The sequence below is a fragment of the Tachypleus tridentatus genome, chromosome 4 (genome assembly GCF_004210375.1).
Source record: "Tachypleus tridentatus isolate NWPU-2018 chromosome 4, ASM421037v1, whole genome shotgun sequence".
NCBI classification, from domain to species: Eukaryota; Metazoa; Arthropoda; class Merostomata; order Xiphosura; family Limulidae; genus Tachypleus; species Tachypleus tridentatus.
Window position 1 is genome coordinate 105,396,271 of NC_134828.1, and position 72,089 is coordinate 105,468,359.

General features: G+C 34.4%; 2 long non-coding RNA genes and 4 other non-coding genes across 7 annotated transcripts; 5 read left to right on the forward strand and 1 right to left on the reverse strand.

Annotated features, from left to right (window-relative positions):
* The first annotated feature begins 4,773 nt into the window (after positions 1-4,773).
* On the forward strand, positions 4,774-15,933 carry LOC143249835 (uncharacterized). Its single transcript, XR_013028008.1, has 3 exons — positions 4,774-5,103; positions 14,318-14,428; positions 15,657-15,933. It is a non-coding gene; the product is annotated as an uncharacterized LOC143249835 (long non-coding RNA).
* On the reverse strand, positions 15,353-22,053 carry LOC143249834 (uncharacterized). Of its 2 annotated transcripts, XR_013028007.1 has the most exons (4): positions 21,825-22,053; positions 19,873-19,963; positions 16,472-16,531; positions 15,353-15,694 (listed from the first exon to the last, which is right to left on the reverse strand). It is a non-coding gene; the product is annotated as an uncharacterized LOC143249834 (long non-coding RNA). The 2 variants fall into 2 exon arrangements; XR_013028006.1 differs by lacking the exon at positions 19,873-19,963.
* A 3,355-nt stretch (positions 22,054-25,408) lies between these two features.
* On the forward strand, positions 25,409-25,492 carry TRNAL-AAG (transfer RNA leucine (anticodon AAG)). The gene has a single exon. It is a non-coding gene; the product is annotated as a tRNA-Leu (tRNA).
* Positions 25,493-28,012: 2,520 nt separating this feature from the next.
* Positions 28,013-28,096, forward strand: TRNAL-AAG (transfer RNA leucine (anticodon AAG)). Its single transcript has one exon. It is a non-coding gene; the product is annotated as a tRNA-Leu (tRNA).
* A 2,514-nt stretch (positions 28,097-30,610) lies between these two features.
* Positions 30,611-30,694, forward strand: TRNAL-AAG (transfer RNA leucine (anticodon AAG)). Its single transcript has one exon. It is a non-coding gene; the product is annotated as a tRNA-Leu (tRNA).
* A 2,516-nt stretch (positions 30,695-33,210) lies between these two features.
* TRNAL-CAG (transfer RNA leucine (anticodon CAG)) lies at positions 33,211-33,293 on the forward strand. Its single transcript has one exon. It is a non-coding gene; the product is annotated as a tRNA-Leu (tRNA).
* The last annotated feature ends 38,796 nt before the right edge of the window (positions 33,294-72,089 follow it).

A 72,089-nucleotide genomic window follows, 5' to 3' on the forward strand; every position in this document is an offset into this window, starting at 1 on the left:
ACAATGACAACGTTCACCCTTCAATACCTGTTGGCTATGCGACACACATAAAAGAAACCTACGAGAACATGGAAATGTTGCTGAATCACATCCAGTACAGCAAGTACAACTGGAATATTTGTGGAGATCTGAAAGTCGTTGCTCTGTTACTGGACTGCAGCTTCGCTATACAAAGTACTGTTGTTTCATCTGTGAATAGGACAGTCGTGCCATAGAGTCACATTGTTCTCGACAGAGCTGGCCACTCCGTAAAAGTTTGTTCCAGGACAGAAAAATGTGGCGCATGAATCGTTTGTCGACCCAGCAAAGATTTTTTGCTTCCTTTTCACATAAAATTGGGACTTATGAAGAATTTCGTGAAAGTAATGAACAAAGAAGGTAAAGGTTTTCTTTAATTAAGACAGATGTTCCCAAAAATAACTGAGGTCAAGATCAAAGAGAGCATTTTTGTTGCCCCTCAGATCAGATATGTTATGAGTGACATGCGGTTCGAAGATCTGTTAGTTGGGCCGGAAAAGATTGCCAGGAAAGACTTCAAAAGCGTTGTTGACAATTTTCTTGGCAATTACAGAGTTCCACATTACAATCAGCTGGTAGACAAACTTCTCAAAGCATACAAAACAATGAAGTGCAACATGTCACTCAAGATTAATTTCCTCCACTCACACTTGGACTTCTTCCCTGCAAACCTCGGTTCTGTTAGTGACGAACACAGTGAAAGGTTTCACGAGGACATTGCTTCAATGGAAAACAATATCAGTGCAACTGGAATCCGTCAATGCTTGCTGACTACTGTTGGACACTGCAATGTGATGCACCGCATATTGAATACAAACGATAATCAGGAGCAAAACACTTTAAATTATGTTGAACTTAATAGCATATTAGAAACATAAACACAATTAAATACGTTATTGCTGGTAAACTGTTAACTGTCTATTTCTCAGGGTTCCTACTGATGAAGAAAAACCAAAACTATATTTATGCATACTCACCAGGTACCTGTCACAATCAGCAAAATGTTTTGCTTCCTGAAAGCTGTCTTTAATTTAGCAGTGTAAGACTTGAGTGAAGGCAGTTAGTCTTCACCACCCACTGCCAACTCTTGGGCTACTCTTTTACCAATGAATAGTGGGATTAACCATCACTTTCTAACGCCTCCATGGCTGAAAGGGCGAGCATCTTTGATGTGATGGGGTTTCGAACCTGTAACCCTCGGATTAAGAGTCGAGTACCTTAATCACATGGCAATGCTGGGCCCGCTCACGAAGTCCCACCTCCTATATATTAACTGCCTTAATGCTAAATATTAAGTTTATATTCATTATATTTACAAAATATAATTTTTCTTTTGAGTGCTATGTTGTTCTATATTTAAAATGATATTAATTTTTACTATATCCCTCAGTGGCAGAGTGGTATTTCTGCAGACTTACCTTAGTAGAAATTGAGTTTTGATACCTGTTGTGGGTGAAACACAAATAGTCCATTCCGTAGCACTGTGCTTAACAACAAACAAACGTTGTTACTGTAGCTGACCATTGCATAAGAATTGTAAAAACGTACCAGTTTGGCAAATATATGTCATATCTACTGTCCTGTGGTTCACTGATAAGTCTGAGAGCTTATGGTGTTAAAAATCGACTTCAGACAGCCCCTATGGACAGAACAAATGTTCAGTTTTGAGCTTAACAACAAACAAACAAAAATAATAAAAAAAACAAAAACAGTGTATCTAGCTGATAAAAGAACCACAACTTGAATATATTCTGTAAAGTTGTTACAAAGTCCTGTCAGTACTTATATATATATATATATAATGTTTCTAACTGGAAAGTTAAAATATTCTCATCTGTATGTCGTATGGAAACATTTTATCACGTGCAGTTTACCTTCCCCTCACTGAACAGATAAAATAGAAAATGTCTTTCCTTGTATACAAATTGGATTATGGAAAAAATGCATAGAAAAATGATGCATCCTGGATTCATATCACAGTTGCAGGACTATTGTTAAGATACATAAGTGTCAGACAAAACATATCAGACATACTATGATGGTGTGTTGAGGCTCCAAAATCTTTTCAACATAACGTATTCAGCCTCTTTATAAGTGTATATATGCATTTTTAGCATTTATATATATAGATACACACACTTGTTTGTATTTTATGTTCACAGTTAGCAATGATCCAATTCTCAATCGTTTTTTTTTGTATCACTCCAACAGAGAAGACAATGTTTGGCTAACAATGAGAAAAAATATGTATTACTGGAAAGCAAGGCCAGGAAGCTGAAACATTTAATTACTTATTATGTTGTATGTATTTTAGGTCATATGATATGTGGTAATTATTTATGAGTGCACATATGGAATTATGAGAATTTGATAAACTTCCTATAAAGTTACAGATGCTTTACTCCTTAAAAAGGTTCTTAATTCTGAGCTTATATGCTGTCACCTCACTGAGCTTACAAATGAGACAACCACACAGACAAAGTTCCAACTGTGGAATGAAAATATGGGAAAAAAAAATAAGAGAAATTGAAAAGCTATATCTCAAGAGCTGACAGGTCTGAAAGAAAAAAATTGAGGGATTATTTTTGTCATGTAAATCTAAATATGTTCAGTAAAAAAAATATATCATGTAATTTCTAACATAGATAATAAAACTGTTTGTTGAACAGATTGTATGATTGTTACAAGAGTGGTAACTGATTTTGAATGGCTGATAAAATTAAGTTATATCTTTTAAACTTGGAATATTTATGTGAAGTGTGGTAATTCTAGAAAAAATAACAAACAAACAAGTGGAATAAGTATTGGTAAAAGTATGTAAGTTTGTATTTGAAAATCACAAAGTGAACCAGTTTGTGGAAATTACAGTGATTTTTTTTCAGACTGCTGCACGAGGAAGAACAAAAGTAAAATGGGTTCAGTTAATGAAATGCACAAAACAAAGATGATGTTAAACTCTGTAAAGGAAGGGAACAACTGTTCAAATTCAAAGAATAATAGTTTATTTTGGATATTCATTCAAAGCTATATGTGCTATACACCCCTCATTTTTGAACTGACAGATTAGTAAGGAAAACAGTGACTGCAGTCAACATTGTCAATTTTTGAATAGAGGAATTTTGGCTGTCACTGTTCTATACACCCATAGACAAAAACACACAGCACTATTTTTTATTACAATGGAATGCAAACCATGGACTCTCGCAAATTCACAATCCTGCATAATAACCACTAGGTCTAGTCTAGCCTAAAGAATAACAGCAGGTTAGACAATGAATCTGAGGATCCATGGGTTGCATCTCATTGCTGCAGAGAAACTTATTAAAACTTCACACAAATATACCATCTGAATGTTTTTTATTCACAGATGAGCTACAGCTACAGAAAATTCTAATAAAAGTAGGAAGGTGTGTAATTAATAAAACGTAGCTCTGAATAGGTATGGGATTTTTTTCAACCCACATACACTTTATTTAGAGACCCTGGTAAATTAAATACAGTGATTTTGAGAATACTAATACTCTAATCTGATTTTTTAAGTCAATGCCCTACACACCTTACCCTCAATTCTAAACAAGGCTTAGGAAAATTAGTATGTATGTTCGAGTGAAGAATTTCGTAGCACGGGTACGTATCGAAATCAACGTTTTTCAAAGTATTTCTCATTTACTTTCTACGTTTTAAGAAATGTTACTAAAATTTAAACATTAATGAGTAAATACTAATATGCAATGTACGGTATACTCTTGTAAGCCAATACATAGTTAGACCTGCTGCATTTGTGTTATTGTCTAAACTGAGGTAAATTTAAAACCACATTATACTACTTAGGATTTATCAACTTCTCATCCTCTTGAGGACAGTATTCGCCCATCCTCTCATTTTGTGGACATCATTTCTCATGACGCTTCTAAATTCCTTTTTTCATCACCAGTGATTTTTTGTTTAAACACTGTTTCTGTTTATTATGGTATTGTTTATTAAACCATAAACTGATGTTGGAAACTTTGAAATGCAAAAGTTTATGATAATTGTTTTAGAAATTCAATGTGTAATAAGTTGTTCTGTAACTGTAGGCATGATTTTTCATCGTATCTATATAATTTTAATGTGTAGATAATATAACGTTTTACTGTGTAGATAATATAACGTTTTACTGTGATAGTGGTAGTAGGTAGGTGTTTCAGAAATCTGATTATTAGAATAATACTGAAAACGAAGTAACAATGTATATCATTATATCACTCAAGGACTAGGTTACTACATACATAAGTAAAATATATTCAGTTACGGTGTAAATTACATAAATATAGAAGTTAATCCACTTTAAACAATCTGCTTGTCAAATTTCAATCTTTGATGTTTAATAAAACTGAGAACAAGAAACATACCACAAACTTTAATGGTTAGATTGGACGAGAATTACAAGGTACGATCAACACTGACAGTACTAAATGAAAAATATATTTTTATAGGTATAAGTAAACGTAATATCTGAAATGATTCTGATTTGTTCTACTAATACCATTAGGTTAACATTACATCTTAAGTGACTGTATTTTGTTCTTCAAACAGCTGATGGTCAGCATTACATCTTAAGTTACGGGTGTTTGTAGAAACGCCGACAACAGAGTGAAATCTATAATGTAATGTTTATTCATACACAAACAGAAATCTGTGTTGACAGATTCAACAAAACGACTTTCTAGAGCTTGGTATTTGTATTTTTTGTTGAACTATCAGGAAATCGATGAAATAAAACTTTCCACATCACAGAATTCATTAGTGGTAAATACTAAATGTAAATACATAACTTAATGATTGAAAACTCTTAGATTAACTTCTTACATCTCGCCATCAATTGACTGATATGCGTATTGCGCAATACAATCTTAATAACTGCATATATTTTGGGCTGTTACTAATTTATCGTGGATCTCTAGGATGTTTCCACCCGCTAGTACGGCGGTAAGTCTACGGATTTACAAGACTACAATCAGGAGTTCGATTCACCTTGGTGGGCTCAGCAGATGGCCTGATGTGGCTTTGCAATAAGAAAACACACACACACTTTAGGATGTTTAGGTATGAAAGCTATCCCAGATGATATTTACGTGTTTTTGTTGTACAAGTCAGAAGTAGGTAAACAGTGGTTTATAAGTTACAGCTTATAGAAGAAGAAAGACACACAAAAATTGTATACAAATGTTTAAATTATTTTACATAGTATCATATATTTCAGTCTTTACATAAAATGAATTTTTTATTGACCTCAAGTTTATTCTTGAATATTAATTTTATTAAATAATTAAGATAAAAATTTTAATATGGTTCAAACTGTTTGATCTGTCTTTCTAGTTGTCTTATCACTACATTTATCGAAGTTACAGTTTCAATTTTATTGTAGCTGATTTTAAATATATTCTTATATATGTATATTTTTCTGCTTAGCAACTGTCATATTATCCTATTGGAATGTTACCAAAATGTGTTTTAATAACATATAAAACACCTTTTTATGGATTTACATTTACTTACTTATCTGTTTTAGACGTTTTTCTCTTTTTATTTAAGGATTTGTAACAAAATCGTCGAATAAGATAATAAAAAAAATTCAGTGTAACCCAGTTAAAACAATATTTACGACATAAATTTAAATACACTTTCATATTAACAATAGCCCTAAATCCTTTTATATGGTACTTCATAAACGTAGGGAATTTAATTTCGAACTAGAGAAGCCGTAATTCTTAAAGGAATCCTTAACTTTATTGGATTGAACAGATGCAGGTGTTGGTTCATGTGGCAGGAGTTTTGTTTTCATAAAAGGGGTTTTATCTGTGTTAAAATGTAATCATCAGAAATAACAACTGCTTCTTGTAGTATTTCAATAAAGTAAACTTTAGGTCGTCACTTGTATAACGTTTTAATTTCTCAATTTGGCATAACTGTCTTAGTATGTCGAAAATGTTGTATATATATATATACAATTACACCATCGATCAAAACAAGCTTCTTTTTAATGGACGAACTCCATATAGGTTTGATTATCTTTCTTGCAATAACTTCTAAACTTTTGGTAATAAGCCTCCAGTAGTAAGTTGTATGCTTTCAGAATAGCTGCTTTAATTTTATCACAATCTGTACAATCTTCTTGCGAGATACCAGCATAAGTTTCTTGTGTTTTACCAATTAAAACACTTTAAAATAATAATGACCATTTTCGGTGAGTCATTCCATGATTAGGACAGCCTTCTCAAAATGTTGGAAATGATTATCAACTTAATTCTCTCTATGTAAAAAACTGCTGGTTTGGGTTGGGAATTGTTTCTATGTAGAGGAGTGAACAACGTTTCGACCTTCTTCGATCATTCTCAGGTTCACAAAGAAAGAAAGAGGTAACTGACCGATAGATGACCACATGTTGAAGGGAGTTGTGATAGCAAATGATACATTTAGCACTGAGTCTGATGAAGGAGTGATAAAGAGGAAGTGTTAAGGGGAGTTATTTCCTGAAGTAAAATGAGGACTGCAAATTAAGTTTGAGATCCCATAAAGGTCTTATCAGAAGGACAGATGCTGGTGTGGACTGAATGATGGATATAACCTAGAGAAGGAAGTAGACAAGTATATGGATAAGTTGGTCTAATCCTGTATCAATTAATTTACCATCTAAGCTGAAGAATGTGGTACTGGGGACCAAAAAAAAGAGGAACTTTTTTTACTTAGGTGGTAAATGTTTTCAGACGTTGAGTATTCAACTGATTTTATAACAATCAGAACCGTTGGGAATTGAGAAAAACAGGCTATACAAAGGATCTTGTAGGAAAGATATAGATGCATAGAGGATTTCGGAGAACCTACAGAAATCTTCCATTAATTATATCATACTCAGTGGCATGTGTAAAGGTGAGTGTGAGTCATAGGTATAGGGACTTCCATCATAGACATGATTCTCAAAATAGAAATAGCGTCACTGGTGGACAAATCAGGAGTTGATCAACCTAAAGTAAAAGGAGGAAATTTCAGCGCAATTAAGAAATGTTTTGAAAATTCTACGAGGTGAAAACGGTATGAAAAGTCATATGAAATTCAAGATTCATGTTCACCTGGAGTGAATTTTAAAACCATAGCTAATTAATAACTAGAAAATAAAGGAAACACTAACAAACAAGAAAGCCTTAAAGTAAAAGAAAGAGGAAAACTTTTAACACATCATCAGATGTAAAGGTGAAGACGGAAACCCCTTTCTCTTATCGCCTGCTGGTTGGTCACCAGAGATCTGGTTTTGGAGAGTTAACACATTAAAATGTGTTTCCATTAGATACTTACCATTTCAAAGAAAGATTCTATCTTCTGTTAGCATGTTACATGAGTATTTGCTTGACACTAGCTTTCAGGCAACTCCTACCTTAACTCTCGTAAATTTTCAAGAATTATTGAATAATGATGTTATTGTGCAGTAAAAGCCCTCCTTCTACCAATAGGAGAGTGACGTCAATTCCCTGTTTGCTTGCTCCATCTGTACTCATAAATCTTTATTACTGACGAGAAATAAAGTCGTAAGTACCCAAAATAAAGTATACACATCAGGAAACTTGTGGGTGAAGTGGCTATTTAATAGGCGGAACATGGTACAGATGGTCTACTATGATCTACATCGCTCTCAATACATTAGAATCTATAAAGCAGATTCATTGGACAGATGTCCATAAGGTCGATTGTTTAAAAACAAAGAGTTAAAGATCTAGTACTTACTGTAATATTGATATATAAAACCACCATGAAATTGCCAGAATGGATCATAATCAAACAATCTAGTAGCAGAGGTAAGAAATGAAAACATGTTCGTTTGACAGAATAAAGGTCTTGCACACTGATATGGAGGAAATGCTTGTGCTGGTCCAGATGTCTGAGGTGAGATTGTTGTTCAGTGATGTACCCCAACCGGAAAGATAAGCATCTGTGAAGAAGTGTGAATCGATTGTAATTCATGACATAAAAATTACTTCATAAGCGGCTGAAGTTTCAGATATTGATCGGCATTGGAGTAGAACCTTTGATTTTAATGTTGTGAGTCCGTAAACTTAAAATTGGTCCCTCGATGATCCGACAGAACAAAAAACAAAAATAAATCGTATATGTCTACATGTAAAATGTAAGTAACTTATACACGTGAAACTGGTAAGTGTCGTCCTCCTGTACAGTGAGCTTATAACATCAATCAGTCAGTAATAAACGTCGCTGGAAAGTCCTTGTTTGACTTTTTCTGTAAACCCCTACAGGAGACCCTATGAGAGAAGAGAGGCCAATAAATGCAGGTGTAGACTATACGAGAAGCCTTAGGATACGAATTAAGAATAGTGTTTGTATAGTGTTAAAGAACATAACTAATATTTTTATTAAAGAAAGTCTTATTTTTGGATATACAAGACTATTTAGTGTTGGTGTTATTATTTGGATTATTTCATGACTTAATATTTAATGATTGTTAAGTTCTTTATAATAATGTTGTCAAGTGTTGATCATTTCTTTTCTCAGGTATTGGTGAAATGAAAACATAGCGTTTGTTTACAACTGTTTTATATGAATTTGGTTCGTTTTCATTTCATTTGAATTGATAAATAACTAAATTTTCATAGATTTGGAACAGATAATTTTATAGATATAATAAATTATCATACAAAAACAACTAGTAATTACATTAAAAACAAAATTAGTACTAACACAGCAGAGGTATGTATCAAAATGTATTTTAACAATTACTTTTTATAGAAATGTACAAAACATTATGAAGTTTATAACCTAATCCATAATTTGACAAAGTGCTAAACCAATGGTCACCATACTTGGCATGTACCTATATGACCCTGAGAGGCGGGACAAAAAGTCGTAGAGTACTGATTGGAGCTTGCTATATAACCTTGCGATCCCTTATGTCTTATCGAACGTTGAACAGGCGAAGTGCTTGACCGATTGTCTCCAAACCTATAATGTACTCCTAAAACCCCTGGCAATTGAGTAAGGGTACAGTGCATGCCCCCCCTTCCCCTGGGAAATTTTAAAATAAAAATATAAAAGAGCAGCCTGAATTATGCATTCTGAGGCCACCTTTTGGCAAATTTCAGAATGGCACACTGAGGTGTTTGTCTTATTTTTTTAATCATAAATAAATATATAGGCCGATATATATAATATATAGCTTAAAGTTATCAGGCCCAGCAAAGGAGAGTGCAAAATATATGTATAGTGTGTATAATCTGTATTCAAATATCATGGACAGTGAATGTTCAGATTACCTGGATTTCAAGAATTAGCTTCACAAATAAACAGTGAGTGGCACCGTGGCAAGCTGGCAGCACCATGACATTAACCTAGTACCATTGGCGCCATCTATAGTACATGATTCACTCTAGATGGCGACAATGGTACTGTGAATGTGACGTTGACAAACAGAAGTTGCGATAAAAAATCATTCACTATTTCAAGCCTGAAAAAGCAAAAGACACTGCATGGGTTCTTTAAACCTATTCATGAGGCTGAACCTAATCAATCTGCTGCAGCCAATCAGGTTGAATCAGAATTGTCAACTGAACTGTCAGAGTCATCACCCTTCTCTTCTACCAGTGCTGCCACTACCACCTCAGGTCCAGTCTAGGTCATTGGAAATTACATTTCTGATGATGTCAGCATTGGTAAACAGGTAAGTCAACTCCTCATTATATTAATTTTGCATTAAAAATCATGCAAACACTCTGAGGAGTTTTAGACATGAAATATTCATTGCTGCTAGTGATTGTAGGCCTACAGCCACAGGATGTTAGGCCTGCTCTGAGAAGTAGAGCTCTAAGCCTTTCTCTTCGAGGTTATTGTATTCTCATAACAAACTTTCCCATGTGCAGAATAACTTTATTAGAACTATGTCTTTCTATCTCTTTTAGATAAACGTTGAAACAAAAAAAATGCTTCCCTGAGAATGCCTGGAAGCCAGGGAGTGATTATGTTTTCCCCCAGTGTGGTCCAAGAAAGCTGCGTTTTCAGCATTGTTGTCTTTCACAGTGGAGATGGCTACTCTACAGTCAACATGCAAAGGGTGCTTTCGGCAAGTACTGCTGTCTTTTTGTTCCTGATGGTGCTGGTTTTGGAAGCCAGAAATTGGGACAATTAGTGAAATTTCCATACACAAACTGGAAGAAGGCTGTTGAAGACTTTAAGGCATATGAATTGAAACAGTACCACCAAGACAGCAAAGAAAAGGCTAACAATTTTCTACAGGTCGTAAACACGAGTTCATCTGTGCACTTGCAGCTTGATGCAACTTATAAGCAAGAAATGGAACAGAACCGGCAATATTTAATGCCTATTATTGATACTGTATTGCTGTGTGGGAGACAGGGTTTAGCTTTGAGGGGATAATATGATTCTGGTCCAATGTTTGTTGGTGAAACTGATGAGGAGCCCATCAATAATGATGGGAATTTTCGGGCAATTTTGCGCTACAGGGCAAAGGGTGATGTCAAGCTTTCAGTAAGCCTTAGAGTACAAAGAGGAATGCTACATATCTGAGTCCTCAAATTCAAAATGATATCATCAATGCCTGTAATATTCATGTTCTTGATGCTTTGGTCAACAGGGTTAATGTTGCAAAGTTTCTCAATATTAGCTGATGAAACAACAGATATTTCAGGCATTGAACAGTTTTTGCCGTGTGTTAGATATCTGCATGCCAATGACAACTCTGTTGCAATAAGAGAAGATTTTTTTGCAATTTATACCTGTTTATGATGTGACAGGGAGAAACTTCGCTGATATTATTATAACCAATCTGACAAAATATGGTCCTGACGTGGCTTACCTGCGAGGACCAGGGTACAACGGTGCTGCCTCTATGAGTGGGAAATTCAATGGTGTCCAGAGATACATAACTAATAAATTCCCACTTGCACCCTATGTACACTGCAGTGCCAATTCCCTAAACTTGGCAATTTCTGATGCTTGTAAAGAAATACCTGTGCGAAATTGCATGGGAATAATTTCTAGCATTAAAAACTTTCTCACTACACCCAAAATAAAGCATGTTTTGGCTCTTTCGGTGGAGAATAAAGCACCTGAATCGAAAAAAAAAGTTTGAAAGGTCTTTGCCCCACCCGGTGGGTTGAGAGGCATGACTTAGTCATTGTCTTTCTAGAATCAATCCATGCAGTTGCAGATGCCTTTGAGACCATATCAGGTTGGCAAGACAGAGATTCTACCATGCAAGCCAATCAATTGTTGTGTTCCATAACACAGCCAGAATTTATCATCACTCTACTTACCATTGCTAAATTGTTTTCCTTTAGTTTACCTCTGTGCAACTTATCGCAGCAACAAAACATTGATTTAGGTGATGCGATGCATCACACTGAAATAGTGGAAGATTCAATCCGTTCACTCAGAAATAATACTGTGAATGAACTTAACAACATTTTCTGTGAGGCTCAAACTCTGTGTAGTGAGCTTCAAATTGACATCATAATGCCAAGGCAGGCTAAAAGACAGATGTACCGTGCTTACCCACAAACCATTAGCCCTGAGGAGTACTTTCGTATTGTTGTATTTATACCGTTTGTTGATCACTTTCTTTTACATATATGTGACCGTCTGTCCAGTCACAAAAATCTCCTTATAAACGTCATGTGTCTACTACCATCAGGATCTATCACAGAACAGTCAGAACCTACAGCACAACAATGTAACCAAATTAAAGAGTTGGTCAAAATATACAAGGCTGACATTGACAGCACTTCACTCGATGCAGTAGGTGAACTTAGGGTTTGGTACAAATCACTTGTGAACAACAGACCAAAAACTGCCCTTGATGCATATGCAATGTGCAATGCAGAAATGTTCCCAGTCATTTCTATACTGTTGAAAATATTTGCCACGCTGCCTGTGTAAACGAGCTCAGTGGAGCGTTCGTTTTCAACTCTCAGAAGACTCAAAACGTATTTGAGAAATACCTCCACTGAAGATCGATTGAATGGCCTGGCCTCATCCACCGTGATATTAAAGTTGAGCCAAACTGTGCTGTAGATGTCCTGGCAAGAACGAACAGGCGTTTGAGCCTTTCATAGATATTCGATTGTATTTCTCTAGTTCTGACAAAACTTGCTGTATTAAAAGTGTGTTCTATCAGAAATTTGCATTTGACCATTTGTTGTGTGTGAAATTATCTGTCATGCAATCACGGATCTTTATGAAACTTCACAGGTGGTAACTGAACTTGTCTAAAAAGCTTGGGTCCATGGTGGGGTTTAACCCCCAACACCCCCCTTGGCTACGTCCCTGTTTGGTAAAGATGATAAAAAGCCATATCATTCTACATAATGATATAAACAAAGTTATTTCTGTTTCGTTAGCTCACTGTGTTACTGATATCAGCAGTGTAAGAAGTACTGGAGATCTGATCAAACGAGTAGCTTGTCATCAGTGTAAGTTCTTGTTTTAAAAACGATTTCCGTTTTTTTTAATCCTTTTTAAAGAATGTATTTGACACTAGTTATCTGAGACTACCTACGTTAATAGAACACAAACACAATTATTTTAACTAGTCAGCAAAAAAAGCTGAAAACAACTAGGTACAATATAGAAATCAGCTTCAAGTTTTAAATATATTATATTGTTAATTTGTTATATTTCTAACTGCCCTAGAGTTTTAACCACTTTATTTAAAAAATGCTACGACCTTCTAACTGAATTTCAGACAATTTTCAAACTATAAAATACATAAGACTGGCTCACTGTCAAAGCAGATGATTGTTAGGGTTAACAATACGTGGATAGGCTGTTTCGGATGTGTTGTATAAGATATAACCTTAACTTTTACTAGTCTTGGAAGACTTTACAATGAACGTTCATGAACTGCTTAATGCATTTGAAACTAAATTAGTAAATGTGAAACATTTTGACCCGATTTATGATGTAATAAATATTGATGAATAAGGTGAGAGTGAATAATTGCATCTGAACGAAACGTAGGTTGATATCTCACCTGAGTCCAGTATGAAACACTTGAAATAAACGTGAAAAACAAAGAGATCACCACAGTATATTCACCAGCCAAAGAATTCATCGGTCAAACAAATAAAATATTTCTATTTCATTATCCGATTGTCGTATGACAAGACTGTTCACACTATTATGTCAAAAAATTCGTAAAGAAGTATAATAAACACTGTGAAAAACTATCTGTTCCTGACCAGACAGTTGGTGAATGTACAAACCTACCTAACATGACTTCTTTGCCGCTTTTTAACACTTATCATTGGTATTTAAGTTACAAACCTACCAAACATGACTTCTTTACTTATTCTTAACACTTATCATTGCGACTTAAATCACGAACCTACCCACATGACTTCTTTGTTTGTTTTTAACACTTATTATTGCTATTTATATTACAAACCTACCCAATAATTTAATTGTTTTAAACACATATGTCTTGTTTGATTGCAATAAGCGATTCTCACACAATACTTTACTTGCCCCAAATGATCCAGAATATATTTGAGTAGTTATAATTTCTCGAGAAAAGTGCGAACAGTTGAAATACTTTACGCTTGTTCTCATTAGCATTTTAATTTATAACAAATATTATTATACCATACATTGTTTTAGTATTGGAGCTTATACAAAAATTAGAATCAACCGTCTTCGTTTCTTTCGTGATATTGACAAACTTGTACACTGAAATTCTAATTATTTAATACATTAATCAATTCTTTAGCAAAACATGCGAATTGATTGTTAATACTAGAAATAAACGGCCTTATAACACCAACATGTTGACTGTATTTAATAACATACTCAACTTTTCACTTTATAACTTCTTCAGGAGAGTTCACTAAAACTTAAACAGACATTATGTAGAAATTGTATACCGATTGTTTTACTTATTTACCTAATTCTTGAAAATTAATAAGTGACTAGATTATGAATATAGTGTTAAAAGTATTATAGGCCTAACATAAAGTTTTATGACAAGTATAATGAACTACCAAGGCCTTTGTTATTACCATCTGGAATAACGTTTACGAACTAAGAAAAATATTTATTACGTAAGAACTGAAACATACAGTACTCAGGTGTGTTTCAGTAGTAACAACTGAAACATACAATACTCGTGTATTCCAATAGTAACAACTAAAACATACAGTACACGCTAACCTGTGGGCCACGTTTTACCCAGTTAATGTGTTGATGTTATGATAAGTACCATACATCTATAAATATTTTTATTTATTTCTTATGTTGGATCAAGGTGACCCTCCAAAACGTTCTTTCGCGACATTTACAGTCCATGTCCAATATTCTAATAACCAGAACCCAAACCTTAGTATAAAAATACACAGCTCCGGAAAAACTTTACAAGGTACGTTTCTCAATTCGTTTTTGATTGTTTTATGTGGTGATTTGAAACATAAGCCACAGTTTAGTTTAAATGGTCTGAATAAAATATTGACGAGTAAATTATTTCCTTAAAGTACTGGGATGATAGAAATTACCACAAAAATACATTAATATACATACTGTATATATATATATATATATGGGGGTATTTAACTCGGATAGCTCTTTTTTTATCAATTTCTGTTACATAGTTTTTGTTTTAATTTTAAATAAAGCCTATGAAGGTAACAAATAAAATCCAGATATTTAATCTCCCAATAGTAATTTTCTACTGGACAAAAATGTTACCAGATTAATTCGATCAAGCCCAATAGGCCCGGCATGACCACGTGGTTAGAGCGCTCGACTCGCATTCTGAGGGTTGCGGGTTCGAATCCACAATACGCCGTACCTAATTTAGCAACTCTTGGGCTATTCTTTAACAAATGTATAGTGAGATTGACCGTTAAATTATAATGCCCTTTCAACCGTGAGTTCTTTATAATGTGACGATCAATCGCACTCTACATTGGTAAAAGAATAACCTAAGAAGAGTTGGTGGTAGGTGGTGATGACTAGCTGCTTTCCCTTTAGTATTACACTACTAAATTTGTGTTTGCTGTGATGGGTATTTGAACCCGCAACACTCAAAATGGAATCGATTACTCCTGATACGCGAAGCATTGAACTTTTATTATTATAATTGGAAACTTCATTCGCTAATGAACACAGCAACCATTAAGAACAGCGAGAACTAATTAAAAACATTATCTAGGTTTGATCACGCACGTACTTCTGTGTAAGGAACGAAATTGTGATTAGTTAGTTTAGTAAGTTCGCTATAGGATATTAGGATATAACGTCCCCACGGCTGAAAGGGCGAGCATGTTTGGCATGACAAAAATCATAGGAACTTTGGTAAAAATTAACGACGTTTTTTATTACAATCAGAAAATTTTCTATCATAAACACCAAGATGTAATTTGTAAAATTCTAAAAATGACTTCTTAGCAAATAGCTACACTTTTAATTTAAAAAAAAATTCTTATACGGTCAGTTTTTGTCACGAAAATTAAGCCACAGACGAGTTTTTCTTTTCCTACCCACAGACGGCGCTCATGCAGAGCTAGATGCTGTCGTATGTAGTCATAAAGATGACTTATTTGCTCCTTCAAAAGAAATTACAGAATTTTATTTTGATGTGATTCCAGGCTTTCCTGCAATTTCCATGTCAGACCATCATAAAATTCTGAAGAAACCAAATGAAAGGAAACAAATGAATAATTAGACGTTTTGTTGAAAACGATAATAAAAGTTTGTTTAAATCATGATATCACAACCTTATGTAATTCTACTGTAAACGCCTGTTTTTGGAGTTTATAAACATAAACATGTAAATGAGAATTTTACCCGTGTATTTATTCAATGGATAATGAATAAGTAACGAAGATATGAAATACTAAAATAACGTAAACAACGTTGAAGCTTTGCTTGTTAAATCAAATATTAATTGTGCTATGTTTAATTGGTTAATTTTTAGATTTCATGACATCGAGTACATGAACATGTCAATAGAATGGTAACTAGTCGATTACTTCTACCGAATCGAGTACACGAACATGTCAATAGAATGGTAACTAGTCGATTACTTCTACCGAATCGAGTACACGAACATGTCAATAGAATAATAACTAGTCGATTACTTCTACCGAATCGAGTACACAAACGTGCCAATAGAATGGTAACTATTTGATTATTTCTACCAAATTAACTTATCTTTACTGGATGGTTGATATTTTAATCGCTTTTACCGTTAACTAATCTAAAAGACATAATATAGATCTCATTTCTATTTAATTTAAGATAAAATTAGAATAATGAAACTGCCGAATCTGACACGTTAATAACTATTACTAAATGCCAGCGTGTTAAAGGGATTCTAAAGCACACAGAGCTATAAATAAAGACAAAAATACAATTTTGTAACTTATTTTAAAAAGAAAAATAAAGGTGCAACTTACAATACCTCGTATGATGACTTGCATGATTCCATTGTCGAAGCACTCATTACTCTGCTACTGGTGTTCTGCCAGGAAGTAAGAAAACTGTAAACCTGACTCAAACAACAACCTGCTTTTAATTAATTAAATTTGCCATTTCCTGTATAAAACAAATTGTACGAAAATTACTGTTATCTTAGCATTAATAGAGTATCTTAAGAATAGTACAGTATGTTATAATGTTCACTTCTGTTCTGAAATGTTCAGGGGAAAGTCTTACGGCAAGAAGAATCGAGTTTTGATAATTCTGGTAAGCAAAACACACGTAACCCAATGTGTAGCTTTGCGGTAAACAACAGACAAACCTTATTTTGAAATGTTTTCACTTTGGCGCAACCTTGTTTGGTTTTTCTTTTTCTGTAGATGTTTACAACGTGTAACACACGACTGCGTGGTCTGCTTGTTTGTTTTGAATATCGCGCAAAGCTTCACGAGAGCTAACGCAGATAATTTATAAACCCAGTATTTGTATTTTTTATATTATAATATGTTAATTTTGATTTGCAAAAGAAGTTCAGTTTGGTTTGAATTTCGCGCAAAGTTATACGAGGGCTACACTGCATAACGAAGTTTTTGCTTCTTGAACGCTGTTGGATGTTCCTTATAGATTTTTGGCTGCTGATCACGAAAATCACATCCAAATTTACCCATCACGTACCGTTTCATCGAAATCTTTAGTTTTGTCATGTTTTTTCTTATATTTGTGTCCAAAAATTTTCGTTTCTGTAAGAGACCTATGAAAAATGTTTTGTGCAGTCTGGGCATATCCAGGCATGAAATCAGGCCAGGTTGGAAGCTGTTCTGTAGAAGTATGCAGCTCAGAGCCAGCTTGACACTGTCTCAACAGGCTATAAAAGTGGCTTGCATACACAGATGCTGCTCATTGGATTAATATAGACCTTATAGTGTGTACGTATTGTTTCAGAATATAGCATTGCCTCAGTAGCACTGTAACAAATAAGTTAGATGTTATAGACGTTTTGCAGGACGATGGTGTCGGTCAATATGCCTCATCAATGTCGTAACAGCCGCTATAGCATTCTGCTATATTTGTGGCGAGTATACACTTGTTCATCAGAGATGCTCAATGAATGCTCTTGTGAAGAAATCATATCATCTGTACTTCGGCTGTAAAATTGGTGATCAAAACCAGGAATGGATGCCTGACATTTGTTGTGCGACATATGCTGTCTGTCTGATAGCTTGGCTCAGAGGCAATCGAAAGACAATGCCGTTTGCTGTCTCAATGATATGGCAAGAATAGAAAGACCATGTGACGAACTGTTACTTCTGTTTGACTTATGTGTCTGGTTTCTCTGCCAAAAACAAGAAGTCAATTGAATACCCTAATCTGCCTTCAGCAATAAAACACGTGCCACATGACGACAATCTTCCCATTCCGAACCCACCAGAGGAATGAACCTTAGACGAACCAGATGAAGAAACTTCAATGCAGAGAACTGGCAGTGACACTGATCCGGATTTTGAACCGTGCTCCTTAGGCGATCCACATCTCATAACACAGTCAGAATTAAACGATCTGGTCAGAGATTTGGGTCTTTCAAAAGCAAAAGCTGAATTGGTGGGTTCGAGACTGCAGGAATGGTGTTTGCCGTCACTAGATATGTAAATTACTGTTGTCGAAGCCGCCAAGATGATATAACCAAATTTTTTGCACAACTTGACAGTCTCTGTTTCTGTGTTGACGTTGTTTTCAGCTTTGGGTTGTAACCATGACCCGCAAGAGTGGCGTCTCTTTATTGATTCATCAATGTTAAGCCTCAAAGCTGTTCTGTTACACAATGACAACGTTCACCCTTCAATACCTGTTGGCTATGCGACACACATAAAAGAAACCTACGAGAACATGGAAATGTTGCTGAATCACATCCAGTACAGCAAGTACAACTGGAATATTTGTGGAGATCTGAAAGTCGTTGCTCTGTTACCGGGACTGCAGCTTCGCTATACAAAGTACTGTTGTTTCATCTGTGAATAGGACAGTCGTGCCATAGAGTCACATTGTTCTCGACAGAGCTGGCCACTCCGTAAAAAGTTTGTTCCAGGACAGAAAAATGTGGCGCATGAATCGTTTGTCGACCCAGCAAAGATTTTTTTGCTTCCTTTTCACATAAAATTGGGACTTATGAAGAATTTCGTGAAAGTAATGAACAAAGAAGGTAAAGGTTTTCTTTAATTAAGACAGATGTTCCCAAAAATAACTGAGGTCAAGATCAAAGAGAGCATTTTTGTTGCCCCTCAGATCAGATATGTTATGAGTGACATGCGGTTCGAAGATCTGTTAGTTGGGCCGGAAAAGATTGCCAGGAAAGACTTCAAAAGCGTTGTTGACAATTTTCTTGGCAATTACAGAGTTCCACATTACAATCAGCTGGTAGACAAACTTCTCAAAGCATACAAAACAATGAAGTGCAACATGTCACTCAAGATTAATTTCCTCCACTCACACTTGGACTTCTTCCCTGCAAACCTCGGTTCTGTTAGTGACGAACACAGTGAAAGGTTTCACGAGGACATTGCTTCAATGGAAAACAATATCAGTGCAACTGGAATCCGTCAATGCTTGCTGACTACTGTTGGACACTGCAATGTGATGCACCGGCATATTGAATACAAACGATAATCAGGAGCAAAACACTTTAAATTATGTTGAACTTAATAGCATATTAGAAACATAAACACAATTAAATACGTTATTGCTGGTAAACTGTTAACTGTCTATTTCTCAGGGTTCCTACTGATGAAGAAAACCAAAACTATATTTGTGCATACTCACCAGGTACCTGTCACAATCAGCAAAATGTTTTGCTTCCTGAAAGCTGTCTCTAATTTAGCAGTGTAAGACTTGAGTGAAGGCAGTTAGTCTTCACCACCCACTGCCAACTCTTGGGCTACTCTTTTACCAATGAATAGTGGGATTAACCATCACTTTCTAATGCCTCCATGGCTGAAAGGGCGAGCATCTTTGATGTGATGGGGTTTCGAACCTGTAACCCTCGGATTAAGAGTCGAGTACCTTAATCACATGGCAATGCTGGGCCCGCTCACGAAGTCCCACCTCCTATATATTAACTGCCTTAATGCTAAATATTAAGTTTATATTCATTATATTTACAAAATATAATTTTTTTTTGAGTGCTATGTTGTTCTATATTTAAAATGATATTAATTTTTACTATATCCCTCAGTGGCAGAGTGGTATTTCTGCAGACTTACCTTAGTAGAAATTGAGTTTTGATACCTGTTGTGGGTGAAACACAAATAGTCCATTCCGTAGCACTGTGCTTAACAACAAACAAACGTTGTTACTGTAGCTGACCATTGCATAAGAATTGTAAAAACGTACCAGTTTGGCAAATATATGTCATATCTACTGTCCTGTGGTTCACTGATAAGTCTGAGAGCTTATGGTGTTAAAAATCGACTTCAGACAGCCCCTATGGACAGAACAAATGTTCAGTTTTGAGCTTAACAACAAACAAACAAAAATAATAAAAAAAACAAAAACAGTGTATCTAGCTGATAAAAGAACCACAACTTGAATATATTCTGTAAAGTTGTTACAAAGTCCTGTCAGTACTTATATATATATATATAATGTTTCTAACTGGAAAGTTAAAATATTCTCATCTGTATGTCGTATGGAAACATTTTATCACGTGCAGTTTACCTTCCCTCACTGAACAGATAAAATAGAAAATGTCTTTCCTTGTATACAAATTGGATTATGGAAAAAATGCATAGAAAAATGATGCATCCTGGATTCATATCACAGTTGCAGGACTATTGTTAAGATACATAAGTGTCAGACAAAACATATCAGACATACTATGATGGTGTGTTGAGGCTCCAAAATCTTTTCAACATAACATATTCAGCCTCTTTATAAGTGTATATATGCATTTTTAGCATTTATATATATAGATACACACACTTGTTTGTATTTTATGTTCACAGTTAGCAATGATCCAATTCTCAATCGTTTTTTTTGTATCACTCCAACAGAGAAGACAATGTTTGGCTAACAATGAGAAAAAATATGTATTACTGGAAAGCAAGGCCAGGAAGCTGAAACATTTAATTACTTATTATGTTGTATGTATTTTAGGTCATATGATATGTGGTAATTATTTATGAGTGCACATATGGAATTATGAGAATTTGATAAACTTCCTATAAAAGTTACAGATGCTTTACTCCTTAAAAAGGTTCTTAATTCTGAGCTTATATGCTGTCACCTCACTGAGCTTACAAATGAGACAACCACACAGACAAAGTTCCAACTGTGGAATGAAAATATGGGAAAAAAAAAATAAGAGAAATTGAAAAGCTATATCTCAAGAGCTGACAGGTCTGAAAGAAAAAAATTGAGGGATTATTTTTGTCATGTAAATCTAAATATGTTCAGTAAAAAAAATATATCATGTAATTTCTAACATAGATAATAAAACTGTTTGTTGAACAGATTGTATGATTGTTACAAGAGTGGTAACTGATTTTGAATGGCTGATAAAATTAAGTTATATCTTTTAAACTTGGAATATTTATGTGAAGTGTGGTAATTCTAGAAAAAAATAACAAACAAACAAGTGGAATAAGTATTGGTAAAAGTATGTAAGTTTGTATTTGAAAATCACAAAGTGAACCAGTTTGTGGAAATTACAGTGATTTTTTTTCAGACTGCTGCACGAGGAAGAACAAAAGTAAAATGGGTTCAGTTAATGAAATGCACAAAACAAAGATGATGTTAAACTCTGTAAAGGAAGGGAACAACTGTTCAAATTCAAAGAATAATAGTTTATTTTGGATATTCATTCAAAGCTATATGTGCTATACACCCCTCATTTTTGAACTGACAGATTAGTAAGGAAAACAGTGACTGCAGTCAACATTGTCAATTTTTGAATAGAGGAATTTTGGCTGTCACTGTTCTATACACCCATAGACAAAAACACACAGCACTATTTTTTATTACAATGGAATGCAAACCATGGACTCTCGCAAATTCACAATCCTGCATAATAACCACTAGGTCTAGTCTAGCCTAAAGAATAACAGCAGGTTAGACAATGAATCTGAGGATCCATGGTTTGCATCTCATTGCTGCAGAGAAACTTATTAAAACTTCACACAAATATACCATCTGAATGTTTTTTATTCACAGATGAGCTACAGCTACAGAAAATTCTAATAAAAGCTTAAATCATTTATGCATGCAAAAATATTTAGTACTCAGCACAATAAATAATTTAAAACAAATTGGTATACTTTAGAAAATAAATTTCAAAACTTGCTTACCAGCAGCTTCTTCAGATTCAAGTTGGTAAGTGGGGTGGTCTGTCTTTACTTAGTTCAAATAAAGGTACTTTTTCACTGGCTATTGAAAACTGTTAGAAAAGGAATTATGAAAACAGTCTTCATGGGATGATGTTCAAAGTACATATATAGATTCTGACTTAAGTATGTAAGTAGATTAATTCTTTATACATGTATTTGTAATAAGTTATGGCTCATTTACATAAGCACGTGGAATGCAAAAGAATATATGAAAAGAAACTGAAGTTTATAAAATTCAAAATAGTTTTATACTGTTTAGGTTAACTGTACTTTATTAAAACAGTGTTCAAAAGGTCAACTCGAGTGCTGAGATTATGTTCTATTATTCAACATTATTTGGATAATATGTTAAGATTTTGTAATAAATGGTGGGGTAAATCACAGCCAAAGCATCTTGATGTATTTTCCAATACTGCATATGAATTTTGGCTACCAAGACCATATTTAAGCAGAACAAAGGCCCAAAAGTCTATTGAGTTGCACCTTAAGATGTGATAAGCATGTATTGAAGAGTATTACTGCAATTTCAATTTCTTTGGCCATCTTTCTCCAAGAAACAGCATCAATTCCATGGCAACATGTTAACTTGTAGCTTGTCAGCCTTCATGAGCCTCAAATCCTTAATTATTATCTGTCAAGAGTACTAGGAAATGCACGTATCATGATAGCTTTCTCTGTATGTCAAAGTATTCTCTATTCTCTTTTGTAGCAATCACCTTCATTTCATGTATGAAGACACTGCTGTGGATTACGTTTTTTTGGAACATGTTGGTGTCTTAAAGGCTGATAACAAGTTTTTCCAAGGAGATCACTGAAGATTTAAGCCTTTCAAATATCATGTGCTTTGTCTCTACATTATTTATAAAGTTCCCTGTATGAATTCTTATCTTCCCAAAGACCTTATGTACTCCTCCAGCAACAAGTGTTATATGTGGCAGCGTTTCACTTTCGATTGGTAAAAAATTCACCCTGAACCAAACATACAGATGATAATGTGCTGTGTAGCCAGTAATCTCATGGCTGACATTTATAAGTGCATACCATTGAATTAGTAAAAATAATTCAATTCTTGCAAATGTGAGCAGTTGATAAAAATATATAATTATAGAACAAAGGAAAAGAAAGCCAAATGTCAAACGTTTTGTATTTAGTGTTTTTCTTCATTTGGATATATTAATGTTTGTATCTATTTAGTGTTTTCCCCATGTAACGCCTTTTTGTACTGTTTTATTTGTTGTAAATAAATTCAAAATTGGCACAGTGATTTTGGTGCCGTCGTTTGCCGTGCCCGTTACGGATATTGCATTGTTCCTTAACGTGCGTCGGCTTCGTCCGTGAATCTTGGTCGTGTGCTGTAAATTAGTGTTTTCGTGAGAGTGTGTGTACAGTGCTGTGTCGGTCGGTATGGCTAAGGCCGCGGTCTATCTGATTTATGGTGCCCGCGGCTACGCTATCATAGGCGGTCATAGACGCCGTGAATGCTACTGTCGGGGTAGCCATACTGAACGTCTCCAACATTTTGGCAGCGGGCGTTATGTGGCGTTGCTGATGTCGGCCGCTCACGCCCATTGCCTGCTGGACCAAGGATAATTTCACTTGAGGGACGAGAGCGTGCTCGTGGAGCCGGCCGGAAAGAAAGTCATGTGGATCACCCTCAGTTCGGTTCCCTACGAACTGTCTCATGACGTCGTTAAGGATGTGCTGTCGGCGTATAGAACAGTACGAAAGTTAGAACACAAGACGCGCTCACATATATGCACCGAGAACCGACATGTTTGTATGTACGTTTTCCCGTAAGGTGTCATTAACCGGGTATGCGACGCCTGTGTCTCCGCTGTGCCCTCGAAGGCCACCTATAAGATGAGTGCCAGACCCCGCAGTGCGAGATATGTCTGGCGTATGGACATGAGGACATTTCGTGGACTGTCTCTTGTGATATTTGTAGTGGTGGCAACACATGTCCGAAGCGTGTGGAAAGTAATGCTACGGTGGCTGTGGGGTCGGCGACGGTTCCGCGGCCCACACAGGCGAGAGCGAAATGGGCAGGGGAGGCAGGTTCTCCTCTCGCGTCGTGCATGGCGGCTGCGGGTGGAACCCGAAAGGGTGCCTGTCCCAGCGGCTGCCGTGTCCAAAAAGGAAGAGTTTCGATTCTCTAAGGGGGGCCACGCTCGCCCGCCCTTGGCGTGGTCGATGTGTCCTACGGGGTGGAGATTGGCGCTTTAGGTGCCGATCGCGTGGGAGATCCGGCACCTTCCGTCAGACCATGGTTTCGAAGAGGCAAATAGGCAAAGAAGAAAACTGAAAATTAAGCTTCTTTGAAGTCAGAAACATATGAACAAGAGAAACGTTATTTACAATGTAATTGAACTATTTCTCTGGATATTAAAACAATTTTGACCGAACTTTACAATCGTTCATTAATTAACACCATTCTCTAGGCTTGCATTTTCGGTAAAGCTTCTTAATCTATCTGCCGCTATTTCCAAATTTTTCAGTTTAAAATATCAATTGGAACTTTTCATTCGTGACGGGAAAGCAGAGTTGAGTAGTGTGAGACAGAAAACATTGGAAAAAGAATTTTTTTAAACGAAAGTCAAGTGGATGAATCGTGATAACACATGTCTGACTGAGAAACGCGACTTCACAAACATCACGCTTATTGCACGATCATTTAAAATTTCAATCAAAATTCAGAAATAAGAAGATGATGGCCATGCGTCAAGGAAGCAGTCTGATTTATCAGGAATTGGTTGCAACTCAACCACTCACACAACACTTTAAATTTTGCCTCATTCTTGCTAGAATAGTAAAAGATAATAATTTTGATTTCGGTTATTGTGGAGTATACACACCAGATATTTATTATAAAATATTATAATAAAGCACCTTTTGAAAATTATCTCAGAAAATGTCCAGTTCGCAACCGTATTATACATTCATACCTTTGACGTTTTAGACAGGTTAATTGAGTTAGTAAACCTAAGTAAATCGGATAAATTTTTACAAAAGACAAAGTGGAAAGTATAACTTTGCTAATCAACTTTTAGTTTGATTTAAAGAACTGTTAAAGAGAATAAAGATCTTATGTTGTTCTTGCTAGATTAGTAAAAGATAATAATTTTGTTTTCGGTTATTATGGAGTATACACACCAGAAATTTATTATAAAATATTATATTTGCATCATATAAACGACGCGAAATCGAAAAATATAGGAACGCTTTGTTAGGAAGTTTTCATTCGCATTTCATGAAAATTACGATCATCAATTGACTAAGTCGATTCTTTTATTTTCATTTACGGTAAAGTAACTTACGCTTTCTGTTTGTTCGATACTTTGAGTTTCTATCTGTTGAGGGTCTTATAGTGGTTTTGTCTCTCGTCATGTGTGGTTTAAATGCTAGCTGAGTAGTTTATGGACAGAGCGATGAGATCGGAAAAATTAAAAATATTAAAGAGCCAAAGATGCAGAAAGAGATGGATAACACGTTCTTAAGTTTAAAAGGCGCCACCATTCCAAAAAATGAAAATTTAAATAAAAAAATACGTCAGGATGGCCGAGCGGTCTAAGGCGCTGCGTTAAGGTCGCAGTCCGGTCTTCCGGGCGTGGGTTCGAATCCCATTCTTGACAGAATCACTGATATTTTGCCACTTTTCATTCGTACGTTGACGTGACTCACGTTGTCAAGAAATTTTCCGGTACTTGTATTTTAGGTTCAAAATGGACCATTAACATATGATTTCATTTAAAGGAAAATGTTAAAAGCGAAAACTTTTCTACTTATGGATGAACAATATAACTTTTATTATTACATGTTTTACTATAAAAATATAATAACTGCGCTCTCCACAACGTAACAAAAGATGTGTGCTAGAAATGTAGTATACTTTTAGGTGATATCCTTTATGACACAATCAGGGAAAAAATAGTATGTTTTATTCTACGAAGGCCGATTTTCTAAAAACAAGCCTCACTTGATAGAAGTGATATGAACAAATATAAACTGTTTAGGTGTTCTTCTTTATACCAATATTTTTCTTAGTTTGTCGATCGTGTCAGTGAACACATTTTTTGAGCACGTTATGAAACATGATACCTGCACTCCCTTAAAATATGAATCACGTTTAGCTAGGGAAAAATAAAGAAGAATAAGAGAACTTTTATGTGTCAAATCTGTGTTGTATGTTAAAATTTAGGAATATTGAAGAAGAAACTAGCAATAGTGGAAGTGGTTCGCGTGATTTCTAGATTCGAAACAATACCAAATTATATGATTATAAAAGACAGTCACTGAAAGGAACTTCTTATTTTTTCTAATTGTCGAGCTAAAGTTCATTTGGTTAGTAACCAAGAACGGAACGGAAATCATAATGGAATGACTGATAGAAAGGATTTCTTCCTCGAAATGGACAAAGAAGAGAACCGAAAATCAAGTTTCTTTTAAGTCAGAAACATATCGTTCATTGATTAAGACAATTCTCATAGCTTGAATTTTCGGTAAAGCTTCTTAATCTATCTGCCGTCGTTATTTCAAGCTTTTCAGTTTAAAATAACAATTGGAACTGTTCATTCGTGACGGGGAAAGCATAGTTAAATAGTATGAGTCCGAAAACATTCGAAAAAAGTTATTAAACAAAAGCCATCAGGATGAATAGTGATAACACATGTCTGACTGATCAAGGCGACTTCAGAAACATCACGCTTGTTGCACGTTCATTTAAAATTTCAAACAAAATTCAGAAATAAGAAGATGATGGCCATGCGTGAAGGAAGCAGTCTGATTTATCAGGAATTGGTTCCATTTCAACCACTCGCACAACACTTTAAATTTTGCCTCATTACCTTCAAAAATTAATTTTTCTAAGGCTTCCTGCTATTTGTATCGGAAATATCAGTTCCAAGTGTAAGAGGAATATGTACTTTGGACGTTTGAAAACGGCCTGCAAAGAAACGATTGGTTTTCTTTGATGCCGTTCATTCGACAAGTGGTTTAAAATGAGATCTCGCTATATATGTATATGCAAACGAAATTAAGAAGAGAAATTTGATTGTGACATGTTTCGTTCAAAAATGAAAATTTGGTACTTCTCAGATCGTTCCTAAAAAAGCTGTGCAAGATATATCACATAATTTTAGAAGCTTTTCATTTTGGAGAAAATCAATGATAAAAAAGCTGTTTCCTCATAATATTCTGCGAAGCTTTCTCAGAAACAAAGTGTAACAACAGGTCTCATTTCTCATATGTAACGAGAACAGCAATTAAAACCTGTCTGTCTTGGTGTTCTTAACACATACATTTGTGTTGTTTGGGTGAATAAACACCTTTTTTATGTAGCGAAAATATGAAGAATAATAGAAATTTTATGTAGAAATATGCATTTAACGATGATTATGCAGCACAGTAAAGGTTTTATGAGAAATATGGTAAAAATAAGTCACATTCAGTAAGATCGTACATGTTTAACCTATTCGTTTAAACATATGAAAGCACCTTTTGAAAATTATCTCAGAAAATGTCCAGTTCGCAACCGTATTATACATTCATACCTTTGACGTTTTACACAGGTTAATTGAGTTAGTAAACCTAAGTAAAACGGATAAATATTTACAAAAGACAAAGTGGAAAGTATAACTTTCCTAATCAACTTTTAGTTTGATTTAAAGAACTGTTAAAGAGATTAAAGATCTTATGTTGTTCTTGCTAGAATAGTAAAAGATAATAATTTTGTTTTCGGTTATTATGGAGTATACACACCAGAAATTTATTATAAAATATTATATTTGCATCATATAAACGTCGCGAAATCGAAAAATATAGGAACGCTTTGTTAGGAAGTTTTCATTCGCATTTCTTGAAAATTACGATCATCAATTGACTAAGTCGATTCTTTTATTTTCATTTACGGTAAAGTAACTTACGCTTTCTGTTTGTTCGATACTTTGAGTTTCTATCTGTTGAGGGTCTTATAGTGGTTTTGTCTCTCGTCATGTGTGGTTTAAATGCTAGCTGAGTAGTTTATGGACAGAGCGATGAGATCGGAAAAATTAAAAATATTAAAGAGCCAAAGATGCAGAAAGAGATGGATAACACGTTCTTAAGTTTAAAAGGCGCCACCATTCGAAAAAATGAAAATTTAAATAAAAAAATACGTCAGGATGGCCGAGCGGTCTAAGGCGCTGCGTTAAGGTCGCAGTCCGGTCTTCCGGGCGTGGGTTCGAATCCCATTCTTGACAGAATCACTGATATTTTGCCACTTTTCATTCGTACGTTGACGTGACTCACGTTGTCAAGAAATTTTCCGGTACTTGTATTTTAGGTTCAAAATGGACCATTAACATATGATTTCATTTAAAGGAAAATGTTAAAAGCGAAAACTTTTCTACTTATGGATGAACAATATAACTTTTATTATTACATGTTTTACTATAAAAATATAATAACTGCGCTCTCCACAACGTAACAAAAGATGTGTGCTAGAAATGTAGTATACTTTTAGGTGATATCCTTTATGACACAATCAGGGAAAAAATAGTATGTTTTATTCTACGAAGGCCGATTTTCTAAAAACAAGCCTCACTTTATAGAAGTAACATGAACAAATATAAACTGTTTAGGTGTTCTTCTTTATACCAATATTTTTCTTAGTTTGTCGATCGTGTCAGTGAACACATTTTTTGAGCACGTTATGAAACATGATACCTGCACTCCCTTAAAATATGAATCACGTTTAGCTAGGGAAAAATAAAGAAGAATAAGAGAACTTTTATGTGTCAAATCTGTGTTGTATGTTAAAATTTAGGAATATTGAAGAAGAAACTAGCAACAGTGGAAGTGGTTCGCGTGATTTCTAGATTCGAAACAATACCAAATTATATGATTATAAAGACAGTCACTGAAAGGAACTTCTTATTTTTTCTAATTGTCGAGCTAAAGTTCATTTGGTTAGTAACCAAGAACGGAACGGAAATCATAATGGAATGACTGATAGAAAGGATTTCTTCCTCGAAATGGACAAAGAAGAGAACCGAAAATCAAGTTTCTTTTAAGTCAGAAACATATCGTTCATTGATTAAGACCATTCTCATAGCTTGAATTTTCGGTAAAGCTTCTTAATCTATCTGCCGTCGTTATTTCCAGCTTTTCAGTTTAAAATAACAATTGGAACTGTTCATTCGTGACGGGGAAAGCATAGTTAAATAGTATGAGTCCGAAAACATTCGAAAAAAGTTATTAAACAAAAGCCATCAGGATGAATAGTGATAACACATGTCTGACTGATCAAGGCGACTTCAGAAACATCACGCTTGTTGCACGTTCATTTAAAATTTCAAACAAAATTCAGAAATAAGAAGATGATGGCCATGCGTGAAGGAAGCAGTCTGATTTATCAGGAATTGGTTCCATTTCAACCACTCACACAACACTTTAAATTTTGCCTCATTACCTTCAAAATTAATTTTTCTAAGGCTTCCTGCTATTTGTATCGGAAATATCAGTTCCAAGTGTAAGAGGAATATGTACTTTGGACGTTTGAAAACGGCCTGCAAAGAAACGATTGGTTTTCTTTGATGCCGTTCATTCGACAAGTGGTTTAAAATGAGATCTCGCTATATATGTATATGCAAACGAAATTAAGAAGAGAAATTTGATTGTGACATGTTTCGTTCAAAATGAAAATTTGGTACTTCTCAGATCGTTCCTAAAAAAGCTGTGCAAGATATATCACATAATTTTAGAAGCTTTTCATTTTGGAGAAAATCAATGATAAAAAAGCTGTTTCCTCATAATATTCTGCGAAGCTTTCTCAGAAACAAAGTTTAACAACAGGTCTCATTTCTCATATGTAACGAGAACAGCAATTAAAACCTGTCTGTCTTGGTGTTCTTAACACATACATTTGTGTTGTTTGGGTGAATAAACACCTTTTTTTATGTAGCGAAAATATGAAGAATAATAGAAAGTTTATGTAGAAATATGCATTTAACGATGATTATGCAGCACAGTAAAGGTTTTATGAAATATGGTAAAATAAGTCACATTCAGTAAGATCGTACATGTTTAACCTATTCGTTTAAACATATGAAAGCACCTTTGAAAATTATCTCAGAAAATGTCCAGTTCGCAACCGTATTATACATTCATACCTTTGACGTTTTACACAGGTTAATTGAGTTAGTAAACCTAAGTAAAACGGATAAATTTTTACAAAAGACAAAGTGGAAAGTATAACTTTCCTAATCAACTTTTAGTTTGATTTAAAGAACTGTTAAAGAGATTAAAGATCTTATGTTGTTCTTGCTAGAATAGTAAAATATAATAATTTTGTTTTGGGTTATTGTGGAGTATACACACCAGAAATTTGTTATAAAATATTATATTTGCATCATATAAACGTCGCGAAATCGAAAAATATAGGAACGCTTTGTTAGGAAGTTTTCATTCGCATTTCTTGAAAATTACGATCATCAATTGACTAAGTCGATTCTTTTATTTTCATTTACGGTAAAGTAACTTACGCTTTCTGTTTGTTCGATACTTTGAGTTTCTATCTGTTGAGGGTCTTATAGTGGTTTTGTCTCTCGTCATGTGTGGTTTAAATGCTAGCTGAGTAGTTTATGGACAGAGCGATGAGATCGGAAAAATTAAAAATATTAAAGAGCCAAAGATGCAGAAAGAGATGGATAACACGTTCTTAAGTTTAAAAGGCGCCACCATTCGAAAAAATGAAAATTTAAATAAAAAAATACGTCAGGATGGCCGAGCGGTCTAAGGCGCTGCGTTAAGGTCGCAGTCCGGTCTTTCGGGCGTGGGTTCGAATCCCACTCCTGACAGAATCACTGATATTTTGCCTCTTTTCATTCGTACGTTGACGTGACTCACGTTGTCAAGAAATTTTCCGGTACTTGTATTTTAGGTTCAAAATGGACCATTAACATATGATTTCATTTAAAGGAAAATGTTAAAAGCGAAAACTTTTCTACTTATGGATGAACAACATAACTTTTATTATTACATGTTTTACTATAAAAATATAATAACTGCGCTCTCCACAACGTAACAAAAGATGTGTGCTAGAAATGTAGTATACTTTTAGGTGATATCCTTTATGACACAATCAGGGAAAAAATAGTATGTTTTATTCTACGAAGGCCGATTTTCTAAAAACAAGCCTCACTTTATAGAAGTAACATGAACAAATATAAACTGTTTAGGTGTTCTTCTTTATACCAATATTTTTCTTAGTTTGTCGATCGTGTCAGTGAACACATTTTTTGAGCACGTTATGAAACATGATACCTGCACTCCCTTAAAATATGAATCACGTTTAGCTAGGGAAAAATAAAGAAGAATAAGAGAACTTTTATTTGTCAAATCTGTGTTGTATGTTAAAATTTAGGAATATGGAAGAAGAAACTAGCAACAGTGGAAGTGGTTCCCGTGATTTCTAGTTTCGAAACAACACCAAATTATATGATTATAAAGACAGTCACTGAAAGGAACTTTCTATTTTTCTAATTGTCGAGCTAAAGTTCATTTGGTTAGTAACCAAGAACGGAACGGAAATCATAATGGAATGACTGATAGAAAGGATTTCTTCCTCGAAATGGACAAAGAAGAGAACCGAAAATCAAGTTTCTTTTAAGTCAGAAACATATCGTTCATTGATTAAGACCATTCTCATAGCTTGCATTTTCGGTAAAGCTTCTTAATCTATCTGCCGTCGTTATTTCCAGCTTTTCAGTTTAAAATAACAATTGGAACTGTTCATTCGTGACGGGGAAAGCATAGTTAAATAGTATGAGACCGAAAACATTCGAAAAAGTTATTAAACAAAAGCCATCAGGATGAATAGTGATAACACATGTCTGACTGATCAATGCGACTTCAGAAACATCACGCTTGTTGCACGTTCATTTAAAATTTCAATCAAAATTCAGAAATAAGAAGATGATGGCCATGCGTGAAGGAAGCAGTCTGATTTATCAGGAATTGGTTCCAACTCAACCACTCACACAACACTTTAAATTTTGCCTCATTACCTTCAAAATTAATTTTTCTAAGGCTTCCTGCTATTTGTATCGGAAATATCAGTTCCAAGTGTACGAGGAATATGTACTTTGGACGTTTGAAAACGGCCTGCAAAGAAACGATTGCTTTTCTTTGATGCCGTACATTCGACAAGTGGTTTAAAATGAGATCTCGCTATATATGTATATGCAAACGAAATTAAGAAGAGAAATTTGATTGTGACATGTTTCGTTCAAAAATGAAAATTTGGTACTTCTCAGATCGTTCCTAAAAAAGCTGTGCAAGATATATCACATAATTTTAGAAGCTTTTCATTTTGGAGAAAATCAATGATAAAAAAGCTGTTTCCTCATAATATTCTGCGAAGCTTTCTCAGAAACAAAGTTTAACAACAGGTCTCATTTCTCATATGTAACGAGAACAGCAATTAAAACCTGTCTGTCTTGGTGTTCTTAGCACATACATTTGTGTTGTTTGGGTGAATAAACACCTTTTTTTATCTAGCGAAAATATGAAGAATAATAGAAAGTTTATGTAGAAATATGCATTTAACGATGATTATGCAGCACAGTAAAGGTTTTATGAGAAATATGGTAAAAATAAGTCACATTCAGTAAGATCGTACATGTTTAACCTATTCGTTTAAACATATGAAAGCACCTTTTGAAAATTATCTCAGAAAATGTCCAGTTCGCAACCGTATTATACATTCATACCTTTGACGTTTTAGACAGGTTAATTGAGTTAGTAAACCTAAGTAAATCGGATAAATTTTTACAAAAGACAAAGTGGAAAGTATAACTTTCCTAATCAACTTTTAGTTTGATTTAAAGAACTGTTAAAGAGATGAAAGATCTTATGTTGTTCTTGCTAGAATAGTAAAAGATAATAATTTTGTTTTCGGTTATTGTGGAGTATACACACCAGAAAATTATTATAAAATATTATATTTGCATCATATAAACGTCGCGAAATCGAAAAATATAGGAACGCTTTGTTAGGAAGTTTTCATTCGCATTTCTTGAAAATTACGATCATCAATTGACTAAGTCGATTCTTTTATTTTCATTTACGGTAAAGTAACTTACGCTTTCTGTTTGTTCGATACTTTGAGTTTCTATCTGTTGAGGGTCTTATGGTGGTTTTGTCTCTCGTCATATGTGGTTTAAATGCTAGCTGAGTAGTTTATGGACAGAGCGATGAGATCGGAAAAATTAAAAATATTAAAGAGCCAAAGATGCAGAAAGAGATGGATAACACGTTCTTAACTTTAAAAGGCGCCACCATTCGAAAAAATGAAAATTTAAATAAAAAATACGTCAGGATGGCCGAGCGGTCTAAGGCGCTGCGTTCAGGTCGCAGTCCGGTCTTCCGGGCGTGGGTTCGAATCCCACTCTGACAGAATCACTGATATTTTGCCTCTTTTCATTCGTACGTTGACGTGACTCACGTTGTCAAGAAATTTTCCGGTACTTGTATTTTAGGTTCAAAATGGACCATTAACATATGATTTCATTTAAAGGAAAATGTTAAAAGCGAAAACTTTTCTACTTATGGATGAACAACATAACTTTTATTATTACATGTTTTACTATAAAATATAATAACTGCGATCTCTACAACGTAAGAAAAGATGTGAGCTAGAAATGTAGTATACTTTTAGGTGATATCCTTTATGACACAATCAGGGAAAAAAATAGTATGTTTTATTCTACGAAGGCCGATTTTCTAAAACAAGCCTCACTTTATAGAAGTAACATGAACAAATATAAACTGTTTAGGTGTTCCTCTTGATACCAATATTTTTCTTAGTTTGTCGATCGTGTCAGTGAACACATTTTTTGAGCACGTTATGAAACATGATACCTGCACTCCCTTAAAATATGAATCACGTTTAGCTAGGTAAAAATAAAGAAGAATAAGAGAACTTTTATGTGTCAAATCTGTGTTGTATGTCAAAATTTAGGAATATGGAAGAAGAAACTAGCAACAGTGGAAGTGGTTCGCGTGACTTCTAGTTTCGAAACAATACAAAATTTTATGATTTTAAAAGACAGTCACTGAAGAGAACTTTCTATTTTTTCTAATTGTCGAGCTAAAGTTCATTTGGTTAGTAACCAAGAACGGAACGGAAATCATAATGGAATGATTTATAGAAAGGATTTCTTCCTCGAAATAGACAAAGAAGAGAACCGAAAATCAAGTTTCTTTTAAGTCAGAAACATATCGTTCATTGATTAAGACCATTCTCATAGCTTGAATTTTCGGTAAAGCTTCTTAATCTATCTGCCGTCGTTATTTCCAGCTTTTCAGTTTAAAATAACAATTGGAACTGTTCATTCGTGACGGGGAAAGCATAGTTAAATAGTATGAGACCGAAAACATTCGAAAAAGTTATTAAACAAAAGCCATCAGGATGAATAGTGATAACACATGTCTGACTGATCAAGGCGACTTCAGAAACATCACGCTTGTTGCACGTTCATTTAAAATTTCAATCAAAATTCAGAAATAAGAAGATGATGGCCATGCGTGAAGGAAGCAGTCTGATTTATCAGGAATTGGTTCCAACTCAACCACTCACACAACACTTTAAATTTTGCCTCATTACCTTCAAAAATTAATTTTTCTAAGGCTACCTGCTATTTGTATCGGAAATATCAGTTCCAAGTGTAAGAGGAATATGTACTTTGGAAGTTTGAAACGGTCTGCGAAGAAACGATTGCGTTTCTTTGATGCCGTACATTCGACAAGTGGTTTAATATGAGATCTCGCAATATATGTATATGCAAACGAAATTAAGAAGAGAAATTTGATTGTGACATGTTTCGTTAAAAAATGAAAATTTGGTACTTCTCATATCGTTCCTACAAATGCTGTGCAAGATATATCACATAATTTTAGAAGCTTTTCATTTTGGAGAAAATCAATGATAAAAAAGCTCTTTCCTGATAATATTCTGCGAAGTTTTCTCAGAAACATAGTTTAACAACAGGTCTCATTTCTCATATGTAACGAGAACAGCAATTAAAACCTGTCTGTCTTGGTGTTCCTTTTAGCACATACATTTGTGGTTTGTTATATAACAACCTCTAATACATACAAAAGTTAATAGGTTTTTGTTAAGATGTCTTCTATGTCATGTTGCTCGGCAAGAAAAGTATATTTGTTATACTTTTATACTAAAATAGGTTCAAAATATCAGTAATAACATAGTCATGTTGCAGAGATGGACTGGACGTGTTTTGAGGGGCCACACCACTTTATTATGAGTTGGGGCCCATACCAACCTGCAAGCACTGAGAGTCATGTATAACCTATACACTTCATACAAGGGTGCCCATATACCTTGGGACAGTGGCTATTCTACCTCTGTCACATAAAATATATTGATCTAATAACCTGAGCATAACTGGGTACTTTCATTCATATAACAATACTTAATACATAGAAAACCCAGTGTGTTTTGGTAATGGTGCTTTCTTGCAATAGCTTTTGTTATGTTGCCTCGTAACAAAAGTATAGATTAATATTGTACTGTAAATATAAAATGAAATATATGAATAACAAAACTGGAAAATATTTAATTTTTTAATTTAAAGCCTGCACTGATTAAAGAACTTCATTTTTTATCAAAATCACTTGTGACATAACAGCAAATACCTTAATTCAGAAATTATTTAAGTTTAAAATAAGATAGGGGTTGTCCATCAAGGTTGTTGGTGTCAACCTACAAAGCCCACACTTTACTCATGGCCAGCTTTATGTTGGATGTTGGTGTAAGAACCTCTAGCTCTTGGCAACAGAAGATAAAACAACTAATATTAACCTAATAACATGATGAAATTACTTCTGGTAGTTTTTAATGTAAAAAAAAAACTATTTTTTGTTGTAATTAATGTTTGTGTTGTTGTCTCCAAATAGTACAACATATACATACATATATATAATACTGAATACAACAAGCATGCTGAATTAAAATTACACTAATATCTTAAGATATTTGTCTTTGAAATAAATTCATATTTAATTTATATTTTTCAGGCAATAGTTTCTACACCATGACAACATAATTCATAGAAATATTAAAAGTGATAACATTTAATGTGGGGAAGATTGGACCATAAAACGAAGATAGTCTTTAGACATATGATGTCTTTTGTGAACACGAGCATTTCTAAGTATTTTAGGTTGTTTGTAACAGTTTCCTCTTAGTGTAGATTACTTGACATTATATGTACGTTATGAAGATTTTCAAACATCACATAATATTAGTGGTTTACTTGATTATTTACATAAAAAGCATAAAATATGTACATGTAAGTACAAATGTTTCCAATTCTCATGTTCAATGCATCTTCAATGATTTCTAAGAGAATGTATCCATGCTTTTCTTTTATTTATCTTTACAAATTAGTGTCATATTTCATATTTTTATTTTATTCTATGGTTGTTTATTTCTTCATTTTTACCTCAATATCAAATTTGAAAACTGTAATGAAAAATAGTCTTTTTCTGGCTGTATAAAGCACTGAATATTTTTTAAATATTAATTTGAATTTTTCTATAAACTTAAAATGTAATGAAAGAAGTCCAACTATGTAACACAGCTACTTATTGTGCTCTTAAAGAACGGCCCAGCATGTAAAGCGTGTTAAGGCATGCGACTCGTAATCCGAGGGTCACGGGTTCGCATCCCCATCGCACCAAACATGCTCGCCCTTTCAGCCGTGGGGGCGTTATAATGTGACGGTCAATCCCACTATTCGTTGGTAAAGAGTAGCCCAACAGTTGGCGGTGGGTGGTGATGACTAGCTGCCTTCCCTCTAGTCTTACACTGCAAAATTAAAGACGGCTAGCACAGATAGCCCTTGACTAGCTTTGTGCGAAATTCAAAAAACAAACAAACCTAATGAATAAGATTATAACTTGACATAAAAGACAGGTTTTATGTATACGTATTAACAATAGTACAGTCTATTTCAAATTATCTACTAGCCCACTTTGTTGCAAGAAATTATCATAAATTATTTTCTGATTTAATACCTAAATGTTTACAAACATATGATCCATGTGAATAAAGAAAAGGAAATCTGTGGCAAATCGACTGCAAAAAAGGAAATAATTTCATTTTCAGACCGTATTTTTAAGTGTTGGGTTTTAGGTAATTATAAAACAAATTGTTTATTTAGTTTGATTTGATGTTTTTGTTAAGACCAGCAGCTTCAGAAAAATACTTCATTAAAAACTATTTGTTCTTGAACAAAGAAAGAAACACATAAATATATCAGGTTTCTAGCAACTTTTGTTAAACCCCTATATATAAATAGTAACATGTTAGGTAATTCACTCATGGTGTTCAGCTACTGTAAAGTTATATTTTTGGAGATATTTAGACAGTATTATGGAATATTATTCAAAGATTTGTACATTCCAATGTCATGGTTGTCAAGTGACAGGGATTCAGTGATAGTGCATGAAACAGATAGTATTTTTGTATTTTGTAAGTAAGGTGTATTCTATCTCTGTAATGTTAGTGTCATTAACAGTATTGGTTAAAATGTTTAACATGTATAATTGTTTTCATTATATACATACATGTATATTTTTATTATCAGAATTATTATGTTGGTAAGTTAGGTTATTGATTCAGTCATCAAGTCACACTCCTTTTTCAGGTACTTGATTTAATATTAATAAATGGGAAACCAAACACTGAGAATAAAGATAACCTGTCTACAGGTTTTCAAGACTTCCTGGACAGGTGTCTGAAGGTGGATGTAGATAAAAGATACACTGCCTCTGAACTCTTAAAAGTATGGTATAAATTACTGTTATTTTACAAGGCTGTTTTGGTTTGCTTTGAATCTATTATCTTAATAACCTACATCAAAAAAGCAGTACCATTAAGTGTAAGGATTCATTGTCATTCTTGGCTATTCCTTGCATGATGTGAAAACTTCAACTTATTATGGCACCACCTCACAGTTTTATATTTATTTATTTTGTAATATCATAATTCCATATATCAACTTTTTACTCTGCAAAAAATGTTTATATACATTTAGATCCATCCATTCCAATTTACAGTACTGTAGTACAAAAGTGTTATGACAAAGTCAAAAATCAAATTTGAGATTACTTTCAAAGAACAGTTGAAGATAAATCACAGGTAGAACATCAATATTTTATTATTCTTCACATTTAGTGCAACAGGAATTAAGTAACTATGCTTGAATTCAGCAAACAATGAATATTTTCTGTGTCCCCCTTTTTCCTTAATAATCATGAAAGGTCTTTCAGGCATTGTTGAGTGATGTGTAATAATGGTGTCCTTTGGGATTTTACTCGGTGTCGGTGCACATAGGCCTTACATTGCTTTGTGCAAAATTCAAAACAAAAATACTCAATGTCTCGAATACACATGCACAAAGTTGCATTGGAAGTACCTTTTCATATGTCAAGTTTATAATCTGTCAAATCCTGGATCTGTTTAATTGGGTTGAAATAGGGATTCTGTGGGAACTGTTGTTTCATTTGAATAGCCCCAGCAGCTTGTTTCTCAGGTAAGTAATTTCTACATATGTTGGTTGAGTGTTTTTGGTCATTATGTTCTTGGTAGTAGAATTCATTACCAATAATTTGGTCTGATATTCCATCTATTTTGCAGAAATCTCCTGTCACCTCAGCTAAAAAACATTCTCAAACTATGAAACTGTCTCTACCATGCTTTATCACAAGTGCTATGCATTGAAATAAGTATCCTTCACCTTTCTTCTGCTGGACAAGAACGTACACTTTGAACCAACTATTTCAAACTTTGACTCATCCATCCATATCACTTCTTTTCAGTTATGAGCAGTCCAGTTTCTTGTCAATATTTGGAAAACAAAGTAAAAGTGTTTTTTTTAACTCCAACACAATCAAATATTCCATTATCATTGACTCTTCTTGATACTGTAGATGTGGACAATTTTACTTCATTTGGTACATGGTCATTTATCTCAAGCTTGAGACCAGTGACAGTCTTCCTTCTGTTCAGAATGTTGCATAAACAAAGGTACTTAACACCAATATCATTGAACCTAGATGTTCTGTTTCTTCCTTTAGTATTTTCAAAGTTATCTGTATTGTTTTCATGATCTAGGGTGTACTTGATAGTGTTTGGGAAACATTTCAAGTCTACAGCAGTTAAATGGAGAGTCCAGCTACAATCACATGAAAGTTTTATGGAAACTCTCTGCTCTACTGACAATTCTCTCCTCTTTTTGGACTGCAGAATGACAAGATAACATCACATATGTTATTACTGTTTTTATCAAGATTTATTTGTGGATTGCTATTAAACTGATTCCTTTTAGCATATACTGGTACAATAAGCTAGCTTCTTTCTACATAGTTAAGACATGCAGTACCATGACACTTATTTCAGGCCCTAAATTTGACCACTATGTTCCTTCAAACAGAACAATTATGACTTACCCATGGTACAAGTATAGGGAATTCTGAAAAAATAAGGTTTCTCACCCTGGTTCATTTAATTGTTAAAAGTGATCAGTGAGTCATTACCATGGTGATGAAATTTTGAATCAGTAATGGCATGGAAGAATTAGCTCATAAAATAGAAAGAATGATAAAATATTCTTTTGTCCTAACACTTTCACACAGTACTGTATACAAGGACTAATTTAACAAAATGTATGTGATGTAGAATAAGAACTTTTGTTGAAATGTTTTTTATTTTTCACACAGCATCTGTTCATGGAAGTAACAGATTAATGTGAACACTACAACCCATTACAGTGATAACCAAATATACAGTTAAAATCATTAATAGCTCAAAAACCAAATATCCCAGTATACATGTTGAAATATGCAAGTTACGAAGACTGGCATTATTCTAGGACAAGAAAATTTAACAGATTATGTTTGTTAGATTTTTCCAAGAGCAGTAGTATATTGAGTGCCATAATTTCCTATAATTCAGCTTCATAGATTTTCAAAATAATATACATTTCCTCTACCATGTAAGAATATTATTATGAATTAGGAAGAAACAAAACATCTTCTTAGATCAAATTATTATTTTATTTATCATAATGAACATTTTTTATTATATTTGTTAAAAAAGTGAATAAAAGGAACATTGATGTCAAACAGATATGCATTCTGATTTATCCTGATATTTTTGTGAAATCTATGTCTTTTAGTCTCAAAACCGTGTGTTACGGTGTTACATATTGCAAGTTCAATTTGCAGTCTGAGAGTAGTGGGTTTGAATCCTTGTGCAACCAGAAATGCTTGTTCTTTCAGCCAAGGGGTGTTATAATATTATAATCTTTTGTGGGAATAGAGTTACCACTACATACCTTAAAGTAAAAGCAAATAAATAGAATCCACCCCTAATATTTCTACTAATTATTCTTCCAACCTTCAACCTTCTAAAAAAAAACAACAACATAGAAATGTACACCCAACCACATTTGTGTATGATCTTTTTTATTATTCAGGCTGCTGACTAGATTGACATCACTTTTTGGATTTTAACTGACAGATGGGATATACTGAACACATTTCTGTTCTATTCCATTATGACAATAAGTTAGCAACATGGACTGTTAACGACAATGCAATATTGATATATATATATTTGGGAAATATCTAAGATTTCATAGTAAAGCACATAGGTATACAAATAAAGTCATACAAAAATAAAACCAATATGTAAGTGGTACACACACACTTACCATATTGTTATTAGTACCATGTTACACACACTTATGAATAATGGAGATTTACAGTGTTTTTATTATTTATGTGCAGGGAAATTATTAAATCTTGAGTAACTTTACTGTAAGAGGTAAAAGTTAACACTCTTAATTGTTTCACCTATGTAGGTGCATTTGATACAGTAAAGACACGTTTACCCTACGTGTAAATATTTTCAGTTTTTTCATAAGCTTCTTCATAGTTTTCGTATTATTTGAAAAAACAACAGAATAAACATTTTATGTGCTTTTTTTGTTAACATACCATAACTAAATATTTATAGTTATCATAAAGTGCATGAATAAAAAATTTTCATACTTAAAATTAAACATCAGAAATATATTCCTGGACACAAGTATGAAAATTACATGATTATATATTTATAGGTTTAAGTTATCACAGAAGGAGTGTTATATTTATAAATTAATTTAAGGTGCTGATATATTTACATTCAGCCCACTTACGTTTTAATCATAATATATATGTAATTATCATCATATTTTAAACTTTTTGTTAGTTTGTATAATAAAAAATAAAACTGTTTATGACATTGTCAGTTCATCACTAGATTGATTTATAATATCTACAAACTAAAAGGTAAAATAATGTATCTATGATTCACTCTGTTCCTCTGGTTGTAATGCTAAAATCAGGGGTTCAGTTCCATTTGGTGCACACAACAGATAACCTGATGTGGCTTTACTATACGAAAACACACAGTTATTCAATCACTAACCCTTTCTCAACTCTACAGTTAATCTTTCTCCAAAGATTAAAATATATATTTCCAGTATTTACAACACTTTGAAACAAGAAATTTCACAATTTTATAAGGTTTGGTTAAAATAATAGACAGGCAAACAACTAATTATTAGCACAAAAAGAATTTTATTGGTGGTGGAATATATTACATGTTTCCAGAAAACATTGGTCTGTTTTCTTAAGAAACAGTAGACCTATGTTCAGTACTTTCTACCATCAGTAAAACACTTCTTTGTTTATAAATCGTTGTTTCTCTATCTACTGTTATATATGCATAATGTGTTTCCCAATTCATGTATTTGTTTAAAATGTTATTGATCATCTTAAGGTATTATTCAATATTTCCTACCAGTGGTCATTTTCAGTTACAGTTTAATGCCTTTGCTATTTCTATTAAACCTGATTTTTCTTAACTTGTTATTCTACATTTTCAAGTGTTCCTCTCCACCAATCTCAGTACACTTGTTCTACATTAAACTTTTCAAACAGCTCTCGAACCACAAGTGTAGAAGTCTTATCTCTTTTTAAATAGAGATATCATCATATCTTACACGTACCATTAAAGTCAATTATTTATAATACTTATAAATAAATTTATAATACTTAAACTGAAACAATATACACATGTCAGAGACTCTTAAAAATATTGACAAACCACAAGTAGTTTAAGTGATGAATAAGTATAAATATATCTAAAATAATAAATATTGCTATACTATTAGAAAGTTCTTTTATTGTAAAGATTTTTTTTGTCAATAATAATGAAAGAGCCTATTTGTGTGTGTGTGTGTGTGAGAGAGAGACAGATCTAAAACTTTGCACACATGGTAAAGGGGTACTGGAGGTGTGTACTGGGATATAATATGTTAGATTTGACATAAAAATGGCCAGATTTTGCCCTCTCACTTTTAAGCCTAATTATTCTGCTTCCTGAAGCCTATAGAAAAGCATCATATGAACAACAACATATGGATATTTCCTGCCAAATAATCTATTTTCAACATAAACATGGAACTTAAAACAGTTGAAATGAACTAAGTTTTAAAAATAGAAACAAAGAATACTGCATAATTTGAAGACAGAACAAATTTAAATAAAATCACAGCAAGCAAAAAAATTGAGTATGAGAAACTAAAGTAAATCTTTTTGTTTTTGAAAAGAGTTGAAGCAAATTAAGATAAAAAATTTAAAAGAAAAATCAATTAAAGAAGTGGTGCATTGGGATAGCTATAGAATTAATAAAGGAGACATTTAACTGGTATATTAAGGCCTTTGTAAAATCCTGTGGTAGATAGTCTTTATTTTGTGCTACTTAAAAATACAACAAATGCTTCTGAGTTAAGCATAAAGCTACACAATGGGTATTTCTGCTCTATTCACTAAGAGTATCTTGGTTTCTGAAATGTTCTTAAACTAAGGTCATGTCTTTAATTGCTTAAAAGAAGCAGCAATATTTGGTTTCATAAAGGTGGGTACAGGAAGTTTGTGCTTTTGGCTTTCCATTTTCTAACACAACTTAATAGCTAAGATATTATAATTAAAACTTTATGCGATAGTACAAAAGTGATAAATAAAACTGTGAAGTGGTTACTGTGTTGACAGGTTTGTGGTTTTAGTACTCTTGGTTTTATTTTTTTCCCCATTTGTTTCTAAATCGTTTTCTAAATGAACTGAAGCTGTTCATTAAAACTGTCTAGAGATCATTATGTTATTTAAATAATGGGATTTATCTAAAATCCAGAAGTGGTGAAACATGTTTTCCTGAATTAACTGTCGAACAATAGAACAAAGGTTTTCACTTTTGTTAAATGTGTTGATGCAGAGATTTATTTAGATCTGGGGAAGATAAAGTTAATTAATTTAACAACTACAGGGTGTTGTTGTTGATGTGGTATTGAGTGATGTTACAGGCCGATTTATAAGGAAACATTCCAAACTCAGATACTTGTCCAACATAAACAGTTAACCAGTAAACATGGTGACTGAGCAGCTTCCTTACATTATAAGTTGGAGGACAGTACAGTTTTTAAAAACTATATTTGTGTATCATGATATAATATAAAACATGTACAACTTCACTCGTACGTTTTGATAATCACACACTAAATAGAAGTGTACTTTTCTTTTCATCAGTGTCATTCAATTAATTTTACTTAAAAGTGCCAATGTATTTAGTTTTGCACATTGGGAAAGGAAACAAACACTTTGTTAATTATAATTAATGAGGGACTACAGAGGCATTAGTTGTAGTTAGTAGAGTTTTAATTTCAACTTAATGAAAGCTATTAACACTGATAACATTAGATAGGTGAAGTAATTTTATTTTAAAAACAGTTATAGGTAGAAACGTCATCTCCTTTCATATTCTCAACTGTATACAAGTTATATTCCTCATAGAAAAGTGTTCTCATATCTAAAATAAACATAAGTAGAAAATCTGCATTTTTTAAAAATTTCTAGCAGACCCCTACATAAAACATAAAATCGAAACCTTTACCAAAAGGAACAAAGTAACTCATGTTATCATCAATGATATTTGATTTCTTTCTTCCTGTTCACATGTGAAGTTGATGTTGGGATGTATAGAATTAATGTGATTGAAAAAATTAAGCGTTTGTTCTGTAGATGTGAATCCCGCAATCATGTCGTCTACATATCTGTATCAATATAGTGGTGGATGTAATGTTGTGTTAATTGATTGTTTCAACAAGTGTCATAAAAATATTGGCTAGAACTGGTGATACTGGATTACCCATGCTGAGGCCATTTGTTTGTATATAGTTGTGGTTGTTGAACATGAAGTTTGTCTTCATTTTGGTGAATTCTATAAGGGTTGCTAATTGGTTGCTGGAATGTCTATTGATGGGTTAGGGTCTTGGATATAGAGTTCTAACGCTATCTTGCAGACTTCAGCAGTTGGGACTTCTGTAAAGAGGGATATTACATCAAGACTGGCCATTAAGGCTTTATGATTAAGAAGATTGAGGTTAGATTTGAAATTAAGTCTTTGATGAGTAAGCTGGCTGATGTTACATATTTGGAGAATGCCCATGCTATGTATTTACCAAACTGTAATTAAACGATTCATATGTGTACATTATTGGTCATAGTGGACAATCTGGTTTATGAGGTTTGGGGATGCCGTGTATTTGTGGTGTGGTGTTTTGAAATTGTGTTAGCTTTTTCGTTTATAGTAGTATTTTGTTTCGTTTCGTTTCATGTGTCTCTGTTGGATTTGTGTGTATTGGTTTCAATTTGTTTATGTCTGATGGGATGTTCTTCGTTTTTTGGATGTATTCATTTGTGTTTATTATGACTATAGTATTTCCTTTATCTGCTTTTAGAATTTTAATGTTTTGTCTTGTTTTAGGTTTTAATGGAATTAATGTCTCTTTTGTGAGGTTGTTTTTAGTTTTCTGTTTTGTGAAATTATGTTGATGGTTTTGTGAGAAAATTCTTTGAAAAATCGTTTAAGATGTTGTGTTTAGGTGTTTCTGGAAAATATTAATTTTTAATTTTTCCCAAGAAGTTTGGCTGTTGGATGTCAATAGTATTGTCAAAATTGTCTTCTTTCTGTTGGTTATTTTCTGTTGATTTTGTTTTCTGTGGAAAGTATCACAAGTCTCCTGGTTAAGTCTTCTAAACATGCTTTAATTTCTAAAGTTGGAATGCACCTAGGTGGTATTGCGAAGTTGGGTCCTTTGTTAAGTTGACGTATCTCATCTGTGTTTAATTGTCAGTCAGATCTGTTAATTATGAGGTTAATCAATGGTTTGTCGTGTTGTCTTTTCTGTTGTTTGCATCTTAGTTTCTCAAGTTTTTTGTTGTGGTAGATCTTTTTGTCTCTGTCATTCCAAGTGTTGATTTGGTTTATGTTTTGTTGTATAAGTTCGTAAAACTCTGGTTTAATGCAGCATGCCAGTTGATGGTCTAGGTTCATTTTTGTTTCTGTAAGTCATATAGCCAGAATCTTGTTTAGTAAATCATGTAAACATGAAACTTACATTAATATAAAGTTTCTACATTAAAGAAATAGAGACAACAGTAACTAATGATAGTCAGGTCTAGTATACTTCAACAAGAACAGATGTGACTTAAACTTACATTATCAAGTATAGCCCTATAGAAATATTAATTTATCAAAAGAAATATTGATACAGACTGTTTATGAATTCAAAAAAACAAAACAGATGAATGAAAATGTGTGTAATATGTTTGTAATGAGTAAGTGTGTGTGTGTTTATATAAAATAACAGAACAGTGTGAAAATGTGTGTAATGAGTAAGTGTGTGTGTGTTTATATAAAATAACAGAACAGTGTGAAGGTTAATAAAATAAATTAAACTTTGTGTTTAATTACTTTAAATTTGGTTTTATTTTCTTGTAATGTTTTAAACAAATATTTTTTTCAAGCCAGAAACAAGCTTTTTGGTTAATGACAGGAAATTTTGAATCGAATACAACAGTTGAGAAAATAATATTTTACAAGATAGAAACATGAGTATTAATAATAACAATATAACAAAGAAAGTATTAACAAGGTGTTGAATACAGCTAAGGAAATAAAAATATTATAACAAGAAATACGTAAAAACATAGTTAATATAAGGAGTTTAAAAATAACTTTAACAATTTTTTAAAATATAAAAAAATGAAGAAACAAATATGTATGTTATTTTAATTTATAAAAGTCTAAACCATTTGTTAATACTAAACTGACTTATACAATCTCACTTACAACATCCTTTTTTATATTAATTTTTTGGTGTTTGAGGTATAATGTTGTAGAGAAATTATTTTTAAATTCTCAACTGAAATGCTATACAAGTCTTCACATTTGCTTTCATTGAGCATGTGGCTGGTTTTGGGGCTATGTTTTTCACAAATATACAATAAATTAAAAAATGTACAGGTGGACAGCTAATAACAGTAAGTTGAATAAGGACTAGATGTTTTGTGTTCAGTGTAATGATGAGTGTTGCATCTGTTTTTCTAACAACTGTACATACCAATCTGAGTATCAGATGATGGTTGTATGTTGGTTTAAACTTGACTTATTATGTTTTTAAGTTAGTGTTTGATTTATATAAAAGAGGTTTCTCATGAGAGGTGGCTGATATTACTATCATGTTCTGTAATATAAGTTGTCAAGTAATATATGAGTTATTGGTATGTTTAATAGGTGATATGTAATGGAAGGTAATTGTGTTTGTAGTCAACAACAGTAAAACTGTGTTGGTTTAAGTGAGGTTGTACATATGATTAAGATCTGTAAATTCTCTGTGTCAGTGATCACATCTGGTAAGATAAGTTACATCAGTGAAGTAGCCACATTTTAAACAGAAGGAGCTTCTCAACAGAATTATAGTTTACTAATTTCTTCCTTACATAAACAGACGAGGAGCTATTAATTACAACTGACTTATCTGAAGAAGTACCGTCTGAAACCTCACTTCAACGTTAAGGATAGTCTCAAGCAATGCTCTACATAATAAAACTATTTCTATATGTAATGTTATTTCATATTAAAGAAGTGAAACATGATCTGAAAACAACTAAAAAGTAATTAGGAACATGGTAGATGATATAACAGTTAAGAATAGGTGAAGTGATGTGGTATTAGCTTGATACAACTTTTATTTGTAATTCCCGAGAGTATTATAGAATTTTACTTTTGATGTCTAATTAAATATAAAATTAAAAGTTGGTGTTATAATGTTGTTTATTTCTGGTGTCAGTACTGTTAGTTTGTCATTTCACTTTTTCTTTTATCCAGACCTCGGTGTTGACCCAAAAACGAAGAAATTATAAAACGTGATCACAGATGAGTTAGTTGTAATATTCTTTTTGTATACATGTAGAAATGACCATTAAGGCTTTATGATTAAGTTGATTTAGATTAGACTTGAAATTAAAAGTGTCTTTGATGAATGATCTGGCTGACGTTACATATTTGGAGAATGCCCATGCTATAATGTATTTACCAAATTCGATGTTATATTCCTCTTTACAGAAGTTACAACCACTGAAGCCAGCAAGATAGCCTTAGAACTCTATATTCAAGACCCTAACCCAACTATAGACATTCTCAGCAACCAATTAGCAACCCTCATAGAATTCACCACGATAAAGACAAACTTCATGTTCAACAACCACAACTATATACAAACAAATGGCCTAAGCATGGGCAACGCAGTATCACCAGTTCTAGCCAATATTTTTATGACACAACTTGAAACACAAGCAATTAACACAGCATTACATCCACCACTATACTGGTACAGATATGTAGATGACACGGTTGCGAGATTCCAATCTACAGAATACATACTTAATTTTTTCAATCACATTAACTCTATACATCCCAACATTAACTTCACATGTGAACAGGAAGAAAACAATCAAATATCATTTCTTAACCTTAAAATTACAAGAACCGACACACAATTCAAAACAGAAATCCACCGAAAAATCACTCATACTGGACTATACATTCCTTGTGACTCAGCACATGAAACAAAACAAAAACTCAACATGCTAAGAAACCAAATAAACTCAGCCATAAAACTATGCTCACCAGATAAAATTAACGATGAATTAGACAAAATAAAACAATACTTCATCAACATCAATAAGTCACCTCCACAAACCGTAGAAAACATTATACGCACACACATAAACAGAAAGCAAAATCAACCAACAAAAGTAAATATATCTCACGAATCAAAATATCACGAAACTATATACTGCTGCATACCATATATTCCTGACATCAGCAGACAAATAACCAACATTTGGCAAAAACTAGTAACAAAATATGACATTCCAGTTAATACCAAATTTATTCAAAAACCAGGCACAAAACTGAGGTCTATACTATGTAAAAACTACACTGACAAACACCACACCAACATTATCTATAAAATACGATGTGATACCTGCCACGACTTCTATATTGGAGAAACAAGTAGAAAAATGGAAACTAGATTCAAAGAACATAAAAAGTCACCTTCACACGTTTTCGAACACTGCAAGTCAAATAAACACAACATAACCATAGAAAACACTCAAATACTAAATAATGAAACAAACGCAAAATTAAAGAATCCTTACTTATACAACAACTTAAACCCAAAATATACCAATATAAAGGAACGTCTTTATACCTATATTAATATATTAAAATAAATAAATTATATATTCAAACATCTAACACCGCCCTCTACATTCCGACACTCAGTTACACAACCCCTTCCAAACACGTGGTCAGCTTCCGGTCAGTTACCTCTTTCTTTGTGAACCTGACGATGACAAAAGAAGGTCGAAACGTTGTTCGTTCTTCTATGTAAAATATTTTCTCAACCCAAACGAGCCGTTTTTGCATATATATTTCTCCATGAAGCATAGTTTAAAAAACCACGAGTATCACACAATCTTACAGTTTGTTTTTATCACTGTTAGTAAACTGTGTATACCTTTCAACTTTAAATGTTTGTTTCTCAATAGCATCTATTTGTGTACTTTAATCTAATCATGAATCATTTGTGGTTCTCTCAATTTTTATATTTCATATAATACATACGTATAGTATATATAAATAAATATATATGAAAGGTTAAAGTCGTATGTACACAATAAATCTACAGACGACAAAAAAAACTTATCACATTTAAAACTTGTTGCTCTGAGAGCGACATTGACAAATCGTCATACACGTGATCGGGAGAAAAAACCCTTTATTTATAATCAAGGCACAATTTCTTTGCTAGATTTAAAGGATAAATTTTCGTTTTCATCACTCAACTTTTAATATCTTCTGAATTTTCCCATTACTACCCCCTCACTTATCAGTTTTATTTTTCTATAATTTTCCTTCTCTTTTGCTTACGTCATTTCATTACAACAATTGTTCAAGAGTATTGTTACACTTGCAACCAATACAAACTGTGAAGAAAGACAACAATAAAATGGAAACCCAATATTACTGAATGTTTGCATATAGCAACTATGGAGACCAGATATTAAAATAAAAGCCGAACTTTGAGAATAAAGAACAAAATTTTATAGCAAAAAATTACCCACCTTACATTCTAGGGGTATTTCGACCAGGAAAATTTGTAGGTATAACGTTTAGTATAAATATTTTAATTGTATATTTACGTAAGATCATTCTATAAATCTGAATTAAATTCTTGAAATAAGAAATAAAAGTCAGACAAAAACCAACAATTACTTCACTCTGCAACCTGAGAGAGGCTTAGCAAATACTGGGCTGTTTTACATAGCGTTGTACTGAAAAATTAAGAAAAATGGGACATTTTCTAATACAAAAAATATTTATTTTGTACAGTTATTAATGCAGTGGAAAACAGTCCTGATTGTGCTAAGCAAACATTTATTTTATCTATTAAGTATGGTATCGTTTATTTGAAAATTAACAGTGTTTTTAACTCCTTTCCTTAAAACTATATTTATAAATTACATCAATAAAGATATAATCAAACCTTCAAATATAGTCCTAGTGAAAGTCGGGTTCTTGTAACGAGGACAGGACTTTAAAATTCTGTTCTTTAATAAACAAAGGTTTGTCGTACGTATCGTAGTTATTTTTATAATTGTCTGAATTTAGAATACGAAAGTGAGAATTTTTTATAGATTTTTTCTGTGGTGCCATTTAACAGATAGTGACACAATGTATTTATTATTTCGGTCACATAGATACAAATGTGCACACCATGTCCTTTACATAATAGTAAGATTAGAAAATATAACATAATTAATTATTTATATCGGATTTACTAAAATATATATTTTCAACATAATATAATGCTGCAATTCTTAATAGATAGCTTATACCATGTTGCTGTATTATTAATTAACTGTGCTTTTAGTTTGTGATGTTAGTAAATTTAGGATAATTATATCTACGAGGGCTGTTCAAAAAATACGCGGACTGACGTCATAAAACAAAATGTACTTTATTTAGAAGTTACAGGTCTGGAACCCCTTCAAAGTACTCTCCTCCCCAAAGCACACACTTATTCCAACGGTGTTTTCACTTGTTGAAACAGTACTGGTACGCTTCTTTTGTAATGTCCCCCAGTTCCTTCATTGCATTTGCCTTAATCTCGGGAATCGTCTCAAATCTTCTTTCTTTCAAGGTTCTTTTGAGTTCGGGGAACAAGAAAAAATCGCAAGGAGCAAGGTCAGGTGAGTAGTGGGGGTTGGGAAGAACAGTGATCGAGTGTTTGGCCAAAAACTCACGAGTTCTGAGGCACAAATTTCTCAGCAACGCGGTGCATCTTCAATTTTTGGTCAAAATCTCGTAACAAGATCCAACTGATATCCCACACTCTTCAGCAAGTTCCCTGACAGTCAGACGTCGATTTGCCCGCACCAGGGTGTTGATTTTGTCGACGTGTGGGTCGTCACTTGACGTGGAAGGACGTCCAGGACGCTCATCATCTTCAATGGATTGTCGACCATCCTTAAAACGTTCATGCCACTTGAAACATGCCGTACGATTCATAGCAACATCATCGTAAGCCTGTTAAGCATAGCAAAAGTTTCAGTCGCAGATTTTCCAAGTTTAACACAAAATTTCACAGCAAGTCGTTGCTCCTTCAGGTCATATTTTTCGAGTTCTTACTATTCACTTCGAGTTTCACTCCAGTAGATACAGAGACAGAAGACCTTATTACCTTTTGAATTAGCCCGAGACATGAAGTTCAACTTCGCTAAACAACGAGGCGTCATGTCGGCCGGGGAGTCGGGGCGGTCAGACACCAGGGATAACGATGTAGCGTCTGAAACTGAGGGAGCAAGCCCGTCTATATCGGAGACAAAAAGTAAGTCTAGTGACGGTGGACAAATAGAAAATGGAAATGTAAAATTAAAATCATTAATGCTTATAGCAGAAAAAGAATTAAAAGCCAAGTTAACGCCTATTAAAGAAAATACTGTTAGGACTAGAAAAAAAAGAAAACTAGTTAAGGATATTATACTTTCAACAACTGAAGATAGTGTAGCTAAGATTACGGAAATAGACAATAATAAGCCAACAACTAGCAGTTTAAGCAACCCAAACCCCACCCTGGATATTCCACAACAAACAAATTCAGACAAAGACGAAGTTCTTTCTGACGACGAAGGCTTCACGCTTGTGCAGACTCGTAGTCAGAAAAAACAAATTAAACTAAGGACAACCAACACAGACACACATACACAACTCGCACCAAAATTACCAAAGCACGCAATTATAATCCAAGGAGTTCCTGGTAGTTTCAACCAACCACAATTAGCTAAAGAAATATACAGGTGCAAACCTACCACAACGATCACCAACATTAAGCGTCTGCCTAGAGTCGGTGTTCTGGTTCAAGGAAAGGAACCCGCTGACTTGAACAGTCTACTGAAAGCTTGGCCTTCAGACGCGTTCAAAACAGGAAATATTACAATACACCAACCAGGAAGTAAACCAACACCTAAATCTTTTGTGATACGAGGTGTACATAATTCAATAGACACAGAAGACATTAAGGAAGCGTTAAGTACACAAAACATATTTCAGTAGACCGTATAATTTCAAACATTACTAAAAAACCCACAAACCTAATCAAAGTAGTCACAGACAACAGCCAGGATATTACACAGCTCATTAATAATGGTATCACTATGTGGTATCAAAGGTACACAGTAGAATAAACAAAAACACCAGCAGTGGTTGTCACACAGTGCTACCGATGCCAAAGGTTTGGACATGTAGCAGCAGCATGCCAAGCAAATGCGCGTTGTGTGGGCTGTGGGGAGAATCACCACATTACACAATGTACTAAAGAAAACCCCAAACCCAAATGCTGCAATTGTGGGGAAGAACACACGGCTAATTATAAAGGATGTCAGAAATATAAATCCATTAAAACACACTTGTACGAAATTAAAAATCCCAACACGAACAAGCCGCCACCACCACGAACAATTAAGGAACCCACACTTACCACTCCAGCACCACAAAGTCCAACTACACAAACAAACACTTACGCTGCAGTGGTTAAAACTTCATCATCCCGACAGGATAAACCATCACCATGTGAAGACGAAATACCCAAACCACCTCAAAACACACAACCAACAACGATTGAAACCACACTGACATCCGCCATAACTTCCACTTTCTCGGAAATAATGGCAGAGTATACAAACACCAACAGTCTCACAGACATAATAGTTAAAATCATATTGAAAAACATACACAAATTCTTGCCGCAAATTTTAACCTCCATTATAAACTCTACTAAACATGGTTAACTTCAGAGATCTACGCATCAATATCCAGGGTGCTCTTGCTTCCAAGAAACATGAGATTGAAGATACAACAAACTCCATAAAACCAGATGTAATTATAATTAGTGAAACTCTCCTATATAACTACCATCGATTCAAAGTAAACGGCTACTCCATTATTAGGCATGACAGGAAGGATAATAGAGATCCAAACAGAGGCATCTTATTATTGTACAGGACTGAACTTATAGTTCAGGAACTTAGTATCCCTTCCAGTAACGAATCTATAATTATTAATATAAAAACGCAAAATCATACAGACGTTACTGTGGCGGGCATCTAGTGCTCGCCTAGTACAGTGTTAAATGTAAATCTTTTGAATATATTGTATAATAGCAATTCTAATCTTATTATTACCGGCGACCTAAATAGTAAACATATAGCATTCAACTGTCGAAGTACAAACGCAAATGGCAATATACTTTTTCAATTTCTGGATGAATCAAACATGACTTTATCAAACGATGCAACACCGACACATATCTCGTACGCACACGGCACCAGTGAAATACTGGACCTATGCCTGTGTTCATCTAATATGAGTCGCAAATTCGTAAACTTTCATGTTGGTTACGACTTGGATAGTGACCGCCTCCCAGTTTGGTGTATCTTCAATCTCACCCCCCACTTAAATAAAATCATAGTTAAAGACCAACTGAACTACAACAAAGCTAATTGGACAGTTTTTCAAACTATATTAAATGAAACCTTACCTCCCGAAGTACTACATATTGCCGCGGACGCATCAGATATAGATGCATACTGTCATATCATCTCTGAGTGTCTAAAACATGCAGCCAACAGTTCTATACCGAAACAAAAACACTTCACAACAACTCATTCATGGCAACCACATAAAGACATAATACACTTAATTAAAGTCAGACGTATACTCCGCAGACAGTACATTCAAAATCGCAACCCCACACTTAAAACACAGATAAACACAATAAGGAACAAAATACGAAACTTAATCAGACAACAAAATCAAGCAAACTGGGACACCTTCTGTTCCGATTTAAATCACAAAACTGATCCTAAACAATTCTGGACACACTTAAAAAGATTTACAAATACAGGAACAACAAACTCAGTATATCCACCACTGGAACTGGATGGAGAAACAGCATACACTAACACAGAAAAAGCCGATATTTAAAAAACACCTAGAAAACACGATCAAGACACATCATGAACCAGACATGAACAGATACTTCTATAATACAGTTACCAACTTTATTGATCAAAACAGAAGCATTTTTACACCTAAATTTCCAGTCAACACTATTATACACCAAGAAAAAACAAAAGACTGGAGCACTCGTCAACTGATAAAACATGTCACTGTAACAGAAGGCGTAAGTGCTATTAACAACACAAAAAACAAAGCCCCTGGAGAAGATGGTATTCAAGCTATCCTCCTAAAACAAGGCACTCAGAGATTATATGAACACCTAACAACGTTATTTAATCTATCACTATCAGCAGGATATATCCCCGTTTCTTGGAAGGAAGCAATAATATTAATGTTCCAGAAAAAAGGAAAGCCAGCGAATAAACCAAACAACTACCGCCCGATTAGCTTAACCAGTTGTATTGGCAAAGTATTAGAGAGGATAATTAGTAATCGTCTGTCAGTATACTTAGAAGAAAATTGAAAATTACCAGAAATTCAAAACGGATTTCGTAAAACCGCCAAACTACAGACCACCTGATTCGACTTACAGAAACAATTACCGACAGCTTCAACGAAAACGAATGCACTGTAGCTTGCTTTCTCGACATTGAGAAAGCTTTTGACACAGTGTGGCATAATGGTTTACGTCATAGATTACTTGAAGTGGCATTACCCCAGGAAACTATTCGCTGGCTGTCCAACGTCCTGGAAAACAGAATGTGCAAAGTAAATGTGAATGGGGCCCACTCAGGGTCCTTTTCACCCGAAGCAGGAGTCCCGCAGGGAGGGGTTGTTAGCCCTATATTATTTATCATGTACGTGAGTAATATGCCTCTGTCGGACCTAAATTTAGGTTATGCATCACAGTTCGCTGACGATGTAGCAGTCTGGAAAAGTGCCCCCACTCTGTCAATAGCAGCAACGAACATACAACCAGTCCTAAATAACATCGAAGAATACTGCCAGAAATACAGAATCAAAATCAATATTCCGAAAATCCAAGTCATATTATTCAGCAGACTGAATAAGCTGAAAAAAGATCCACCAAAGCTCTATATGAATGGATCACTTTTACTGACTGCTACTTCTGCTAAATTTCTAGGTCTAACCTATGATTCAAAATTAACGTGGTTACCACATATTAAAAATATACTGATACGAATCTGGAAAAGATCAAACTATGCAAGAAGTCTTTCAGGTAAAATCCAAGGAACATCACCAGACAACATACTTAAAATCTACAAAACGTACATTAGACCAGCAATAGAATATGCATCACCTGCTTGGATTAACATAGCACCCACACATGTACAGAAACTTCAACGTATACAAAATTAAGTTCTAGCCTCGGCATATAAAGTACCACGTAGCACCTCAACCACATTCATGCACAAGTATGCAAACATAGACACAATATCTGAAAGACTCTTGCATAATTCTCTGAAATATTTCAATAAGAATTGGCATAAGAATGACTTAATGTGTGATCTCGACAGATATCACGTACATGATATAAATAGTCCTAAATACCTCTCCCCTTTTAACATGTATTTAATAAATGTAACACAAGCTGGCCACTATGCACCAGACACTTAATCCCTCTTTCCTTTTTATTATTATTATTATTATTTTTCTTTTTAATCATTATTATTTTTTTTCCATTTATTGAATTATTATCCAATTAATGAATAATAATAATTATTTTTTTTGTTACTACAAGTAGTAGTAGCTTTCTCTCTATGAAGAAAAAGGAGAAAAATACAAAAAAAGAAGAAAAAATACAAGAGAAATATTAATAATAAAAAAAAAACTTCTTGTTCGTCCATGCATGGACTGAGCCCTTAAATGGGCCTGAGTACGATGTTGTACTTTTACTCTGGCCCAAAGCTATAAAAAAAAAATCCCTAAAGACAGACGCTATAATCGTTCGGGAGGGAGGAAGAGATCTAATGTACCTGACCCTCCTGGGTATTTAACATCAATACCCAAATACCGACACAGTGAAACTTGGAACAGACCTCGTATATAAACCACAACAGCAACATAATATACTGTGATGGTTTACCCGGTATCGTCTCATCATCAGTCAAATGTCTGCGACATTTTTCTTTCTAAGTTCTCTTAGGTATCTTTGGAATGTTTCTTCATGTTGGATAATAATGAATTAATAGGCATTGATAAGAAATTTAAATGTGGTAGAGTTGTTAAGAATAACCACCATTTTGATCAAGTAATTATTTTAGTTAAGAATAACAATGGTATTGTTGGACGATGTAACAAATATTTTTATTTAATGATGGTTCTTTTAAAAGACTTCTTCAGGGCTTAAATGGTAAGGACGAATATTATACATAAATTCAAAAGGGTAGAAAAGGCATGAAAAATAAAGAGTTATTTTATCTTTCATAAGATTATTTATATTGATTATTTATGCTATAATTACATAGGTTAACAATCTGGTCGCCAGGATGAAACTAGGAATGAATGCTGTTAGTCAGTCAACTTAGCCTCAAATTTTGAACATGTTCACACTGAACAATTTGTCTTCATTTCATTGGTTCCACATGTTTAGTACATCGGTGTAATCAACACTGGTATCAACTGGTTAGTACAGTACACTTTGAACTTTTTCAGTAAAATGTATATTCTGTTGATGTTGTGTTCGAAATTCTTGATCCAACTTTTACTTCACCAAACATGCTCACTCTTTATGATATGTGTTAGGGGGGAGGGAGAATATTGTTAGGGTCAGTCTCACTATTCGTTTGTGAAAGAGTGATTAGTGGATGGTGATGACTCGGTGCGTCTATTCTTTCACTGCTAAATTACGGATGACCATCGTAGATAACCCTCGTGCAGCTTTAAGCCAAATGTAAAAGAAATCAATAGTTTCTTTAGACAAATCTGATAATATAACGACTTTTGAACATTTCGGTTTGGTTCTTTAAAGTAGAGAAACTTTGGAATCACGTGTCGAAAAATGCATTCTGAAAGAAAGCAAATTTCAAGGTTGACTTTTTAACTTTAAAGTCCCATTTTTCAGAGTCACAGCATACAGGCAACAGTTCATTTACATATGGTCATATCAAGACATTAGCAATCAGTGTATCCAAGGAAAACGATGTTTGACGATTAATAGTATAACTACAAAGAATACTTATACTTTAATGTTCGTGTCCTGTTTCTTCACTGTTTTGCTTTATAAACGAAAACCATGAGTTACTCGACTTTTCTGACTATTTTCATGCACAATCCAATATTTTATAAACTCGTACTACTAGATTGCGATCGGTTTTTGAGTGTTTGTGGGTTTTTTTTTTGATAGCAAGGCCACATCGGGCTATTTGCTGAGCCCACTAAGGGGAATCGAACACCTGAGTTTAGCGTTGTAAATCCGGAGAAAACATACCGCTGTACTAGCGAGGTGCTCGGTTTTTTGAATACAACAGGTTTTTCCGTCTTCACTCGTGAAATATGTACAAGAATAAAGATAAATTCGGATGTTGTTAGTCAGGGAAAATGCCATGCGTAATATGGTGTTAAAACTAATCTGGAACTATAACATAATTTGTGAGTTACAAAAAAGCAATTACCTATCCCCGTATTGCTCTGTGCTTTTTTTTTAATCTGTCTCTCTAACTGCTTTTTTTTTATCCAACCACGATTTGGGAGCATCTTTCAGATGTTGGGTGTACAACCATCGTATCAAATTTTAAACTTTAAGTAAAACATAATACTAAATGTTTAGTAACAGTTTTACTCAAAATATTTTAGACTCTTTAGTTTTGTAACATTCATTCAGTGCATGTTACAAAGAAGAATTAACACCAATCCAGAGTTACATGTTTATTAACATGTAAATTCTGACGAGTTTCTCCAGTAGACACCCTACCCTACCTATTGTTTTTTTAACTCCTAATTCAAAATCCTATGATTGTATTTGTTAACTAATTTTCATTTCTTCACATAATAATTACTCGTTTTTTTGTACTATGTTCTTAGTGGTTTACTTACTGCAATCTTTTTATCTTACCTTTTTATGATATTGCAGAATGGATCTGCACAACAACAAATGAAGGCCAGCTTTGAAAGTAGCTGCAGACATTATTTGAATGTGACTGGACAGAGAACATTATGTACTACTTGTTTTGTATATATCGTGAACAGTGTGTGGTCTGTCCATCAGTTTATCTCTGTCTCCTGTTTATGGTGGCCTTTTCTCGCGCTGAGTTTGAAATAGCGGATGAAATCAAAGTTCAACATTAACTTTTTAGATAATGGAAGAACATGTATGAATAATGTTGACAACAAAGAGGATATTCTACACTAACTTGTTAGGAATTAATAACACTGTCATTCAGATTTTACACTGTGATATAACGATATGTTATTGTTGAGTGGCTCTTAGCAGAACACTTTCTATACAAACATGGAACATCAAACATAGAAAACCAAAATCTCTTTAACACACTTACTTTACTTTTATTTTTATTCCAACTTATAGTTATTCTTACATGCATTATCTGGATTTGGAGACTTTGAATATTTGTGGTATGTTTGGAAAGCTGGCCAATTGAATTCAGTTCAGCTGCTCAGCACACAGTTATCCTGTTTATTCCTGACCCTTCACTGTATACCTTCTTACCTTTTGTCTCATCAGAGCACTAGAAACATGAGTTTTCAACAACGACAAGTCTCACCAGAATACGACGAACGTAAGTTATCAGTCTCAACAACATACTGAAACAATGATAAAACGATCAGTGAAATTGAAGACCAAGAGTGTTGAAAGAGTCATTGAAATTGAAGACCAACAGTATTGAAACAGTCAGTAAAAGTTAAGATCAACAGTGTGAAAACTGTCACTTAAACTGAAGAACAATAATGTTTAAACAGGGGTTGAAAGCTGAAACAGACCGTGAAACTGATGATGTACTCTATTGAAACAGTCATTGAAAGTGATGACCAGTTGTGTTAAAAGAGGGTAGAAGTGAAGACAAATGCTATTGAAACAGTCAGTCAAATTAAAGACCAACGCCTTTCAAACAGACAGTGAAACTGAAAACCAAAACTGCTGAAATTAACAGAGAAATTGAAGATCTCCACTATTGAAACATTCAGTTAAAGTGAAGACCAACACTGTTGAAACAGATCGTGAAAGTGAAGATCGACACAACTGAAACAGTCATTGAAAGTGAAGACCAACACTGTTGAAACACAGTGAAATTGAACACCAACACTGTTCAAACCGTCAGTGAAACCGAAGACCAATAGTGTTGATAAAGTAAGTGAAATTGAAGACGTACACTGTTGAAACATTCAGTGAAAGTGAAGACCAACATTGTTGACAGAGACGGTGAAATTAAAACCAATACTGTTTAAACAGTCATTGAAAGTTAAAACCAGTAGTGTTAAAATATAGAGTAAAGTGAAGACAAATACTATTGAAACAGACAGTCAAATTAAAGAACAACGCCTTTCAAACAGACAGTGAAACTGAAAACCAACACCATTGAAACAGTCATTGAAATTGAATACCAGTAGTGTTAAAATATAGAGTAAAAGTCAAGATCATCATTACTGAAACAGACTGAAAATGAAGAATACACTGTTGAAACAGAGAGTGAAATTGAACACTATTAGTCTTGAAACAGGCAGGGAAACAGAGAAAAAGTGTTGAAACAGAAAGTGAAAGTGAAGATCAAGAGTGTGCAGAGAGACAGTAAAACTGAAAACCAGTAATATTGAAACACATAGTGAAATTCAACACCAACAGTGTTGGAAAAGTCCGCAAAAGTGAAGACCAATATTGTTGAAGCAGACCGTAAAACTGAAGACGTACAGTGTGAAAACAGTCAGTGAAACTAAACACCAATAGTGTTGAAAGAGTTACTGAAAGTGAAGACCAACAGTATGAAAAGAGTCACTGAAACTAAAGACCAGTAGTGTTGAAACACAAGTGAAAGTGAAGACCAACAATGTGACAGAGATTGAAACTAAAGCTCAAAATTGTTTAAACAGACTGTGAAATTTAAAACCAACAGTGATGGAACACACAGTGAAAGTGAAGACCACCATGGTGAAAAAGGTCAGTGGAATTCAAGACCATCAATGTTGAGACAATGTGAAAGTGAAGACCAACTTTGTACAAACAGAAGTAAAACTGAAGACTACTATTATTGAAACAGACAGTGAAATTGAATACCAACATTGTTGAAAGATACAGTAAAACTGCAGTCCGATAGTGAAGTTGAAGACCAACAGTGTTGAATTAGTCAGTAAAAGAGAGTACCAATAGTGTTGAAACAGTCAGTGAAAGTCAACACCAATAGTATAGAAAAAGACAGTGAAATTGAACACTAACAGTGTTGGAAGAGTCGGTGAAAGTGAAGACCAATATTGTTGAAACAAACTGTTAAAGTGAAGACGAACAGCGTGAAAACAGTCATTGAATCTTAACACAAATTGTCTTGAAACAGACAGTGAACTTGAAGATATACAGTGCAGAAACAGTCAGTGAAGGTGTAGATCAACAATGTGAAAATTACCAGTGGAAGAAAACAGGAATAGTGTGGAAATAGAATTGAACGTGAATACCAAGAGTGTGAAAACATTGAAACTGAAGACCAATAGTGTTGAAACAGACACTCAAATTAAAGACCAACACTATTCACAAACAGACATTGAAACTGAAAACCAACACTGCTGAAACTGACAGTGAAATTAAAGATCTCCACTGTAGAAAAACATTCAGTGAAAGTGAAGACCGAAACTACTCAAACAGTCACTGAAAGTAAAGACCAAAACTGTTGAAACAGTGAGATTGAGCATCAACACTTCGCAAACCGTCAGTGAAACCGAAGACCAATAGTGCTGATAAAATCAGTAAAATTGAAGACCTACACTGTTGACACAGACCGTAAAATTTAAGACCGACACTACTGAAACAGTCATTGAAAGTGAAGACCAATACTATTGAAACAGTGAAACCGAAGACCAATAGTGTTGATAAAAATCAGTGAGATTGAAGACCTACACTGTTGAAACAGTCAGTGAAAGTGAAGACCAACAGTGTTGAAACAGTCAATGAAAGTGAAGACCAACAGTGTAAAAACAGTCAGTGAAACTGAACACCAAGTGTTGAAAGAGAGGTGAAAGTGAAGACCAAGAGCGTGCAGACAGACAGTAAAACTGAAAACCAGTAGTATTGAAACACACAATGAAATTGAACACCAACAATGTTGGAAGAGTCCGTGAAAGTGAAGACCAATATTGTTGAAACAGACGGTAAAAGTGAAGACCATCAGTGTTGAAGTAGACAGTGAAATTCAAGACAAACAGTTTTTAGACAGTCAGTAAAACTTACACCAGCACTATTGAAACAGACAGTAAACTTGAAGACGAACAGTGTTGAAACAGTCATTGAAACTGCAGACCAATAGTGTTGAAACAAACAGTGAAAGTGAAGGCCAACAGTGTGAAAGCAGTCAGTGGAAGTCAAGACCAGTAGTCTTGAAATGGAAGTGAAAGTGAAGACCAACAGTGTTGGAACAGTTAGTGAAAGTGAAAACCAATAGTGTTAAAACAGTCTGTAAAATTGACTATCAAGTGTTACACACAGAAAGAAACTGAAGACCAACAGTGTTGGAACAGTCAGTCAAAGTGAAGACCAATAGTGTTGAAACAGACAGCGAACATGAAGACAAACAGTGTTGAAACAGACGGTGAAATTGAAAATTAACAGTGTTGGATAAGACAGTGAAAGTGAAGAAGAACAGTGTGAAAACAGTCGGTTTAATTCAAGACCAATCATGTTGAAACGGAAGCTAAAGTGAAGACGAAAAGTGTGAAAACTGACAGTGAAACTGAACACCAAGTGTTAAACAGACATTGAAATTGAAGACCAATTGTGTCGAAACAGACAGTAAACTTGATGACCAACAGTGTTGATACATCCAATGAAAGTGAAGACCAACAGTGTGAAAAGAGTCAGTGGAAGTCAACACCAATGGTGTTGAAATGGAAGTGAAAGTGGAGACCAAGACTGTTAAAACAGACAATAAAACTTAAAACCAATAGTGTTGAAACAGATAGTGAAATTAAAGACCAACAGTGTTGAAACAGTCAGTGAAAGTGAAGACCAATAGTGTTGAAATAGACAGTAAACTTGATAACCAACAGAGTTGAAACAGCCAATGAAAGTGAAGACGTACAGTGTGAAAACTGTCAGTGAAACTGAGCACCAATAGTGTTTAAACAGACAGTGAAATTGAAGACTAATAGCGTGAAAACAGTTAAAATCAAGGTTAGCACTGAGGAAACAGTCATTGAAACTGAAGACCAGTAGTGATAAATATATAGTAAAAGTGAAGACCAACACTGCTTAAATGTAGTAAACTTGAACACCAACACTGTTCAAACAGTCAGTAAAATTGAAGACCTACACTGTTGAAACAGTCAATGAAAGTGAAGACAAACAGGGTGAAAAGAGTCCGTAAAACTGAAGACGAATAGTGTTGAAACAGAAGTAAAAGTGAAGTCCGAGAGGGTACAAACAGACAGTAAAACTGAAGACCAGTACTACTAAAACACAGATTGAAATTCAATTTCAACAGTGTGGAAACAGCCAGTGAAATAAAGACCTCCACTGTTGAATTAGTCAGTGAAAGTGAATATCAACTCCATTGAAACAGACAGTGAAATTGAAGACTGACACTAATAAAACAGTCATTAAATATCAAGACCAGTAGTGTTAAAATATAGAATGAAAGTGAAGACCAACACTGTTGAAATGCAGTGAAATTGAACAACAACACTGTTCAAACAGTCAGTGAAACCGAAGACTAACAGTGTTTAAACAGACAGTGAAACTGATAACCAACAGTGTTGGAACAGACAGTAAAAGTGAAGACCAACAGGGTACATAGGGACAGTAAAACTGTAGATCAGCACTATTGAAACAGACAGTAAACTTGAAGACAAACAGTGTTGAAACAGCCATTGAAACTGCAGACCAATAGTGTTAAAACAGACAGTGAAGTTAAAGACCAACAGTGTGTAAACAGTCAGTAGAAATGAACAGGAATAGTGTGGAAATAGAATTGAACGCGAATGCTATCAGTTTGAAAACAATGAAATTGAACACCAATAGTGTTGAAACAGAGAGTGAAACTGAACACCAATAGTGTTGGAAGAGTCGGTGAGAATGAAGACCAATATTGTTTAAAGAGACTGTAAAAGTGAAGACGAACAGTGTCAAAACAGTCAGTGAAACTGAACACGAATAGTGTTTAAGCAGACAGTGAAATTGAAGACAACAGTGTTGAACATAGAGTGAAACTGGAGACCAATAATGTTGAAACAGACAGTGAAAGTGAAGAACAATTGTTTTGGAACAGTTAGTGAAAGTTAGAATCAATAGTGTTGAAAGAGAAATAAAGGAGAAGACCCACAATGTGAACAGACAATGATACTAAAGACCGTTAGTGTTGAAAGAATTAGTGAAAGTGAAGAACAACAGTGTTGAAACAGTTATTGAAACTGCAGACCAATAGTTTTATAACAGTCAGTGAAATTCAATACAAGTAGTGTTGAAATACAGTGTGAAACTAATGACCAATTGAATTGAAACAGAAAGTGAATTTGAAGACCAGCAGTAATGAAAGAGTAAGTGAAAGTGAAGACCAACAGTGGGAAAACAGTTAGTGGAAGCCAACATCAAGTGTGTTGAAATGGAAGTGAAAGTGGAGACCAACAGTGTGAAAACAGTTAGTGGAAGCCAACATCAATGGTGTTGAAATGGGAGTGAAAGTGGAGACCAACAGTGTGAAAACAGTTAGTGGAAGCCAAAATAAATGGTGTTGAAATGGAAGTGAAAGTGGAGACCAACAGTGTGAAAACAGTTAGTGGAAGCCAATATCAATGGTGTTGAAATGGAAGTGAAAGTGGAGACCAACAGTGTGAAAACAGTTAGTGGAAGCCAACATCAATGGTGTTGAAATGGAAGTGAAAGTGGAGACCAACAGTGGGAAAACAATTAGTGGAAGCCAACATCAATGATGTTGAAATGGAAGTGAAAGTGGAGACCCAGACTGTGGAAACAGACAGTAAAACTTAAAACCAATAGTATTGAAACAGACAGTGAAATTGAAGACCAGTAGTGTCAAAACAGAGATTGAAAGTAAAGACCAACACTGTTGAAACAGAAAGTGAAATTTAAGGCTATTAGTGCTAAAACAGTTGGTGAAATTGAATACCAACAGTGTTGAAACAGTCAGTAAAAGAGAAGACCAACAGTGTGAAAACAGTGGAAATGAAGATTAATGTTATATTTTAGTTTCACCAAAATAATCCCAATTCTGAACACGATTAACATATTCTATTCTTAGTTGCTTTTTGTAAATTACCTGTTAAAATTATATCATGTCTGGTTTATCTAATGATGAAAAAATCAGTTTAATTCTGCCTTCGTCTGCTACAGATTTTGTAATATTGAAGTTTAGTTTTAATTTACTGTCCTTAAAATTTGAAATTTTAGAACAATATATCAACTTCCCATATAAAACTTTAGATAATGTTTAAATATATGTATATATAAACACAGACTGATATGAAATTCTGTGTAATGGTGTTTTGCACTTATAAAGAGCCTTTTCTCTCTATATTTTAATACCATTTCTACCTGACATTCATACCAAGTCAAAGATACCCTTGATTACTACGTAAATAAGTAAAATTCACTTTTCATAAACCATCTGAGTTGTTAACTTGTCAAAACAGTTAATGTTGTGTGGCCTCTAGAAGGTCACGTAAGTCATGGTTTCACAAACTGATATCAGAAGGTAATATTAGTAGGAACGGATAGTTTCGAGTCATGTTACTAGGAACGTTTTTAAAGGGATCATATCAACGAAAAGTCTCTCAAAGACCCAAACCACACTTTTCTCTCACAGTTTGCAGGTGATGTTATAATCTTTAAGAGTGTCGAAAAACCAATAACAACAACATACCACCATTACTAAACAATACAGAATTTTTAGCACAGTAAATGTATAATTAAAATGTGTACAAAATACAAGTCATATTATTTACAAACTTAATATCACAGTTATATCTAGACATGACTCTCTTACAGGTAACAGTTGCAAAATTATTGTGGATTACTTTGAGTCAAAATTAAACTAGATACCACACATTAATAGCATAAAAACCAGAATTTGAACAATAGTGAGTTATCTTAGGAATGTGAATAATAACAAAGAAGATTCATCAATAAACACATTAACAATTTACAGAACATACATAAGACCAGTCGTAGAATATGTTTGTATAACATGGATTAATGTATCGAAAACAAACGACAGCAAATACGACATTGTATTTTAATGAAAGCATATACAGTTCCACGATCAATAAACTCAATATTTCTACATTCAAACATGCCAATTCTATTAAACAGACTCCCGGATAACTCGCTTCAATATTATAAGAAAAATATTAATACAAATGAACTTAAAAGTCGGAACATTGCTAGGCTAACTGAGTCATAGATACAAACGTAGCTTTATTTTAAAAGTTTTGTATGTAAAAATAGGATTATTCATTTGTGTGTGTATAACTGCTAAGTGTATTGTGAACACAGTCTATATAAAAAAGAGAGGTTTTTAAAACGTATAAATTAATATTACTCCATGAAAATGTTATGTTCATTAAAACTTCAGACAAAATTTAATATACCGTAAGTAATACAACAAAGTAACAATGCTAATTAATTATTCAGGATTTAGCAGCAGTGCAGATAAAATAATAGTTTCAGAGAAGGAGGAAGAGGTCTATGCTAAACCTGTCTCTCTCTGGTCCAAAACATGGACCGAATTCAGATGAAGATGAAGAATTTGATAGGGGATGTATAGTTCTATAAAGTGTCACCAGAGGATAGATAGAGTGTGATCTACGTCTTCCTGAAAGAACTGTTTCGTGTCGCTCTGTGCATAAAATGTCCAAACTCGGTAAATGTATCACTGACTGTAATGTATTAGTGTTATGTTGTTGTTAAGTAAAAAAAACAAAACATCCTTTTATTGCTTTTTTCATTATAAATGAAATAATTCAAACAATCTTTTTAATCACTAAGATAAAATAATTCTAGAAAGCATTTGGTTTAAGTGTGCATGTCAACATGTATCATCATAAGTTGCACATTCAATACAGGAAGTACACTGATTAAATATGACCTTACTTTATAAAACACACTTTACCTTATTGAGTCTCATTACTTTCAAAGAATGTAATAAATCTTGAAGGGCAGGATGTTAAAAAAGTTACCTTTCTTAGGGAAACATAAATATAGGATATATCAATTTACACTCACTATACCTATCTATCCTTTGTACTACTTTAAGCCTTATTTACGGGAAAAGTAAATGAAGTAACAATTGATCTAGTGTTTAAACCAGCCTATTAAACAATCTGAAGTACCAGAATTATCCAGAATGAAACATGAAACAAACCATATTCTAGTGAATGTAAGAAATGGTAAACACATCCAATGAGATTGTTAGGTGTTGAAATGACTGGTATGATTTTTAGCCTTGCCACAAGTAGGTGAAGAAATATAAGACTAATCAGGTATCTCATCTGCATAAAAAAGAATATTATGTTAAAAAATACAAAACACATGATGAATAATACAGGAGTACAACTAGAATGTTTCTAACAAGGGGAGGGCCTCACCTTCAATTACCAATTTCTAAATTTCTTTCACATATATTATGATGTTTACTGAAAAAATTTAAAAAAGTATATTTATCAAAGTTTCAAAGCAGTTCAAATTAAAGATAAATATTGAGCTCTTCAAGTATAACTTTTCACAATTTTTGAAAATTACGGTTCATGAAAGGATTTGAACTCACAAGCTCGTCCCTTTGTTGTGTGGATTTAACGATAATAATTGTCAAAAATACAACAACCTGACTAAAAGAAAACTATGGGATCAAAGAGACATTAATACAAATGGCTGTGTCATTAACAGAAAACTCTGTGATGATGAGAAAACCCACTTGTGGAAAAAATATATATGTAAAAATGGCTGATATGGATAGAGAAAACACTATGTAAAGGAGCGAAAAACGATTCGACCTTATTCGGTAATCCTTGTGAACCTGACGATGACTGAAGAAGGTCGAAATGTTGTTCTTTCTTTTACGTAGAGTTTTCTCTACTCATACCAGCTATTTTTACATACGTAATAGAAAACTGAATGAGAATACATAAATGAATGACACAAGTTGTTCAAAATCAGGATTTTGCAATTGTTATGAACATCGATCAAGCTCCTTTCAGCTATGACTTGTTCAGTATGGTCTAGAAAGCATAAGCAATGCATTCCCGAAGTCTAATAGCACAGTTAAGTGCCCCAAGTCAAAATTACAGTCTTCCTTGAGGGCATTTCAGGGTGTAAGTACGGCCTTTCTACGTCGTATAGGTTAGCTAAAATTGGTGGTAAGACCTTTTCGTGGTTTATGACGCTTACATATACGACACAGCCGATTGCAGTTTCCCATTGTTCATTTAGCAAAATAACAATGTTTTATTAGAGCAATTACTAAAAAAAAAATTCGTGACTACTGTTGTATTTAATTAATTCAACCACTAGATATTAAAAGAATGTGTATAAAAGATTGGCATAAGAGTACTTACCATGAAGATACCGAGAGGATTGTATTGATAGGTCTTTTGTATCTCTATGACATTTTGCAAACTCTCATTATACGTGATAAGTATTTCTGTTCACAGTTAAACTTAACAAAGGAAGATGAGCATTGTGTTGTAGCTGTTGCTTTCATTTCTCTGATAAAAAATGTTACATGCAAATCAAGTTTTTCTTTGTATATAATGCTCTTGAGTAACAAAAGAAATTAAAAATGGTAAAACAGACAGAGAAATATTACGTAACTGTGTGTCTGGGACACCTGTGAACATCAATCCATCTCCTTTCAGCTATGATCTATCCAGGTGTGTCAAGGAAGCACAAGCAATGCATTTCCTGTGCCCAGGCACACAGTTAAGTGCCCCAAGTAAAAATTAGTCTTCCAAGAGGGAAATTGATGGTGCATGTTCGACCTTTTTTCTTGGTTTAGGTTAAGTAAAAATGGTGGTAATACCTTCTCATGGTTTATGACTCTTCCATATACGGTACTGCAGATAGCAGTGTTTATTTGTTTGTACAGTAAAATAAACAAGTTGAGTTAAGGCGTGTGACTCGTAATCTGAGGGTGGGTGATTCGAAACCCCGTCACAACAAACATGATCGCCCTTTCTGCCGTTGTGACGTTATAATAATAAGGTCAATCCCACTATTCGTTGGTAAAAGAGTAGCCCAAGAGTTGGCGGTGGGTAGTGATAACTAGCTGCCTTCCCTCTAGTCTTACAGTGCTAAATTAGGGACGGCTAGCGAAGATAAACCTCGAATAGCTGTGCGCGAAATTAAAAACAAACAAACAAACATGGAATAAACTATGTATTAACAATTGCAGTATGATGTAAACTCCTAGTCAAACTCTTAAGGCCAATGAAGATAAAGAAACAATTTTCACTTTGCGTTGTTAAACTCAACCACTTATTTAAGTTAAGCTTTTACAGATGAAAATAAAAAAAGGGAAAATAAAAATATTTTTAGCATTTAATAGGGAAAATCTGAACACCTTGAAATTAACTTAAATTAATAGTTTAATACCATACTGAAACGAAGCGTTAATCGGTAAACACGTAACGTAATTTAATCATTTGTGTTCACGCATTAGTGTTGTCAACATCTCCCACTGACATCTTATGTGTTACATTGGGTAAAAACAAGGCAAAGGCTAAAAAGTTGACAGAGTTTGAACGTTGCAGGATTGTGAAGCTGGAAAAACAAGGTCTCTCTCCACGTGCCATTGCTGGTGAAATTGATCATAGTAAAACTGCTGTTGCAAATTTCTTAAAAGACCCTGAGGGTCACGGAACGAGAATTTCAAGTGGTTGGCTCAAGAAAATTTCGCTGACGTTGAGCAGGAGGATTTGACGGGTTGTCTGGTAAGACACCAGCCGATCGTCGAACCAGATTATGACACTTACGGACGCAGAATGCAGCTCAAGAACAATTAGATGGCATCTAGAAGAGAGAGGCTTTAAAAACCGTAAACGTCTTCAAAGGCCACACCTCCTTACACACCATGAAACAGCTAAATTAAACTTTGCTGAAAAGCACCAAACATGGGATGTAGAAAAGTGGACAAAGGTTTTTTTTTTTTCTGGTGAAAAAAATTTAACCTGGATGTTCAATATCACCAGATATCACTTTCAGTTCTCTTAGAATTTGGAAGCATTAGGTTTTAATGAAGAGAAAAGACAAAAAGTGTGAAATGAGGTAAGAACCTTCCAGAAATACATTTACAGATGAGGAAAATTACAGTTCCGATACTGTACATTACATCCTATAACATCAGTAGTGAGAATCTACCATTGAACAGGTGAAAAAAACAATTTGAGGGGAGAGAAGAAACATTATTCAAAGCCATCCAAAGGACACACCTGAAGACAAGAGAGTCAAATTCAGAGAACTGATGTGGGGGACTGTCTGAGCCAGGTATACTCTTCACGCATACCAGAAAGGTGTGGTACTTATTGGAAAACTGGAATGTAATAAGGGCTATCAATCTTCACTAGAAAAAAGTGAGGGGGTAAAACATAGTACAGAGTCTGAAGGAACAACACCTGACACAGTGCAATGTATGACCACAAAAACCTATTTTCAAATGCAGACCATAATGATTTACTCAATACAAGGCATGGTAGGGATGAACAGCTATCCTATTCTTCCTTAACCATATAGTCCTTGGGTAGAATGATCTGAGATGGGTGTATTTATAAAGAGATTCCATCGTGAAGAAAACCTTCAAGTATCTTTCCAACGGTATGCACTATATAGCCAAAGAACATAACAAGCAAAGTCAATATGGCTGAACATAGTGGATTTCAAACATTAAAGAATGTTACCTGAAGACGTTAAGATTTATGGCTTCGCGAAGATCATGCACTGTTTGTAATTGACGTCCATTTCTATAGACTTCATGCCATCCACCCCCAAACATTTTCAATGGGGTTCAGTTTGGGTGAACACGCTGGATAATACAAAAGAATCACGTTATTCGCCGTGAAAAAGTCCTTTGTACTGCGGGCATTGTGGATTACAGCGTTATCCTGCTGAAAGATCCAGTTATTTCCACAAGCGAGGGCCTTCAGTCAATAAGGATGCTCTCTCCAAGATGTCAATGTAGCCAGCTGCTGTTTGACACCCCTGTATAATCTGAAGCTCCATTGTTCCATGGAAGGAGAAAGCACCCCAGATCATGATGGAACCTCCTCCACTGTGTCGTATAGCAAATGTCTCCGGTGGGATATCCTTATAGTGCCAGTAACATAGTAAGCCATCTAGACCATAAAGGTTAAATTTTTCTCATCAGAGAATAAAACCTTTTGCCCACTTTTCGAAGTCCCATGTTTGATGCTTCTCAGCAAAGTTTAACCAAGCTGTTTCCTGGTGTGGAAGGAGGCGTGGTCTTTGAAGATGTTTACAGCTTTTAAAGGCTTGCACTCGAAGATGCTGTCTTACTGTTCTTGAGCTGCATTCTGCGTGGGTTGGTCTCTCGGCGGCTGATGGTTTTTTTGGTACTGTTGTTCGCCGTGCCCGTGCCGGGTGTTTGTGTTGTTTCTTACCGCGTGCTGTATCGTGTGTGTACGCATTGGCTATCGAATGCCTGCTCTATCATCTGGACCACTCGGTCTCGTGCGTGGCCTCCGGATGCCCTTGGGGGGGGGGGGTCGAGCGTGACGTACATCGCGCATGGAGACGATGTGAATCTGTTCCTTCAGAACTTCACATCATTAGGGTCAGCGCTGGCCATCGTCCATCGTTACTCTCGTGCCAGTGTTGCGCGGGGGTTTGTCAAATGGGCCTCGTTTGCCGACGCCCCGTTTGGTCTGGATTGGACAACTCCCCAATCACTTACTTTGGGATTCGTTATCTAGCGAGCCTTGGAGCGGCTTGGGAAGGGGTGATTCGGCGTGTTGGTTCGATTGTGCACAATTACCATTACTGCCCTGTTAACTTGTTGTTTGGGGTCGCGTTGCGCTGCACCATGTTGATAGCTACCTCCAGGCTATCAACTGGCGTGTGGTGCATAACACCCTGCCGATGAGGGAGCGTTCGTTTGTGCATCTGAATTGTGTCCAGTGTGTCACACTCAGGTGGAAATCTGTCTTGCCCAGGTTGGACCTCTGTCTGGCGTCGTCGGAAATCTGGGAAAGGGTTGCAGGCCTTTTCCGGGTCCCGTCGCTCTCGGCGGTGACCATCCTCTACTATTACGGGTATCTGTCCCCGGCCACCAGGCCTTTTCCTTTCAGTACACCATCTCCATCTTTAAATACGTCGTCTGGCTTGCCTGTAAAAAATTGGTGTTCGAGCAGGATCCGGTGTCGTACTTTTCGATGCTGGGAAGGGCCAGATATAGGCTATTGCTCTGCCTTGATGCGGACTATCAGCGCATGGGTTCCGGGACGTTTTACCAACTTTGGCGGCCGGACGTCTTGCCCGTTTGTGCGTTTGTGGGGGGTCGGGTGGAGGTCGGCTTCTGTGTCGCCCTGCCTACACTTTTGCTTCTTCTGTATTTCTCTGTTTTTATGTTTTTCTTTGGTGTTTTGTATATTTTTAATGTTTTTTTTTCATTTGTATATATTTCATATTTGTATCTATTTAGTGTTTTTTCTTCATTTGGATATATTAATGTTTGTATCTATTTGGTGTTTTTTCTTCATTTGGATATATTAATGTTTGTATCTATTTAGTGTTTTTCCCATGTAACGCCTTTTGTAATTGTTTTATTTGTTGTAAATAAATTCAAAATTGGCACAGTGATTTTGGTGCCGTCGTTTGCCGTGCCCGTTACGGATATTGCATTGTTTCTTAACGTGCGTCGGCTTCGTCCGTGAATCTTGGTCGTGTGCTGTAAAGCAGTGTTTTCGTGGGAGTGTGTGTACAGTGCTGTGTCGGTCGGTATGGCTAAGGCCGCGGTCTATCTGATTTATGGTGCCCGCGGCTACGCTATCAT